This window comes from Aricia agestis, chromosome 6 (genome assembly GCF_905147365.1).
Source record: "Aricia agestis chromosome 6, ilAriAges1.1, whole genome shotgun sequence".
NCBI classification, from domain to species: domain Eukaryota; kingdom Metazoa; phylum Arthropoda; class Insecta; order Lepidoptera; family Lycaenidae; genus Aricia; species Aricia agestis.
Genome location: NC_056411.1, coordinates 17,684,068 through 17,745,015, shown reverse-complemented (window position 1 = coordinate 17,745,015; position 60,948 = coordinate 17,684,068). Strand labels below are relative to the sequence as shown.

The 60,948-nt window shown below is 39.5% G+C and overlaps 4 protein-coding genes across 5 annotated transcripts; 2 read left to right on the top strand and 2 right to left on the bottom strand.

Annotated features, from left to right (window-relative positions):
* Window positions 1-416: 416 nt before the first annotated feature.
* On the bottom strand, window positions 417-13,321 carry LOC121728000 (eukaryotic translation initiation factor 3 subunit A). Of its 2 annotated transcripts, none has more exons than XM_042116089.1 (23): window positions 13,138-13,321; window positions 12,690-12,918; window positions 12,167-12,341; window positions 11,773-11,973; window positions 11,434-11,538; window positions 11,009-11,217; window positions 10,477-10,643; window positions 10,111-10,248; window positions 8,069-8,273; window positions 7,747-7,846; window positions 7,184-7,413; window positions 6,593-6,785; window positions 6,259-6,363; window positions 5,946-6,075; window positions 5,494-5,696; window positions 5,177-5,319; window positions 4,648-4,811; window positions 3,881-3,956; window positions 2,679-3,044; window positions 1,999-2,077; window positions 1,394-1,686; window positions 958-1,016; window positions 417-730 (listed from the first exon to the last, which is right to left on the bottom strand). In XM_042116089.1, exons 1-23 carry the CDS (start codon window positions 13,205-13,207, stop codon window positions 684-686), a joined length of 3,687 nt encoding a protein of 1,228 aa, XP_041972023.1. In that variant the 5' UTR covers window positions 13,208-13,321; the 3' UTR covers window positions 417-683. The 2 variants fall into 2 exon arrangements, with proteins under 2 accessions (XP_041972023.1, XP_041972024.1); XM_042116090.1 differs by having other exon boundaries at window positions 11,785-11,973.
* A 196-nt stretch (window positions 13,322-13,517) lies between these two features.
* On the top strand, window positions 13,518-14,868 carry LOC121728005 (uncharacterized protein F58A4.6). Its single transcript, XM_042116095.1, has 3 exons — window positions 13,518-13,995; window positions 14,115-14,229; window positions 14,390-14,868. Exons 1-3 carry the CDS (start codon window positions 13,634-13,636, stop codon window positions 14,654-14,656), a joined length of 744 nt encoding a protein of 247 aa, XP_041972029.1. The 5' UTR covers window positions 13,518-13,633; the 3' UTR covers window positions 14,657-14,868.
* Window positions 14,869-22,528: 7,660 nt separating this feature from the next.
* Window positions 22,529-38,653, bottom strand: LOC121728002 (bleomycin hydrolase). Its single transcript, XM_042116092.1, has 12 exons — window positions 38,505-38,653; window positions 37,688-37,845; window positions 37,351-37,481; window positions 34,388-34,502; window positions 33,835-33,972; window positions 32,201-32,321; window positions 26,947-27,074; window positions 26,091-26,218; window positions 25,474-25,572; window positions 24,625-24,745; window positions 24,170-24,280; window positions 22,529-22,717 (listed from the first exon to the last, which is right to left on the bottom strand). The coding sequence occupies exons 1-12, from the start codon at window positions 38,587-38,589 to the stop codon at window positions 22,589-22,591; spliced, it is 1,464 nt and encodes a 487-aa protein (XP_041972026.1). The 5' UTR covers window positions 38,590-38,653; the 3' UTR covers window positions 22,529-22,588.
* Window positions 38,654-39,180: 527 nt separating this feature from the next.
* LOC121727836 lies at window positions 39,181-44,656 on the top strand. Its single transcript, XM_042115861.1, has 3 exons — window positions 39,181-39,402; window positions 41,905-42,006; window positions 43,836-44,656. Exons 1-3 carry the CDS (start codon window positions 39,262-39,264, stop codon window positions 44,226-44,228), a joined length of 636 nt encoding a protein of 211 aa, XP_041971795.1. The 5' UTR covers window positions 39,181-39,261; the 3' UTR covers window positions 44,229-44,656.
* Window positions 44,657-60,948: the final 16,292 nt, after the last annotated feature.

Here is a 60,948-nt window from a genome sequence, read left to right as displayed (position 1 = left end):
TGGACTTCTACGAATATTTAAAGACTAAAATTAGCCCAATCCGTTCAGCTGTTTTCGAGTTTTAGCGTTACTAACACAATTGAAAATCCATTTTTATATAATACTAGCTGTCCCGGTGAACTTCGTGTCACTTTAAAACCCTTCCTGGACTTCTACGAATATTTTAAGACTAAAATCAGCCCAATCCGTTCAGCCGTTTTCGTGTTTTAGACTAACACATTTAAAATCCATTTTTATTTTTTACTAGCTGTCCCGGTGAACTTCGTGTCGCTTTAAAACCTTCCCTGGACTTCTACAAATATTTTAAGACTAAAATCAGCGTAATCCGTTCAGCCGTTTTCGAGATTTAGCGCGAATAACACATTTGAAAATCCATTTTTATATATAAGATATAGATATAAATATATAGATTTTAGTTAATTCATGCCGAATTCCACATGATTAAAAGAAGAGATTTCAAAATCGAAACCTGCTATTTTTATAGAGCGATATAAAAGTTTTGCGAGCCCAATACTAGTGGTCATCTAAGTGAAATTATTTATCACATAGATTTGTTCACAAGGTGTGGTTCATATTGAGTTCGGGCTTAATATTCTAAGATTACAAAATACCTAGCTACATAACATGTTGGTGTTAGTACCTAAGTGGTAAGCTAGCAAGCTGAACCCTGTTGCACAGGTCGGTTAACGCTTCGGCGGCACCTGCTGCCAGCCGTCTTCAGTTTCGCGAGCTGCAAACAGATTGACATTATTAATATTATACATCTTATAATACATACTAATATTATAAAGGCGCAAGTGTGTTTGTCTGATGTCTCTTAACGCTCAAACCACTGAACTAGTTATGTAAATGAATCCTTCAAACCAATTTAAAGTTCACTAAAAACTTTAATTGAAATCTGATATAAAAATATTAGATGTATGAATGTAATTTGTGGTTGAAAAGAGGCCTACTTACGTTTGTCATCACGTCGTGGTGGCGGGCGGCGGTCGCGGTCGTCGCGGCGGGGGCCGTCGCTGAAAAATACAAACAAATTAGACTCTTTCTAGATCAATGAGCTACAGCAGGGGTTCCCAATCTATTTCAGCCCACGGCGCAGCAAAAAATTTTGTATTTTGTCACGGCGCCCTACCCTATATCCTTTCTATTTTTGAAAAATATACAGTCAAAATAAAATATAGTCAACTTTAATTATAATATGTGTGGTTTCAGATAATCATGGAGGATCTACTCACGGCGCCCTTCTTTACATGCTACGGCGACACTTTGGAACTACCTGAGGTAGAGTATCCACGTAAATACAATTATTAAGATACTCGCTCTACAATAATTAGCTCTACCTATATCCAATACCTGAAATCTTTTTAGGACATACACATAAGGCAATATTTACCGGTCATCTCTGCGCATCGGTTCCCTGTCGTCGCGGCGGGGTCCGTAACGGTCACCGTCACGGCGAGCGCCGAAACCGTCGCGGTCTCTGGGACCGTCACGAGGACCGTCGCGGTCTCTGGGACCATCACGGGGACCGTCGCGGTCTCTGGGACCATCACGGGGACCGTCGCGGTCTCTGGGACCATCACGAGGACCGTCGCGGTCTCTTGGGCCGTCACGAGGACCGTCACGATAGCGGTCATCGCGACCGTCGCGCGGTGCGTCCTTCGTACGCCAGGTAGACGTACGTTCCTGTAAAATAAAAAGTTATTTTGTTGTTTTGAATACTACAATTTATGTTTGACACTATTTTATAATAATGTATGTTATATTATGTCGAGTAATTGGTTGCTAATGGTTCGATTTTTGTGTATGATCATAGGGATAAAGAACAAAACCATATGGTTGCATTTCCATAGTGTTACGTTACTACGCAATATTTCACTCAAACTCGAGTACCAGTTCCAGTTTATTTTTTTCCAAGAAATGCGTCCAATAGAGAGTAGAGAGTTGTATATTTAAGCATGCCTTTATCGTGCATAAAGTGCATAAATAAATACATACCGGTGGCGGGTCAGCCGGGCCGCGACGCCACGATCCACCGTCCGACACGGGGCCGCTCGAGCGTCCGGTGTAGCGGGGCCTGAAATATTATAATTATGTTATTATGAGGTATAATAATTATAAACTTAAAACGAAACATAGAATGCGTTTCCACAGAATCTGCATTGCGAGGAACTCAGGACTTACTATAATCGCTTTTTTTGCCAGACCTCACTTAGTTTAGAGATTTTATCGGATTAAAAAACATTCCTTATAACAACTTATCCCTATGATAAAAGCATATTTTTGTCTGCTATGTAGTGTAAAAGAAATTCATAAATATTATGTATGTAATTAATGAGATTCTGTACCCAAAGTCAGTCCCAACAAGACGAATATTATAAACAAGCTGTAATACAGCAGCTATTTAGGCCCAAAAGCCAATATGCTGCTAGTGCCAGATGCACTAGGAAAACATAGCAGCATCCTTCTGACACATGAGAAAAATTAGTAACATTTTTATTTATAAACATTAATTGTCATATTTAGTGACAAAACTTGATTACGTTTACCTTGCTGTTTTATAAATTATAACACATTCCATTTACTCATTACCACAAGGCAAGCGGACAGACGTTTTCGTCGAAACAAGCTATGCGATTATTCATTCAATTTTTATATTAAGTTAATCAGTATCTTACCTTTCTCTGTCTCTTTCTGGTTCACGGTTGGCAGACCTCCAGCCACCTTCATCACGAGGTCTCTCGTCTCTCATGCTGCGCATGGGACCACGGTCATCTCTAGGACCACGGTCGTCTCTAGGAATGTCCCTTGGAGGACGATCGTCTCTAGGAATGTCCCTAGGTGGACGGTCATCCCTGGGAATGTCTCTTGGAGGACGATCGTCCCTAGGAATTTCCCTTGGAGGACGATCGTCCCTGGAAATGTCCCTTGGAGGACGATCGTCTCTAGAAATGTCCCTGGGAGGACGGTCTTCCCTAGAAATGTCCCTGGGAGGACGGTCACCGATGTCACGATCGTCTTTACGCTCTGGTTTGTCGTCCCGTCTAGAAATCACAATCAAAAGTTAAAAACCATCTATGCAAATTTCATTAAGCCTTTTGTTACTGTTTAACAATATCTCAAATAGGGAAGATGAAACATTTTTATTTGTGTTTATTTTAAAGAACTCTATACAGAATAGACCACAAGTATATTAAAAAAAAAATTAAAACACTGGGATTTACTGCAAAAAATGCGGTTTAAAATTGTAAATTTAAATTTTGGCGCCAAAACGGATCTATAGTCTGTATGACGTCACTACTGTTTGACAATAATTATTGTCAATAAATAATAAATAATGGCCGCACCATAAAGTTCATATACCTAACGGAATAGACAAACAAAGGCCTGAGCAAGAGAGATGTCACTATCAGTAACACTGCGTGGTAAAAAGAGACGTGTGATACATGACAGCAGCATTCTTTTTTTGACGTCCAGTCGGCACGTGCCGCACGTTGACAATTTAATCTCACAGAATTCATGTTCAATCATGCTTGTGTAAGTGTATACGTATTTTTCACACAGATGAAAACCAATTTCGGTTTCGTTCGACAGCTCGAGATTGTTGCTCTATTCCGCTAGGTATATTAACTTTATGGGCCGCACCTGATCGTGCCTCTCAAACAGTTGTCATGCCCCGCGTTCCATTTAGCGTTAAAAACGATCAAAACGCTCAAAATGGAGGCATTTTGATCGTTTTTAACGCTAAATGGAACGCGGGGATAGCATGTGTAACGTGATGACGTCGCTGAACGCTGATTGGTGTTTTGAAATCCGTTCCATTTCAAGTTACTTTTATTTTTGTAAAAAAAAAAAAACAATTTTATAAAACTAAACTGACCTGTCATCCTTGGCGCGGTCGTCCCAGCGGCCCGGGGAGCGCGGCCTTTCCTCGCGACCCGGCTCGCGCAGCCGACCTGCAGATACGATGATTATATTACATTGACAACTGATACATTATAGAAAATAAATTTCGTATCTTTGGTTTATGTAACAACTAACCAGGGCCATCTTACATAAGCTGCAGACTTTTTGTATTTTCATCTTGTTTTGTATTATTATATATAATAATTTTTACTGTATTTACAGTTTTGTGGTCAACGCATGTCGATAAGAATTTTCGCGTCACGTTGCCGCGATGAAAACTTCGTGTTCGATCTACGACGAATTGCTTCGCCACATCAAATAAAACTCCGCTAGGTCGCGCCGCTCGGCGTCTTGCGATTGACAAAGTGTAACTAACCGCACGAACTTTGACGCGATAAAACCTTTTGATGTGCGGTAAAATACCGTTCGGTTCGTTATCGCGATAATGATTCGCGATAGTACGAATTATTTAATATTAGCTGTTGCCCGTGACTTCGTCCGCGTGGACTTTAGTTTATAGTTGTTCCCGTACATCGATTGAACAATTTACGCACAATTCATAAAAGTATATTGTGTGGGAACCGCACATTTTTCTGGGACAAAAAGCATTCCTTGTCCCGAGATTCGAATTAGTATCTCATAATACAAACGCATAATATCTTCGCGCTATCGCGATAGTGTGGCCGTAGCATAACTGTAGTTTCTGGATTGAATCCGGCCCTGATTTCCACTTATACTCACTGGCTCTCCAGGGCTCCTTCTTCTCGGGCTCCTTGGGTGGCTCCTTCCCGCCGCGGCGCCAGCTGCTGGTCGCGGTCGCCTTCTGCTCCTCCAGCTTGCGGGCGATCTCCGCCTCGCGAGCCTTCGCCTTCGCCTCCGCGCGAGCGAGCATCTCTTGGTGCTCCCTAACATATTGTTCGTATTAAACATTATCCAGATAAAATATACGGTCTTTAGTATTTGGTAAATTCAATGAGGGGTTATTTATGCGAAAGTTTTATAAAGTACAGGCAGAAAGATCTTGATACAACATAGCCGTGTCTGTTACATTTATAACTTATGAAATTATCTCTTCTGCATTATAACATCAAAATTAGGGAAAAAAACTTTTCGAGTGCACGACCGTGACAATATTCGTAACCGAGCATGCTATCTCGTTCGGTCGAAAGATCTTCCTTTTCGCCGGCCACTAATATCGTTAAAGCATCATTGTCTCATAACAAGCATTTTCATACTAAAAGGGAAGTTAATGTTTCCATCTCTCTCTCACCTCTGCTCTCTCTCTTTGCGTTCCTTCAGCGCGGCCAGCTCCTCCTGGTGTCGTCGCTCGCGCTCGGCTTTCTCCGCCTCCTCGGCCGCGCGACGCGCCTCCTCCGCCGCCTTCTCCGCAGCACGACGACGCTCCTCGTGCCACTGTTTACAAGTGAGTATTAAATAGAATAGAATATTAAGGCGTTTTGCAGTTACAAGTTAATTGTGATCAACGGCTGCGGCTGGGATTGACGTAACGCGACCAAACTATGTGGGTCATGATCTGCCTAGGAATCAACCTCAGTGATAGTACTTTTGATGTGATATAAAAATTACCTCGGTTCTTCTCTTCTCGATGCGCGCCTGTCGTCTCGCGGCGGTGCGGGCCTCCTTCTCGGCGGCGTACTTGGCGGTCCACGCGGCGAGGCGCTGCGTGTACGCCTGCCCGCGCTCCGAGCACAGCCGCTCCACGAACTGAGCTCGGTGCACGTTCATGCGTGCGAGACGCGCTTGAGTTGCAACGTCGCGGGCGCGCGCCTCTGTTGATAAAAAAATGCACTTGATGAGCCACAGGCAATTTTTTAAACTCTTTAATATGTTACGGAGTGGCGTTTTAGTGTGGTTATAACATGTAAACTAAGAAATAAGGATGTAAATCAAGTTTAATGTAGGCAACCACCAATTTAAATCTTTCTAATAACTACTAAGAAGACCTAAATATGTTTATACTAATACAGTGCGGAATCTTGTTCTGCTAACTGCTGTATCAACGTAAATCTACAACTTACCAATGAGCTGCTGAATGCGCTCCTTCTCCTGCTGTTCCCAGAATGCCTTGTCCTGCACTTGCTTCTCCTCCAAGCTCTTCTGCAGCAGCGGAATCTCCTCCATGCGCTTGGCTCGCTCAAAGTAATCAACCTATAAAAGGCCATGATAATGTTTTATTAGATGTGGTTTGTCAACCACACTAATTTAGTATGGAAATACTTTGATTCCTGACTCTCGAAAAAGGACGTAAAATAATTTATGACTGAAGAATGTATAGTGCACGATAAACTAATTTCTGTGCAAACAAAGTTGGGAGCAACATTTTTAGTATACCTTTTTCTCTTGCGACTTGAGCCTGGCCTGCAGCTCGCGACGTTCTTTCATCAGCTCCTGAGCCTCGCGCTGGGCGATGGCCTCCGCGTCCATCTTCTTCAAGTCCTGAAAGGATAAAGGTGGTTTTAAACAACTGCTTTAATTCTCTTGCTATTACACTCTATCCCAGTGTTCCTCAACCATTTTTTCATACGGGCCAAAAAATGTTATGGTCTTGGTTTCACGGGCCGCAACAAGTTTTGTAGGGTTAAAGTTTAACATGACGCCGCGGGCTAGTGATAAAAGTCCCGGCGGCAGCGGGTTGGGGACAGCTGCTCTATCCTGTGTATCTTACCTCCTCATCGAGGTTCTGCAGCACCTTCTTGCCGTGCATGGTCTGCGACATGTTGAGCAGGCGCTCTTTCAGATGCCGCTCCTTCATGGCGGCGAGTTCGGACGCGTATCGTTTCTTCTCCCTCTCTTCTCTCTCCTGCTCTAGACGACGGGCTTCGGCGACTTGGGCCGCGCGCACTTGCTCCTCTTGGCGCCTATAATAAGTTTTAGTTAAAAGTTAAATTTGAGTCCCGGGAAAGGACATGTGATATTTTTTTATCCCGAAAAAATGTACGGTTTCCGCGCTATAAACGAATTTTGACGCAACGGAGTTGCAGGCGTCGTCTAGCTTGTTCATAAATTCTAGTGAAGCTAGTTTAATTGATTATTTTATAACACGTAGTAGCTTTGGCTAGTCAGTATGTAGATAGACAAGAATGGCACAGGCAGAATATGGCAGAGCTAAAATATTTGGTCTGGTTACATTAATTAATGTTAGTAGTCATCTAGTAGCTGGATTTCATATAACCGACCAAACTATGAATGAATTTCCTTGCACTCACTGGACGTCCAAGTCTCATAGACATCATCAGTCAACATCATCATCACCCACCTGAGTTCCTCCTCCTCGCGCACCGTATTCAGCCGCTCGATATACTCCTTGCGCTCCTCAATGATCTTGTGTCGCTGCAGCACGCGGTGATGCTCAGCGTGCTTGTGTTCGTGGTAGTGTTGCACCATGGCCGCGCGTGCCCGCTCGCGCTCCGCCTTCCGCCGCGCCGGCCAGAGCGTCGATACGCACTTGGATACAGTTTCCGCAGCGCGGACGAGTTGCTCGCGTACCTGGAATGGGGTATTATAGATGTAATTTTTATCAACTAAAACCTTTATAACGAGCTATGACACATATACATTGAGAACAAAACAAATAGCGAAGTATGCAAACTATTAATGATTTAGTCAAAAGTAAGTTTGTTGAATGCATAAGAAATTATGTTAATTCAGAAGAACGGGACACTGTTGTGATCGTTGATGTGCATCTGTCATGTATATGCGTAAACGCGATAAATTATACGAGCTATATCAGCAAGTATCTATGGATCAACTAATTGTAATGCATGCGAATTGACTATTTGGTTTAAAATTGTTGATTGTAAAATACCAGTATGTATTTACCTGTTCCGCCGGAGTAGCCTGCAAGATAGCTCCACCGCAAGCCTCGTCGGCGGCCGAGCACCATTCGCCACCTCCGGCCTCAACGCCGAAGTGCACACACCTACACAAAATAGTTTTTTTTTATTTTACAAATTATTGTACACAAAAAACAACAAGTTATACATATTAAGAAGAAAAATGACACAAATTTAATTTGTAAATAAAACTCATTGGTAAGTTGAGAACAAAATTTTCTTTACTTAGTTAAATACCTGTGCATTATATGATACTCAAGTTCAATAACTAATTTTGAATATATTCATAATAAAATTACTCAACACACTTGTTAGCATGATCCACACGTATCTGCATATCGTTGTGTCTCACACAGTCCACCAACAGGCGCTCCAGGTGGAACAGATCATCGGTGGCGGCCAGCTGCAGCAGACGCGCGAACTGCACGCAGCTGTAGCACTGAGCCACTTGACGCACTAGACGAACCAACGCGACGTCGCGTAGCGCCGTCGTGTATTGAGATAGGGGGCAGTCTGTAAAATTTTATTTGCTTAGGATTCCTATTAACAGCTTAGTACTCTCAAGTGCTTTGCCTTAAATTTGTTGGTGAAAAAGATAAAATTTTCAGTATTTAGAAAATTGCGCCACTTATTTGCAATTATTGAAAGTAATGAAAGCAACTTACTGTATCGAAACATGGTTTTATTTATTTGTGTTAAAACTCAAATTTTAAGAAAGCATTGTTATATAACATGACTGAGTATAAGACCCAGTTTCATCAAGCAATGTTAAATAAATAATGGCTTGTTAAATCAGTTAACGGCCTGTTAGAGCTATCGAGCGTTCCACCATGCCCTAATGTCATGTTAAATCACCTAACACAGGGTTTAATTTAATTCCTGCTATGGAGGTAAGTTAAATATTTAACAGGCTGTTATATGAGTCAAAATAACAACTTTCAAAGACAATAATATGTAATATCAATAAAAGAATCTGTTTTGACTTTTGAGTCTTTCCGCCATGTTTCCGCTACGTCCTTATTATTAATTATTTTCATAGTTATTAATTATATAATGATTTATTTTCACTTTGTCAAAAATTCAGCCTTCGAATTTTCCTTGACATTGCAAATATACTAACTTGTATCAAAATTACCAAACCGAAATAAATAAAAGTTTGTATTATGATTCATGTTTTCAGCTTTGACACATAATAATTATTAACCTGGTAATTAAGAAGAACTATTATAGCTTAACAAATGTATGCGATCAGTGATATTTTAATTTGGTCGCATTATCTACTATTATACTACTATGGAAGAAAGTGACACATTGCAGCAAACATGTCGTATTAATCTTGTACATTGCAATTTCATCGCCTTATAACAAGAATGAATGAATTGATAGTTGTTCACTCGTTGTTCACTTAACATTGTATTTACTAATCCGCTGTTAAATTTTTACTGTGGGACATAAGTATTTTAACAGTCTGTTTAATTTTCCAAGGTCCGTTAAGTAATGCCTTGTTAGGATTTAACAAACAGAGGTTGGTGAAATTGGGTCTAAGTCATTATAATTTATTTTCGAATGTTAGAAATTTTTTTGTGCAGGCTTTAATTAACGCAAACATTATAAGGACAAATGTTTGCCGCGTCAAACCAACAATATGCTATCCCTCCAAGGCCTACCATCTACTACTATCAAAAAGTCGTAAATGGGATTTATTTTGGAGGCAACTCATTCATTGGCGTACCCAGGTTCTGGACCAGGGAGGGGGGGGGGGGGGGGCAAATTACCCAGGTTCTGGGCCAGGGAGGGAGGGGGGGGGGGGCAAATTACGCAGATTCTGGGCCAGGGGGGGGGCAAATCAGATTTTTATAAGGTAGGTGTTCATAAAGAATAAAAAATTATTAATTTTTAGTTGTAAAAATATTATATTGCAAAGAAATGGCAAAAATTCGTTTTATTATTTTTAATTTTTATAGATGAAAGTACTAGATAATATACTTAGTAGGGACGTCAACATGATCCCGCCCCCCCCCTCGGTACGCCCATGAACTCATTTAAAGATTACTAATCAAATACATAATCGCAAGTTAAAGTTTGGTAAAGCACTCCCACATTGTTTTGCACTTTTTTATCAAGCAGCTCCTCTAACATATTAGACACAGATAATAAGTAATATTTATAGCTAACTATAATGTTTAGTATGATTTTTTTCTCATTACTAAGGGGTTTCTCTATCACCTTCACATTTATTTACCATATCAATTATCATACAGAGACAATAGGTATAGATATAACATCCAGTGTACAAGGGTGTTTTCACTATCACCTTCATATTTTTATGATAATAATACATAAAACTTACTGGGATCCTCCTCGAGCTCCTTGATGACACCCTGGACGTTGTGGCAGATGGTGAGCGGGTCGAACTGCACCTCCAGCCACGAGTACAGCTGCTGCAGCTGCGGCGACGCCAGCGCCACCACGTTCAGACGGACGACGTCTGTGGAGTATAAAGTTGTAGTGTGTCACTTTCAATGACTTTTTGTTCCTATCTCTTATAGTTTCCGTTAGGTGGTTTTGTATCTTGCAACAGCATTATTGTATAATAGATATTTTGCATTGCTTACGCAAGCTATAACTTAACCCTGCCGATTTTGCCTTATTATTTCCTTGGCTTTTTTGTGAACGGATATTAGGCAGTCTTAAGTCCTATTTCTAGTTTACACACCTTTCAGCAAGTTAGCTCTAGTAGGAGGCTGAGCTAGACCAAGCAGGACAGCCAATCTCTGGGCTTTCTCAACTGGGCTCTTGTCAGTCTCCACAAAACGGTCAAACTCCGGGTGGAGAGATGGCAGCGGCACAGACAGAACAGCGACTAACACACGGCAAGCCATCCTGACAAAGAAAAAGTATATTAGACTCAAATGCAGATATATAGTCTGTGTTATGAAGATACCTCAGAGTTCTGGGGATGACTTAATGTTTGTAATGATTTAAAATTAACACAAACAGCGCAGGTCACGCCGCTTATCGCGTCAAATCTTATTGCTTTGCCTCTGAGGCCTACCACCTGTCACCGTGTGTTAGTGGCAAATGGGATTTATTTCAGAGGCCATATGTTTGAAATTAGCATTTTATTACATGCATTAAAATTGCAGTAACGCAAATAGCAATTTATTTACCATAGATTCACAAAAAAACATCATTAGCTAATTTAAAGAATTGTATCATTGACTCATTTAAAAAGTTCTCTAACTCACTTTTGCAGCTCCTCCTGCGTAATGTTCTTCTTCATTTCCCTCGACAGTTGGAAGAGTTTCAGCAAGGCAGCAGCATGGAACAGACAGTGACCAGCCTTCCAGAACACTAGAGCCAGCTTGCCATAGTAGTTGGCCATGGTCTTAGCCACGGGGGTCTTCTTGGACATGTTCATGAGGTTGTGGATATCCTCAATAGCTTTGTAGGCTTCCTGTTTACATTTGAATTTGAAATTAAGCATTTGAATTAGGAAAACTAAGAAACAAAAGAAGACTTTTAAGCAAATTTTTTTTAGGGTTGCTACCCAAAGTGGACTATTTTAACAGTCTAACATAGGAATCCTTTATGCTTTTTCATGTTGTTAAAAATCTACACAGTACACAGTACTCCTTTGTTTCCAACAAAGGAGATAGAAAAGGATCTTTACCTGCCACAGTTCCATTTGTATAGCACTGTCCAGTTGGAACAATCTCGTCTCCAAATTGAGCTGTTGGGTCTCTGGCTTTGAAATGCTCACATTACCAGTTTGCACCTGTAATGATAATCAAAAGTTTTAAGCACCTGTAAGTTAACGTCTTCAATCTCAGATTTGTAACTCGTGTGCCCACTTGTGTCAGTCTAAGTTATTATTAATTCTATGTCAAAATATCATGCCTCCTGTTTCAATATGTGAATAATTTGTATGACAATGCCATGATATTCGTCCATGATTAACTTTAACATAGACTGGCACAAGAGGGCTATACATATACTCGGTGACACTTGCTTTGTTACTTACGACTGGCTTGCAAATATCTTCAAGATGCTTCCGCAGCTTGTCACAGAGTTTCCTGAACTCTGTTTTACGTGAGTACTTTAGACAGAATTGGAAAGCCATACGGGCTATGTCATGGTACAACGTCTCTACATGAGCGTTAGTACGCAGGAGTTCCAAGCACTGGCAGTATGATTCCCAGAGGAATTTCACCTAAAAACAGAATATTTTCAATACAGTATGTTGAAGAGTAACTGTACTCTTTACCAAGAGTTTACACAAAAAAAATTTACATCCAGATGTATAGCATCTAGATGTAAATTTTTTTTCAACTTGTTTATGTCTAGATATTGTATAGCCTCTTGTTGAGTTGTGTTCTCTTATTTATGAGAAGTATTTATCTTACCCATGGTGTAAGTATAGTTCGATCTGACCGATCTTGGGCATCTTCCCCAGATACTGCACTTAGCAGTATACTCTCAGGTGTAGCCAAATTATCAAGATCATCGGTTTCAATAACAGCTTGAGTGGACTGTTGTCGAGCTGCTTCCGTCCGCTCTTCTGCCATCCGTAGATATCCTCTGTAAATTAATTTAAGATACTAAGGACTTGTTTCACCACTTTCTGATAAAGGGCTCTGATAAAGTGCCGAATAGGCAATAGCCTATTCGGCACTTTATCAGAAAGTGGTGAAACAGGCCCTTAGAATGTATCATTTATTACCAAAATGTTTTTTAAATTATTTCTAAAACATATACTGTACATTATTTAGTTTTTTTACAATTTATAAAAATACAAAAACAAATCTACGATCGAAAGTTTCAATCCCAGGAAAGGACATAAAATTGTTTTTTTTTGTGCGAATATGTATTACATGGCAAATTAATGAATAGCTGCCTGCAACATCTAGTATTGGCCTATTTTATTACCTTATAACTTGTTCCAAGGACCCCACATTCACCGATTGAAACATGTTTCTGTACTGGAAAAGTCCCTCCTTGGCAATATGTGACTTGCGCAAGTCCACACACAGCTCAAGGTACTTGAACATGATGGGTTCCAGTACCGACTCGGACCAGTTGTAAGCCCATTTCTTGTTCCGGAACACCTCCTGCAAGGTGTCCAGCGCTCGCGCGGGCTTATTGAGATCCATGAACTCTGTGACATAATGATTTAGTGGTTAACCTCTTTGGTTATGTACAAATATTGCTTCCATTCAGACTACATTCTAAGTAGATCGCTATCTACTCAGAATTTAGTTCTGCTTCTTTGCAACGAGTACAACATGAAATAGAGCGTAAGTCGGCTGTAGATATGAATATTGGAAAGGTCAAACGTGAACTTGCAACGTGGTACGATAGCGAAAATAAAACTTACCATTGGCCCGTTTGAGCGCATTCTCTGGTCTTTGACCGTATCTCGCCATGTTGTACGGTGCCTTAAACATTAAAAAGCATTCGTTGACTCCGTAATCAAAGTTTTAGCCACAAATTCACCACTTTTCCAATAAATATTGATACTTGGCACCGGACTGAATGTCAGCCTCAAGCGCCATGAATAAAATGGCCGACCAGATGTTGCCACTTTATATTTTTTAGGCCATGCGTGCGTGCCAATAAAATAAATTGCATTCCATAGACAATAAATATGTTTTTTTATTTAAAAACAGCTGATAGATGTCAAACTTTGACAAGTCGACCATGATTTGTGTCAATTTAAATGTTTAGGTTATTTTTAATTTTGAAACCTGTGTTTGAAACTTTAATTAATGAAATTAATATAAATATCGTAAATAATTTCATAAACGAGTGTTGATTATTTCCAACAACATACATTGTAGTGATCCCATTTTTTGGAACGAAATACTGCCGCTATGTTACTACTTGTCAAAGTTAATCTTTACAATTCTCCCTTCGTCTTATTTGAAGTATTTAAAGAAGACCTAATATTTTATGATGTAGAAGTATTAAAAATGATTGGATTAAGAACTAATTCAGCTATAATCGAATTGGATGATGACACGAAATCAGAAAGGATAAAGTCAACCAAAAAATGTTTGAAACTTCGTGCAAATGGACTTTTCTTACAACCCTTCGTAAAGGAGTGTATAAACTCAGAAATCTACAGATGTTGTGTGATTAATCGTTTAAAACAATGTGAAATGAATTTGAATACCAGAGTATTCCTCAAACTCATACTTGAGCCTCCGGATAAAGAAATACTTGATTATGCATGGTGAGTCAACATTTGCACTCAATTAGCATGTTACAATGCCAATATGTAACGAAAAATACAAAGTAGGTAGTAAATAATATGAACCTTAGCAGTAAATAATGTGTGTTTCAATTGTTTAGGAATATGAGAATGCTACAGTTGGTATGGATGAAAGTTGAGATAGACAAAGCATTTTCTTGGTTGTCTACACTTGGAGGCGCATATTCAGCTTTGGGAGACTATTTCGAAAATTGTGTAAGTTATCAACTCAGCTAATAAACTAATAGTATTTATAGTTGAGCTATAAATATTTAAGAATTATTTATTTTGATGGATACGGAGATCCACCCTACCTAACCGTCAACACTACTTACACTTAACACTACAATAATCATGTCTTTTTTTCTAATTTCAGGCTGAAGAAGCTGGAAGGATATCAATCACACAATACAAGCTGTCAAAAATGTTGGGAGATGAAAGTTTGGCAGCAAGAAGCAGATTGTACTCCGCCCTAGCGTTTTCCCAGAAGGGAAAACTGAAAATATCAAGACATATAGTGAGAGAAGTAGCTCAGTTTGCCAGAGCTACAAAAGACAATAGACTGAATAGAATGTGTCAGGGTGTTTGGGCTAAGTTAAAGTATTTGAGGCAATTGCAAAAAGGGAAGAATAACATTAGATAATTCCTTGTATGAGTATTCAGTAACATCTAACTATCCTGCTAAGAGTGATTCACAATCTTCCTTTTTTACAAGGTTAATGTTGTAAAATAATGATTATTATTAGAGATGTGTCGACTAGTCGCCGAATAGTCGCTAAAGCCGACTATCCGGCCACTTTCACCAACCCATCAACTCCCAAGAGTTCGAATCTGCGATTGAGGGAACATAGTCGGAGACTAGTCAGCAAAAAGCACCGACTATTTGGCTTATGACTTTTAATTTTTACTTTAATAATAATTATTGAAATTACATTATAGAAAATCTTTGATTATTTATATTTTACTAGAGATCGCCCAATGGTCGAAATTCGACCTTAGTTTGAACAACATTAGGACTACTACCTATATTTTGTAAAAAATATTGACTTTATCATATATTTTTTTCAACTCTTGTCTCTGGGACTTAGCTGATCTCAGACTGGCCGTGTAAGCATTGTCTAATAGTATCTTAGATTCAATAAAAAAAACTATAATCCATTTTCAATTTGTCAACTTGTTGTCAAAAGACTTCGACCATAAATAAAAGAGTATAATTCGTATGTATAGGCTAAATATGTCATTTCTCATGTGTGTTGTAGTGTGTGTAATGTTTTATTTGTTAAAAAAATGTATGATAAAAGCATAATTTCAAAATAATATTAGTTTGATGCACTCCTTCACCATATAAACTATAACTGTGCAAAATTTCATGCACCTATGTTTCCCCATTTTTCGTAAAAAGGGTTACAAAGTTTTTCATTCGCGTATTAATATTATGATAATGTGTTCATATCACACTTCATAAGTCTTGCTTATTTTAAAATTAAATGAAGTGTATCTGAAATTACTTGCTAGTAAAGAATTATATATAAATCAATCTAGCTAGGAATCATTTTTAGAAAATGTCATTTTATTCGTGTTTTATCGAATACCAAGCAAAGCTCGGTCAAATAGCTAGTGTATTATTAAATCAAGGTTGCATGTATATGAAATATATCCTCAAAACCATAACAATTGTATTGTTACGTGCTAGGGTTCGAGGATTTGGAGAGAAAGACCTGGTGACTCTCTTGAAGACTTTATTAACACTGCACTAAACACTAGGTCACAACACTTAGCACTAAGTCCAAACACAAATCACTAGGTCCAATCACTAAGCACTATCACTGACCTAGGTCGTAGCCAAGTCGCAGGTTTCACTGGTTCACTCACTATTGATCACTCCGAAATCGCCTTGAAGATCGCTCAGATTGAACTGACTTGCCGGACCTGCCTGCGGCTCTTTTTATATGGCGAGACGAATTCCAGAAATTTCCCGATTCACGTAAACAAGTAAACAACCGTGGGAAATTTCTAGGAAGCTCGGGCATGTACCACAATAAAACTGCCGTCCTTGCGATAAGTGCAGTAAGTTGAATTTAATTTAGACCTTATGGACTCAGTCATAAGGTCTAAATTCAAATACGCTAACAAATAAAGGGTAAGCACGTAAACAAACATTGGACCTTTTTAGAAGGTTCGAGTATGTACTTGCGCACCACGTGTCCGTATACCATGTACCGTAACACTACTCCCCTCTTAGAGATGCTCGTCCCGAGCATCATTGTTACTGCCATGGTAACGCGCCAGACGGTCTATGTGTACCACTTTGAATGTCCCTCTTGGTTGCTTTTGAATCCTGTAAGTCACGTCATTCAATCGGGTAACCACTTTGTATGGGCCGTCCCACTTGGTCTGCAACTTTGGAGATTTGCCTTTTCGGCGAGTTGGGTTATGCAGCCACACCAGTGTCCCTTCTTCGAAACCGCTTGTATTCGATTTCCGGTCGTATCTGGTCTTCATGTTCTCACTTGACTGTAACCCATTTTCCCGAACCATGGCGTGTATATAACGCATCTTTTCCCTTAAATCGCAGACATAATCTGGTACGGTCTTTGGTTCTTCCGGTGATCCTCCTGTCAAAAGGTCTACTGGTACTCGTAGTTCTCTACCGTAATTGACATACGCCGGGGTAGCTTTTATGCTCTCATGCTCGGCGGTACGGTACGACAGAAGGAAGAGCGGTATATACTTGTCCCAGTCCTTTTGTTTGTCATCTACCAATTTCGCCAAATGCCTCTCAAGGGTCTGGTTAAATCTCTCAACCATTCCATCAGACTGTGGATGGTACGCGGTGGTCCTCGTTTTATGCATTCCCAAAATTCTGCACACTTCCTGGAAGACCTGCGATTCGAAATTCCTGCCCTGATCGGAATGGATTTCTAGAGGCACACCAAAGCGAGATATTACTTCTTCGACTAGCTTAGAAGCAACTGTTGTAGCTTCCTGGTTTGGTATGGCGAACACTTCGGGCCATTTGGTGAAGTAATCCATGACAACCATGAAATACTTGTTTCCTGATTCCGTTACAGGAAATGGCCCAGCTACGTCAACTGCGATTCGTTCCCACGGTGCGCCAACGTTATACAAGCGCAGGCTCCCACGGCTCCTTGTCTGTGGTCCCTTCACTGCAGCGCAAGTAGTGCATTTGCGGCACCAATCCTGTACATCATTTCGACAATGCAACCAGTAGAATCGTTCTCGCACTTTCGTTAACGTCCTCTTTACTCCTAGATGACCTCCTGATACGCCATCATGCATTTTACGGAGAACATCCGGTACTCTCGTTCTTGGGACAACTATCTGAAGATGGAACTCTCTGCCGTTGGTCTTCTCCCATTTCCGGTAAAGTATTCCGTTTTGAAGAATCAGACTGTCCCATTGCGCCCAGTACGCCTTAGTGACAGCGCCAGTGGGTGCAACCTCACTCCAGATTGGCTTTACGTCATCCCGTTTCTTCCACGTGATGATGTGTCGAAGGTCGTCATCTCTTTCTTGAGCCTCTCTCATACCATCATTCTCCCATGGACCCAAAGGACTTGTTTTCGTTAACTTTAATGTTACTTCATTAGATTCCTGCTTAACACAATGTCTGCAGTCTTCTGAACACGGCCTTCGTGAGAGTGCGTCGGCATTCCCATGCGACTTTCCGCTGCGGTGTTCCGTCTTGAAGTCATACTCCTGGAGTTGTTCTATCCATCGAGCTACTTGGCCTTCTGGGTTCTTGAATTGTAGTAGCCACTTCAAGGCTGCGTGATCAGTTCGCAGTAGAAACTGTCTGCCGATGAGATACTTGCTGAAATGTTGTAGCGTCTTTACGACAGCCAAGAGTTCTCTTCTTGTCACACAGTAGTTTCTCTCTGGCTTAGATAAAGATTTGCTGAAATATGCAATTACAACTTCTCTTTCACCCTGTTTTTGAGATAACACCCCTCCAATGGCCGTGTTGCTTGCGTCCGTGTCGACTATAAACTGACCTTCAGGTTGTGGATACCCCAGGATTGGTGTTTCACACAGATGTTTCTTTAGTTTCTGAAAAGAATCTTCGGAAGTCTCGTCCCAAATAAACTGTCGTTTATCTTCTGTCAGCCGATGTAATGGCTTGGCTATCTCTGAGAATCCCTTAACAAAACGCCTGTAGTAGGAGCATAGGCCGAGAAATGCCCGCACTTCGGTTTTGTTCTTAGGGGTTGGCCAATTTTGGACTGCTTCTAGTTTCTCTGGGTCCGTCTGAATTCCATCACTGGAGATAACATGGCCGAGATAGTTCACCTTACTCTTGAATAAACGACACTTTTTCGGATTCAACTTTAACTTGGCCCCCTCTATTTTGGCGAAAACTCGTTCTAAGTTTCGCAAATGGTCCTCGAAGTCGCGGCCAACAATGATGACGTCGTCCAAATAGACTAAGCAAGCCTCTCCAACTAAGCCTGCCAGTACACACTCCATGAGTCGCTCAAATGTGGCAGGTGCGTTGCACAATCCAAAGGGCATGACGTTAAACTGCCATAGACCTTTACCGGTGGAGAACGCTGTCTTCTCCTTGTCTTTTGGATGAATTTCCACCTGCCAGTATCCAGATTTCAGGTCCAGGGTCGAGAACCATTTCATGCCACTCAAGGTATCCAGAGTGTCGTCGATTCGAGGTAATGGATAGCTGTCCTTCTTAGTGACATCATTGAGACGTCTGTAGTCCACACAAAATCTTGTGCTGCCATCTTTCTTCTTCACTAATACAACCGGTGAGCACCACGGACTTGCAGACGGTTCAATTATCTTATTCCTTCTCATGTCCTCCAAAAGGCCTTCAACTTCTTTTTCCTTTGCAATGGGTATCCGTCTTGCTCGTTGACGAATTGGGTTCTCGCTTCCGGTATCTATCCTGTGCTGAACCATCGACGTTCTTCCAAGGTCGCCTTCCTGACTGGAGAAGATATTCGCGTGGCGTTGTAAAAACTTCTTAGCTTTCATGCCCTGCGAATAAGTCAGATTACTCTTGCAGTCATCGAGTAGCTCAGTCACTATTCCATAGTTGCTGGTGTTTGCTGCGTCTGAGCCTGTGATCGAATTACACTTTCTCATCCAGACAACTTCCTCGCACTTTCCAATGACGTCACCTTTGTTCAAGCAGATCTCGCGATCACCAAGATTCAAAACTCTGACCACAGCGTTACTGCTTCCACTAACAAGGGTTCTTGCCGTCATCAATTTTTGCGCTGATGTCTTGGTAGGTGTGTCTTCGATTAACACGCATCTGTTTGACTTCTTCTTTCCAGCTGGCGGTAGTTTCACCAGCACCCGAGCTTCCGCACGTCCAGGTATTATGACTTTCTTTACACATTCAACTTTCCCGCAGGCGCCTCCAAGGATGAAAATTTCTTCTTCGCCACACTTGAACACTCCGTCGGCGACATTAATTCTGCAGTGGTGCTTCTTCATGAAATCCAAACCCAAGATGCAATCATCCATAATCTCAGCCACGATAACGTCATGAGGGTATGAGAACTCCCCCACATTCATCGTAACTGACATTTCTCCCAGGACGGGTATTGGATGACCGAAAGCGGTAAGAAGCCGACAGTTAATTCTCCTCTTGTGCCTCCTTGCGGCTTTTATCAAATTTGGGTTCACTATTGTTCTAGAGGCTCCTGTGTCTAGAGTCATTTTGCAATTCGTCCCGTTAATAGTCCCCTGAATCACCAGACTATTCCCGCTGCTTGCTTGGGAGACAACCGTTATTGGGGCTTCCTCCGTGTCAGCCAGCACTCGCCCCTTAGTCCTGGCTTTTATTCGTTTCCCTGCTCCCGGGCAGGGGATGAAGCCCCTTGCTTCTTCAGCTCCTCCATTTGTTCCTCGAGCCTTTTCATTCTTGCCATCTGGGTCTCTTTCTGCGGGCAGTTAAGCTGAAGATGGCCCCTCTCGCCGCACTTGTAGCACATGGCTCCAGAACTTCTCTTCGTAGGAGCCTTAACCTCCTTGACTTCCTCAGAAACTTCGCGGATCTTATATGTCTGCCGTATGTCACGCCGAACAGCCTCGACCTCTAAAGCATGCGCCAATGCTTCCTTAAGCGAGGTGTGGTGACGTAGCCTCACTGCAGCTCTGACCTCTAGGTCCCTGATTCCGTCGACAAATGCTTGCACAATGTTCGAGTCGATCATCTTGGAATCGGCTCCTGGGTGTGCCTTCTTGACCAGTTTTTCTATTTCCAACGCCCATTGTTGTAGTCCTTCTCCTGGGCGTTGGACTCTGTCACGCAGTTGGGCACGGAACACGTGCTCCAGGTGTCGCTCCCCGTATCTGGATTCAAGTGCCTCCATCAGGTCTTTAAACCCATTTCCTGTATGCGCTTCTAGGACCGACAAAGCTTGCCCTCTGAGCGCAACTGTGAGAGCGGTCAGGCATTGTTCATCATTCCATCCGTTGGCAGAAGCAACCGTCTGGAATTGCTGACGATAAGCGTTCCAAGAAGTAGTACCGTCGTATGGTGGCACTTTAACTCTTGGTCCTTGTACCACTACGGAAGTTCCACTAGGCGTCGCGATTCCTGTGGTTTCCACGCGCACTTTCCACTTCTGTAATTCTGTGAGGCCGGTTTTCACATTTTCCATATCCACTCCTAACCCCGTAACTCGTTCGTCCATTACGTCTACATCTTTTCGAAGCTTAAACACCGTGTCACTGACATCCTTTATAGCTCCAAGCGCTTTTTCTTGGAGGTCTTTTTGTTGCTCTTGTGATTCTCGAATCGCTCTGATTTCAGCACCGAGCTTGCGTTCTTGTGACTCTTGTAAAGCGCCGAACCTGCGGTCTTGTGCCTCCATCATTGCCCTTTGAGAATCTTTCAACGCCTGACTTTCAGCTTTTTGAGACTCCTGCAAAGCCTGAATTAATTCAATTATGCTTTCCAATTGAAGGGCCATTTGAGGGGCCGTAGAAACTACGGGCGATGCATGGTGGCTGGAGCCAGTAGGCAGGGGTTGAGCAGACGGAGCTCGGTGGGCGGAGCTAGTGGGCGTGGCCTGGTGGGCGGAGCCAGTGGGCGTGGCCATGTCGAAAGTGGGCGGAGCCTGAGGGGCGTGGCCATGTCGAAAGTGGGCGGAGCCTGAGGGGCGTGGCCAGTGGGTGTCTCCCGGTGGGCGGAGCCAGTGGGCGTGGCTTCAGCCAAAGTGGGCGGAGCCTGGTGGGCGTGGCCAGTGGGCGGAGCCATGTGGGCGGGGCCTGTGGGTGGGGCCTGTCCCTCAGTGGGCGGAGCTTGGTCCCCAGTGGGTGTGGCCTCCGCAACTCCTCTCTCGGAGTCAATGGCAGCAGCTCGCTGCGCCCTTGTCCTGACACTCCCCTTGAAGTCCTCTCTCGGAGTCAATGGCATCTCCAAATCGCACTTCTGACACCAGTTGTTACGTGCTTGGGTTCGAGGATTTGGAGAGAAAGACCTGGTGACTCTCTTGAAGACTTTATTAACACTGCACTAAACACTAGGTCACAACACTTAGCACTAAGTCCAAACACAAATCACTAGGTCCAATCACTAAGCACTATCACTGACCTAGGTCGTAGCCAAGTCGCAGGTTTCACTGGTTCACTCACTATTGATCACTCCGAAATCGCCTTGAAGATCGCTCAGATTGAACTGACTTGCCGGACCTGCCTGCGGCTCTTTTTATATGGCGAGACGAATTCCAGAAATTTCCCGATTCACGTAAACAAGTAAACAACCGTGGGAAATTTCTAGGAAGCTCGGGCATGTACCACAATAAAACTGCCGTCCTTGCGATAAGTGCAGTAAGTTGAATTTAATTTAGACCTTATGGACTCAGTCATAAGGTCTAAATTCAAATACGCTAACAAATAAAGGGTAAGCACGTAAACAAACATTGGACCTTTTTAGAAGGTTCGAGTATGTACTTGCGCACCACGTGTCCGTATACCATGTACCGTAACAGTATCATAAAAAAGTAACGTCCTTGAAGTAAACATAACACGATCCGACACCGCACCGCGGCGTGTGTGGTTTACCCGCGAATCAGCAGTAAAAAAGTGTTACAGAAACTTCCGAAACCATGACCGGCTTGGCCGACTAGTCGGCCGATTAGTCGGTTTCTTTGCAGCCGACTAATCAGATAGTCGGCTAGTCGGCCAAAGTCATGATCGGCGCATCTCCAATTATTATTATTGAACACAATAATTAGCAGGACGGCTATGCTGTTTATACTATTCAGGCTGTATCTATTGCTTAGAGATACATTTTGTATTTGTAAATGTTTGTTTTTGTTGTTAAGTATTAAAAGATTTTTTAAGAACAATTTAAATTGTTCAGTGATAAAAGTGGTTGATATCAAATTGTCACAAAATTTGAAGATGTGTTAAATACACAATTTAATTTTTAATTTTTTTGAAAACCTTAAAGATTAATACTATATACTGAAATGTAATTGGTGATAAAAAAAGGGTGGACCCAATAAAATATATGAGTATGCAAGATTACGATTTTATTTATACAATGTTTACATAAAAGAATAACATATTTTGTTAGCACTTAGCAAGTTTCCCCGGAGCACATCGGACAGGCGAGGGTGCCCATGGGATCCCAGGCTGGCAGCACCTTGGCCTCTTGTTTGAACACATTCAGTACTTCTTCATCTACATACTTCTTATCAACTACTATCTGTAATGAAAAAGTTCGATATTAAATCTTGATACATCAAAATTACAATAATATACTAAATTAAAAAATTAATATTCAGTATATTAATTTGATATTATTATTCTTCTACAGTAAAGTTGTGGTCAACACATAACTTCATAACTTCTGTGGCATCAATTAGACCAACTTGCACTCTGCCTGGGCTAGAGCTAATTGAAAATTATGTTGTTTCTTTCATTTGAAATATTTATGAAAGGCTTATAATTAACTGATCACCAGAAATGGTAACATTTCACAGACAAAAATAGTAAACGATCACCAAAATACAGACCACCATTTTAATGTAAAATGATAACTAAAGATTTAACATCTTAAAACCAAAAATAGTAAATGATCACCAAAATTAGTAAATGATCACCAACATTATACTAGCATTTTAAAGTAAAATGATCACCAAAATTGGTAAATGATCACCAACATTATACTAGCATTTTAATGTAAAATGATCACCAAAGATTTATTATCTCGCTATCCTATTTATGCAAAATTACTCCAAATAAATCATTATTACTTAAACCAAAAGTATTAAATGATCACCAACATTATATGTTAGTATTTTTAATGTAAAATTATAACCAAATATATTTTTATTTAGCAAATATCCTAGTAAAGAGAAGAAGACATATACACGGACAGACAGACATCGAAGTCTTAGTAAAAGAGTCCCGTTTGTACCCTTTGGGTACGGAACCCTAAAAGCGGGACTCTATTACTGAGACTTCTATGTCTGTCCGTTTGTCCGTCCGTCTGTCTATCTCTAGGGCCTAGGCTGTATCTCAAGAACCACTCCAGCTAGACTTCTAAAAATTTCACAGATTGAGTATATCTGTTGCAAGTACTAAAACAAAATAAAATTATTATTTAAGGGGGACTCCCATACAAAAACACAATTTTAGGTCTAATTTTGTTTTATAACGGTACGGAACCCTCCATGTCCGACTCACACTTGGCCGACTATTTTGTTAATAATATGCTTACATGTTTTGTCAATCATAGTGATTTATTTGGACAAAAATATCGGATTGATTTGCTCACAAGGATGTGGTGATCATTTACTATATTTGGTAGTCATTTACTATATTTGGTGATCATTTACTTTACTTGGTGATCATTCACTATATTTGGTGTTCGATTACAATTTGAAGTGCTGTCATGACTAAAATAGCTGGTAGTATTGCAATTTTAGACTTTATTTTTTGGTGTTAATTATCTTTTTTTGGTAAACAAGTTTAGGGTATCAGTTCATTTTTTGGTGGGCATTATATTTGTTCCCTTTATGAAAGAGAAAGCATGACATTTTAGACTAGTGCATGTCAGTCTGATAGCGGGCTTACATTATGCCAGTAGTAAGAGCTAGATTTGATTACCAGATTGGAATAATGATAAATGTCGTGAAATATCAATATTACTTGCCTCAAACACGAATTCCCTGAACCAGGGCTCGGTGAGCAGGAGGTATCCCTTTTCATGTTCCTTTTCACTGTAAGAGTTCTCTACTCTGAACTTCGTGGGCTTGCCATTTTCCTGTAAATTGAAAAGTAAAGTTATAATATTTTTATTTATAGGTTTTACGTATATTTTCCTTAGTCTATGGTTTTACCTGACTACATATTTTTATGTAACCATGTCATTTGTATCGACGTTTATAAAGTTTTTTATGAAATTTCGCTATCGGTTTCGTATTTATGTATTGCATCTTGAATCAATTTGAATCAACACTTAGGATTACCTCAGTTTGGTGGCCAAAAAGCCGGGCTATAATTTTCGTTTTATTGGCAATTGACTAAAATTAGACCAGTTGTTAGGCGCATGCACTATGTAAAACATTACCATTTATTTACAATCAGGTATGAGCAAGCGACACTCACATCAGTGCCCACAGCGGTGAAGACCATGGCGTGTGTCATGCAGGAGTCCCCGTACAGCATGCGGTCCGCCTTCTCCAGGCCGATCTGGATCTCCGTGTTGAACACCAGCCGGTAGTCGTGACTGCGAAAAAACAGAAAAATTTAAAATAGTCCCAAGATGGGACCTCCGAAAGAAGTGATAATTGTATCGAAAAACTTGCCAAACGCAACCGTATGCGCAAGGGAGGAAAGTGTAATAAAACTGCTAAACATATTTTATTATCATTCCTGTTTAATCACTGACCTCCATTATACAAGTACGCTGGACTTATGATGTAACCCACCTGTTTTTTGTGCCTATTTGAAGCGGAATCAGCGCCCCCAATGCGGGGGAAGAGAACTAAATCTGACGTAAAAATGACATTTGAAAGTCGCCATATTGGCGATGATAGCAGTAGTGAGAGTACTTGGAACTAACACTAGTGATGACAACTGTTGTTATTGGTTGTGGTTACGTTAGATTTAGTTCTCTTCCTCGGCATAGGGGGCGCTGATTCCGCTTCAAATAGGCACAAAAACTAGCAGTCATTTCAAAGGGTATCATAAGTCCAGCGTACTTGTATAATGGAGGTCAGTATGTTTAATACTATTCAGACTGAGTCGGAGCTGAATTTATTTAGCAGAGATAAAAAAGTACTTCTATACACAAGGACTAGCTTAGATTCTCAAGCCTTGGGTGTGGTGTTAGTCGCATTGTATCACTCGCGTATGGGACCGCATGTGCGCAAGTGAGATAGACTGCAATCGAAACGATATTTAAAGCTTGACAATCGGGCCTCTGATACTAAAAATTCCATAGACAACACTCACGCGTCTAGATCCTCCAGGCCGTATTTCCGCTCGAAGCGCTTGGACACCTCGCAGCCGAACCACACCGCCTCGCCGCCGGATATGCTGTCCTTCACCGCCCTGGAAACAACATTATACATAACTATTACTTTTATTTTTTAAATTTTAGTATTTACTCAGTTCTACATACAGCATTCATGTTGTTTTATTGTTAGATTTTTTTCACTTTACAGTTATTCAAAGTATTAGGATTTAGGGGACTCGCGGGCGAATGTAGCGGGGTGTTTAGCATAAATCCAATATCTACTAACTGTTTTAATCATTCCTTATGGAACATTATCTGGCAGTCCCATATACCCCGGGTGATAACTAGAATTTGCGAGGGATGCACCAATTTCCCCATGTAAAAAAAATAATCTTGAGAGGTGTTAAAGGACACCCGGATGGAACGAAGTTGCTTTCTATGAGAGAGAGAGAGAGATACAGAGAAACATGCGCACGCCAACTATAGCAAAAAGTGTCGTTACAACTTTTGGTCGTAATTTTTTTCCGTCTAGCCCTCTTTCGCAACGCGCGATAAGGAACTTCGTTCCAACAAAAAGGTGTAGTAGATACTAGGTAGCTATTGGTGCTCTCACTTGATAAGCGTATCAACAGGCTGGTTGTTGTACGCGGTGGGTCGGCCGCCGACCACGTTGCCGAGACACTGCAGCGTGTACAGGCGGCCGTACGGGCTGCTGCTGCGGGGGTCGTTGACGAGGCACACCTGGAAATACAATGCTACAGTCAGAGACGTGAGACGAGTGTCGAGACACAATTATTCACATTACATACTGTCCTTTCTGTCACTGCCCGTCCACAAGTCCCTTCTAAATAAGTATACATACTTATAGAAAAGTACTATAATAATATTATACTTGTCCTACAAGGACAAGTACTCGAACGTGAACTTCTCGGGTGAATACCCTGTTGACATCAGCTGCTGTCGACTCACTGGCGTACCCTGTCATCGACGTCGAAGAGCGGGCGCACGAGGTTGTTGTAGAACTGCTGCGGCGTCAGCGGCCCGAAGCTGTTGTACGCCTTGTCCTTGTTGTAGTACTCGAACGTGAACTTCTCGGGGGAATACCCTGTTGACATTAGCTGCTGACGACTCACTGTCGTACCTTGTCATCCACGTCGAAGAGCGGGCGCACAAGGTTGTTGTAGAACTGCTGCGGCGTAAGCGGCCCGAAGCTGTTGTACGCCTTGTCTTTATTGTAGTACTCGAACGTGAACTTCTCGGGGGGATACCCTGTTGACATTAGCTGCTGATGACTCACTGTCATACCTTGTCATCCACGTCGGAGAGCGGCCGTATGAGGTTATTGTAGAACTGCTGCGGCGTGAGCGGCCCGAAGCTGTTGTACGCCTTGTCCTTGTTGTAGTACTTGAACGTGAACTTCTCGGGGGAATACCCTGTTGACATTAGCTGCTGATGACTCACTGTCATACCTTGTCATTCACGTCGAAGAGCGGGCGCACGAGGTTGTTGTAGAACTGCTGCGGCGTAAGTGGCCCGAAGCTGTTGTACGCCTTGTCCTTGTTGTAGTACTCGAACGTGAACTTCTCGGGGGGAATACCTAAAATTATCATGTTATTTCATGTATTAACTGGTTTTTTGACTTCGCCTGCGAGAAACTAAGCGACAAACAGTACGGGTTCCGTAAGGGTCACTCGGCTGGTGATCTCTTGGCGTACCTAACTCATCGTTGGGCTCAGGCAATTGAGTCGAAGGGAGAGGCATTGGCTGTTAGTTTGGACATTGCGAAGGTCATTGATCGCGTTTGGCATAAAGCGCTTCTATTAAAGCTACCATCATACGGGCTGCCCGAGAAATTATGCAAGTGGGTCACAGAAGCATAAAGGTCGTAGTTGACGGCGAATGCTCGGTTACTTAGGCTGTTGATGCTGGTGTCCCTCAGGGCTGTGTGTGTGTGTGTGTGCTCATCGCCTACCCTATTCATACTGCATATCAATGACATGTTACAGACCAACGGCGTTCATTGCTATGCGGATGATAGTACAGGTGATGCTGTATATACCGGCTCCCCCAATATTTCTCGGCTAAATGTCATTGAGAGTCGAAACAAACTTGTGTCCAAGGTGGAGAATTCATTGGAGAAGATCTCTGAATGGGGTAGACGTAACTTGGTCCAATTCAACCCCGCCAAGACACAAGTCTGCGCGTTCGCCACAAAAAAATCACCAATGGTCATATATCCTCGTTTTGAGGGCACATCTTTAACCATCTCCCCTAGCATTGAAATTTGAAATACTTGGCGTTAACATATCAAGCAAAGTCCAGTTTCGATACCATCTAGAGGGTAAGGCCAAGTTAGCCTCGAAGAAGCTTAGTGTTCTGAACAGGGCGAGACAATAATTCAGTCCGTACCAGCGCCTACAACTCTACAAGGCGAAGGTTCGGCCACATATGGAATATTGTTCTCATCTCTGGGCAGGGGCGCCAAAATACCAACTGCTCCCTTTGGATCGTATCCAACGAAAGGCCGCTCGAATTGTTGACTGCCATAGTGTTCTAAACAGCTTAGACCCCTTGGAATTACGCCGAGATGTAGCTTCACTCTGCATCCTCTATCGGTTGTATCACGGGGAGTGCTCTGAGGAATTGTTCGGTATCATACCACCTGTTACTTTTCGCCATCGTCCCATGCGAAAAATATACCAACCTCATCACCTTGATGAGTGGCAGTCTTCCACCGTGCGTTTCTTGCGTAACTTTCTGCCACGCACTGTAAAACTCTGGAACAAACTGTCACCGGCAGTATTTCCGGACCTATACGACCTGCAAACCTTCAAGAAAAGAGCATATTCTCTCTTAAAAGGCAGCTCTTTTAATGTTGCGAGGGTCCATGGGCGACGTTAGTTGCTTCCCATCAGGCGACCCGTTTGCTCGTTTGCCCCCTTATTTCATAAAAAAAAACTTTAAGCTTATTTTTAGATTTTATCCGGGGATTTAAGGGGGACAAAATCAAGAAATTCCGTAACTAAAAAAACTAACAACCCCACACTTCGAACGGCACAGAAGTGCGGCGTTGCTGTGCATCGCCTAACGCCGTTTCAGTTAGGCAGACTTCGGCGCGGTGTTTGTGTGCGCGCGAGCCGCGACTAGACGTATGCGAAGCTTTGCTGCGACAGTCCCCGAGTGCCACAAGTATTTTTTTAGTAGATGAGACTTTGAAATTCGAGTAAGTATGTAATCCAGTAATGTAAATAGTTAAATGAAACAAGTAAACATTTCTTTCTTTCTTTCCGGCACTAGTGGTGAAATTTTTGTACAGCTATACATTTTTGGAAGTGGTGGTTATTTTTATTACTGGCCATAGATAAGATCTGGGGGCACGGCAGTGCCCCCCCGCCAAGTCGAGCAAAAAAGCGGCACGGCCGTACCATCCTTTTCTCGAACCAATTCCGGCTCTTTTTGACCCCCTATAACTTCATTGTGGATAAACCAACAAGGCTGAATTTTCAGTTGTTAAGCAAGCATTGTATAAACACGGTATATTTAAAATTTGATTCAATTTGAACGAGTAGTTTAAGAGCTGTAACTTGTTAAAGTTTCTTAATTTTGTCACTGACTGACTGACTGACCGATCACCAAAAGTCTAAGGCACTTCTAGCAGACATAGAACCTTCAAACTTATAGTTTGTGCGTTTTATGATTATATGCGTGACACATTATAATTGACAATAGTAGGGAAGTTACCAAACAAAAATTAATCGATAATTTAAAAATATCGAATCACTTCGTAAATGAATTGCAATCGAAATTATCGATTTCGTACTGACATTTCAGTGGTGCCGGCGATTTAAGATGGCCGCCCTTTTTATCGATTTGATTTCGATTCAACAGAGTCAATCTCTATTGACATAAGTTCCGTTTCATGCATATGACATTTTTAAAATGTTTTCGTAACAATCATAAACTTATAATGCATAGACCAACAAAGAGTGCGAGAGAGAAGAAAATCCTTTATGGAATTATAACAAGATGAAAAGAGAGAGGCAGTCTAATGAAAATTGTAACAACTTTTATTTGACAGGTCGTCAAAAGTCGTCAATCGTTTTTATGCCCTTTCGGTATTTGCAATTTATTATTTAAATCGTATGTTATTTTCAACAAATATAACAATAATAACTTGTGCTGTGAGTGATTGCAGTGTAAATCATAGGAATAATCCTGAAAAATATACATTTCACACGTAATTAATCTTCATGTCCTAATTGCTAACTCAGGTAAAATAACTCGAACGGACTAAACTATCGATAGCAAAATACTATACTATCGATAGTAAAATATACATCACTAGCACACACACACATTGACAGATCAAAAATGGTCACGCATTTTCGGGTTGTCAGGTGGTCTATACGACAGTATATTATAAGTTTATGGTAACAATAATTTTATACTCCTATTTCACAGTTAATATTTATATTTTTTATTAATAAGTTAGCATTTATCATCTTTTCATTTTTATTCATTTACAATTATAGGAAACATTTGTTTTTGTAGATGGAATATAATTTATTACATTTTGATTTTTTTTTTCTTGTAAAAAAAACCCGTACCAAGGAACATGAAAACTGTCACCCATATCATCTTAGAACGCACAAACTATAGAATATAATTAGTGTTTAGTGTCTAAATCAAGGAAAAAATCAAATATTTCAACATTTCTGTCCAGTTTTCTAGATACACTAACTTCGTAAATAACTTTGTAATCCCATATAAATGTAAAGGATTACAAAGTTACATTTGCGGTTTATGTATCATTGTGCCCGTACCATCAATATCTCCGGTATATCGTCAGTAGAGAGATATCTAGCTAGTGTTTAGTGTCTTAATTAAGGGAAAACCTAATAAAAAACTAGGCCTTTACATCCGTTATGGATGATTTGTATAGTATTTTTCAGAGCGAAATAACCACTCCCCAAATACTGTAGTGTCTGGGACAAGATTTTTAAATGTCCGTATGGTTGCCCAAGCGCATACGGCATTCTCGCATCATAGTCGGCCTAGTCCAGAGGAAAGAACTAGTCAATACGTCTGGGACCAACTATGTGCGGGTTTCCTAATGATGTTTTCCTTCACCGTACGAGCGTCCGTGTTATGTACTTGAGATCAGAAAATGCCTCCACCCGGTTTCGAACCTGCACCCTCTAAGAGTGCGAACCAAAGGTCTACCCCATTAAGCAGCCTCTACACGTTGGCCGTGTTTGCCGAACAGAAGAGGACGGCGCTATACTAAAAAAAGAGATTGAATTATTTGCGTCTTTCTTTCTGGTATAGCGCCGTCCCCTTCTGTTCGGCAAACACAACGTGTAGAGCGGCCTTTAGGCAGCGAACGCTCCTAATAAACCTAATAAACATTTCATAATTACTGTCCATTTTTTTATTCTTTCTCTAACTTCGTGAATAACTTTGTAATTCCATATACATGTACTTATAAGATTACAAAGTTATTTGCAATTTATGAATCATTGTACCGGTACCACCGATATTTCCGTACTTATATTCGAAGGAGTAATAGTTTTAGATAGGTATCTATATATATAGCACTAGCTTTTGCCCGCGGCTTCGCTCGCGTGGAATTCAAAAATCGCGTAAAATACGAATATTCTTGCAAACCTCCTTTGGAAACCTGACGTTTTTCCAAGATCAAAAGTAGCCTATGTTACTCTTCATCCTTTCAACTAAGTCTAGTCAAAAATCAAGTCGATTGGTTGCTTCGCTAGGCCGTGAAAGAAAGACAATCAAACAAACAAACACACTTTCGCATTTATAATAATATTAGTATGGATATTGGATAGTCATGAAAGGCAAGTAGTATAGTAATACTGTATACATAATGATTATATTATTATTAATAATTGTAAGTTTTATTTGTTTCTTATAAAAATCGTTATTGATATTTATAGTAGTAAAAGGTACCGAAATGGAGAAAAGTAGGACTCTACAAAAAAAAGTGAGATCCAATCAAAAACATCCTGTAAAAAAACCAAGTCTCGCAACTCAGTTTTTATACCGTAAAAATGTATGAGATTTATGCAATACCAAGTCGGTTAATTTATTCAGTCCCTACCTAGGGGACCTTCTCTCTCAAGTTAGTACGTAAGTTATTATCATATCAATATTAAAAATATTTTACGTTTTAAATAAATAGATCGACTTGGACATCGCATGAAAACACAATGTATATTACAATTTATACATAATTATTATATTATTAGATTGTTTAGTTTATTGCGCTCCATGCGATTGATGCAGGCCTGTAGTGCTGTGTGATACTGTATAGTGTTATACTAAACAATCTAATCATGCGATGTCCAAGTCGATCTATTTATTTAAAACGTAAAATATTTTTAATATTGATATGATAATAACTTACGTACTAACTTGAGACATAAGGTGCCCTAGGTAGGGACTGAATAAATTAACCGACTTGGTATTGCATGGATCTCATAAATTTTTACGGTATAAAAACTGAGTTGCGAGACTTGGTTTTTTTACAGGATGTTTTTGATGGGATTAAAGATTTCCATCCCAAACCACAACATTATCATATTCGTAAAACGGCAAAAATTTATGAGTGGTCTCACTGCATTAACTGTGGCAACATGTGTTGTGAATAATATAGATTTTAGATATATCGTTATTGTCGTTAAGGATTTTATAATTGCTTACCTAGACAAGTAGCAACAATATTATAAATAACGGCCATCTGTGCGCTGATTGCTTTCTCTATGTCCTCATCTGAAGCCTTCTTGTCCACTAAATCTCTGAGCTCCTTGGCATATTCGCGCAACTGAAAAAAATATTAAACCGAATAAGTACAAATCTATTTTCCTATTTAGCAAATGTTGGGCCACAAATGATAATATTATATTATTTTCGTAAGTTATTGTAGTAGTAGGGGAGGGGAAGGTGCTAATTTTGTAGTCACTCGAGCGTCATGGAGTAGGTTTTTTACATTAGGTAAAACTGATAAAAAAATAATAAGAGCGTTTTTTATTTTAGTGGTGGGTTCAGAAACTGCAGTCATTTTAAAGTTTTGAAAAAGAAAATATATCCAGAAAATTGCTTATTTAGGTTAATTATAAATATATTTTAGACAACAAGGACTGAATAATTTAGTTTAGTGCAAAATAAAATATCTGCAAAGCTTAGTTAGGAAAATATGAAGCTTTATTTTTTATATTTTAAAATGTCCCTACAGGCTTACCTAACTTTTAAATCGTCAGTGCTTTATTTGGAAGCTTCTTTGGGGTATACCAAACATCCCCTATCTTAATCTGACAGATCCGATGATATTTCAATATTAAAAAAAATAATAATAATAACCCACCGCGTGAGAAATCTGATTTCTAGTGATATATGAATCTGATGATAACTAGAGTCTAGACACATGTCGGAAGCCTATACAAGCTTAATCTGACACGCTCCAGCTTATCCCGAAATCCCCTCTTCCCCTCCCCAACTATAGATTTAAACCCCGGAAGACGTATAAAATTAAAAACTTTTCTAAACATTCACCCATATTATTATGGGTGAATGAGAAAGCTACATCTTTGCCTCTGCAGCCTGCACTTCTTACTTAATTTATAAGTAAGAATTAGTGCTTACTTAGCGGTAGTTTTGGAGGTCAAAATACTATTACTACTAATTTGAAATGTATCTTATGTATGATGCAATAAAGTTACAATTCCGACATCCGTCAACTTGGACTCCAAGTCCTACATGTTATAGACAGAACAGATTTTTGGTGCTTTCTACTCATATATCCATACTAATAATATTATAAAATATGTGAAATTGTGTCTGTCTGTCTGTAACCTCTTCACGCCCCAACCACTGAACCGATTGTGCTGAAATTTGGAATATATATTTATACTATATAAGTCTTTTACTTTAAGTCCCGGATACTTTAAGTCCCGAAAAATATGATACTTTTTGACGACCTCTGTGGCTCAGTTGGTGGGCGAGTTGGTAGCTCAAGCCGGGGGTCGCGGGTTCGAATGCCGCCTACGGAACAAAAAGTTTCCAATGTTCCTGGGTCTTGGATGTGTATATTATAATAAAAATTTTAAATATATGTATAGTATAAAAGAATTAAATATATTTCCGTTGTGTGGTACCCGTAATACAAGTCTTTCAGGTAATTACCACGGGGCGGACGTGGTGTGTAGCGTCCATAGACATTATTGTACTATTTATCCCGGAAAACTGTACAGTTCCAGCAAGATAATCCAATTTTGGCGCTACGGAGTTGCGGAATGCTCATCTAGTTGTATAATTAGTTACTCAAAGTTTTATAATACCTTGGTCTTGATAAGAGCATTCATGTGCAGACTTCTGCGCGAGCTGTAGGTCTCGGGGAAGCACTTTTTGGGCATGAGCCCGTACTTGTTGACTAGATTCACTATCATGTCCCATTGTCCACCGTCGTTGATGGGGTCCTGAAATAATGATATATCTTATTTACTACCTAATTAAAATATTTACAAAACGATTATAAAATCTTGCTGTCATGTTACAAAGTCATTTGCACACAAAGCACCTTGTACAGTTTATCTACTGTGTTAATACTAGATAAATAATAGGTATGAGCAATAGATTTGGTGTATTCCTTGAAACAAAACAGAGTGTTATGATAATATTATTATCAATGAAATATTATTATAACATGGAAAAAAAGTAATGGGAACTCATAGCTCCTTTTTCATTCCTCTTTTAGGCCATTTCATTACTCCTCAGACATGTTCTTATTGGTATGTCACGATTACATGGTTATTAGCAGTTATTGTGGTAGATATTGTCCACATGAGCCTACTTCCGCCTGCAATTTCGTGGACCCACTTATTGCGGACGTACCTTCAGCAGAAAGTTGACCAATCGTCCATCTAGACTCTCCCCCTGTTTGGCGGTCGCCACGATGTTGTTCAGCCAGAAATGGGACCTCTCGATTTTGTCCCAGAAGAACAGGTACCTGAAAAGGATAAGTTTGTCAGACTCAGAACAAGTTTTAGTGCAAATAAGGGAAGTTGAGAAGGTGGCGCGACGATACATCAAAAAATCAAAATAAAAAATATTTTTATTCGGAGTAATTTTTTTACAAAAACTTTACCGAACGTCGATACTATGGTGCCTACCACCGGTTCGGGAATTAGCCCGGCGAGAAGAACCGGCGTAAGAAACTCGCACGGGGCCATCTTTTACTAAAAAGATGGAAAATTACAATTTAAAACATATAACAGTACAACACGGTCACATTCATGTACATTACATCCCGGGATGTATATCTTTACATTATATTAACCTGACGCACCACTGGAATGTACATGCAAGCATCGTAATGACGTCATCACCATGCGTCTAGTTAATTTGACTGTGTTATATAACAATATTATGACTTAGAGCTATTTACAATAGGAATTACTTATAAAAAATATACTAGTAGCCTGTAAGAATCACCCTATTCCCAAGGTGTGTTGTCGATGAAATCATTGATTTTATAATAAGCTTTAGTACAAAACGTTCTTTTACTACATTTTTAAATTTATTGATAGAGAGATTTTGAACGTTTTCTGGGATTCTATTGTACGGGCGTATACACTGGCCTTTAAAAGATTTGCTGACCTTGCTAAGTCTGATCACTTGTATTTCTAATTTGTTCATATTCCTAGTGTTAAAACAATGATTGTCGATTTTCGTTTTGAAACTATTTAAGTTCTTTCTTACATACAGTACGTTATCCAAAACATATTGAGATGCGACGGTCAGAATATTTATTTCCTTAAACTTTTCTCTTAAGGATTCACACGATGACATCTTATAAATAGAACGTATGACTCGCTTCTGCAGCACGAATATTGAATTAATGTCCGCTGCATTTCCCCATAGAAGGATTCCATAGGACATAATGCTGTGGAAGTAACTAAAGTAAACAAGTCGCGCTGTTTCTACATCAGTTATTTCACTGGTTTTTTTAATAGCATATGCTGCAGAACTGAGCCTATCCGCCAGATTTGCAATATGCGAACCCCACTGTAATTTACTGTCTAAAGTTATACCTAGGAAAACAGTGGTGTCCACTCATTTCATTTTCTCATCATTTAATAGTACATTGGTTTGTACTTGTCTAACATTTGGCAAACTGAACTTTAAACATTTCGTTTTGTTAGAATTTAGTAGTAAATTATTAGCATTAAACCATTGTACTATTTTTGAGAGAGCACTATTTACCTCGTCGTAATTATATTGTTGTCGCTTCACATTAAAAATTAGTGAAATGTCATCAGCAAAAAGTACTATCTCATGCTTATCTTTAACTAGATAAGGTAGGTCATTTATGTAAATGAGAAAAAGAAAGGGACCTAAAATAGATCCTTGTGGAACACCTAGCTTACAGGGCTCACACATAAAACCGCGAATTCGCATCGCATCGCAAATATCTGCGACAAATTCATAATAAAAATGACATTACGATGCGACGCGATGCGAATGTAGTTTTGTGTGGGAACCCGACGCTGCAGATAAAAAGTGGCCAAATACATCAAATAATAGAGACGTGTGGGAGGAAAGAGGGGAGGCCTTTGCCCAGCAGTGGGGCACTAACGGCCGTTAATAATAATAAAGGAAGCTGCAGATTACTGATTAGTCTCTACTGAACAATAGCACTTCTTCCGGCTCGACCTTATAGTACCACGGACTCGCGAAAATCCGGCGTAATAACACGCGCTGTGTTATAAGTTTATAACCTATATATTGTGGGCCTGAAGGTCTAAAGGGACATTATAAGGACGAGGAAAAGATTGCGCAATAGAGGAAGTATAGTTCCTGTATAGTTTCTGCGTGTGTGTGTTGGGTTGCCAGATCGCCAAAACTAACAGCGGGACGAACCGGACAAAATAGACAGCATAGTCGGACAAATCGGACAGCATAGTCGGACAAACCAGCCAGCATAGTCGGACAAATCAGACAGCATAGGCGGAAAAACTGGACAGAATAGCCAGACAAACCAGACAGCATAGCAGACAGAGAAACCGGACAGTATAGCCGGGTATTCGGATAATAAACACACCAGGAAAACGATGCTGCTAGCAGTGCTAGTTTGATCCTTAGCAAAACATTGAACAGAAAGTTCTAGATTTTCCATAAACTTTTGCGGCACCTTTTCCGTTTCAAGTGGCATGATAAGAAACAGTATAACATTGTATAACGTGTCAATAATAAACAGTAACAAATTCATAGAAATAGTATGCTGTTGATAACAAAGTACCACAGAGACCGCAGAAATCTTATCAATTATCATGAACATGTGGTTCAAATGCAAATGTTATCTAAATATTCATGTACAATGATGTTTGTTTGTTATTTACACTATCACTTTATAATACGATAACTATATTATACAATAAGGGGCAATAAACTTGTTGATGACATTATGACATTTTTAGGTACTTTCCTAAAAACTTTTTACAAGTGATTAAAAAAAGAATCTGATTTTATATAACAAAATGTTATAAGGGTAAGATAGATTACATGATATTTATTTTGTAGTAGGCGCAACTCAACTCTGTTGCTACAATTTTATCCAATCATCAAAATTTGTATATTAATTATAAAATATTTTATTTGGAATCATACATTTATCTAGGATGAGAAGTATCTTTACTCCTTTTGCAGGATTTAAAGGATACCTAATAAAAATGGTTTTAGTGGTTTGGGTGTGAAGATGTAACAGACACACAGACAGACGGAAACACTTTCCCATTTATGACATTAGTACTTATATTTTAATCATCATAATATTAGTTTAGGCGGGATGGACTTACGTTTGTGAGAATTCAAACTCCTCAATGGCATACTTCTTCATGAAAGGTAGCCTCATGACATTCAGGGCTGCAAAGAGCCAACATCTTCCAGAGTTTTCTTGGTTTGTTACTGGTTTCCCTTCAGATTCAACCTTGAAAAAAATGTCATGAATTTTTTAGCAGGCTTTAATTAAGTGTGAATTTGTACTATATATACAATTAAAATGTATAATAGTAAAAAAATTCATAACTGCAAATGCCGAAAAATTCTTAAAAATTTAACTGAAAAGGAATTTAAATTTTAAGGCAAAAATAAAATACTTAAATTAATTTTTTTATTACTTTACTTTTAGATTACCTTTATATTGTAAACATGTAGCATTTTATCATTCTTGTGCTTGCTGATGGCGACTTCAAATGGGTCAAACCTTGTACAGACATTTTGGGCAAGTTCATTCTTTGGGTTAGCGTAAAAATCATTTTTCAACTTATTTAAAGTTTCAATACTCAGTGGTTCTGAAAAAGAAATATATTAAAATATATAAAAAAAAATTAAACTTGATGATTGTAGGGATCCTCCTAATATATATTTATATTTATAGGATCTTCCTTTGTGGCGGCCACGCATATCCCACAATGATAAAATTCTGACAAATTATAAATTAAGGCACATGAGATGTGTAATACCTCGATCATGGTAATCAAAGACATTATAGATTTTCAATTGTTATGCGGCAACCGGGTGCCGCTTGGGGATTTATAGGTTAATATTTTTTAAAATAAAAAGAAGGTAGATTAAATAATTAAATGTACTAACTCATATTTTTAAGAAAAAATTTTGGTATAAAATGTTTAAGGAAAAATCTTTTTAACATTGTCTTTGTAAACTTTAAGCTGGAGACCGATTAAATTTAAAGGATGTGCAGTTACCTCCATAGTATGTAGTAGATAATCCTTTAAATGCTTTAAACATTCATGAAAAACCTGTTTGATGTCCTACATAACTCTTTCATCCACTTTTGGAGGGTAACTGCTTTTTATACAAACTTGCTTGTAACTAACAAACAAGTCGTTTTGATTTGTCATCACAATTTCATGTTATTATTTTAATAGTGTTCTATTCAGGAAAATTGTGAACAGAAAATATAAGAAACAATTTTGTTGTTATAACTTACTGGAAACCATTGTTGATAATTTTCTTAACGTAGAAAACGATCGATTCTTAAGCGTAACAGTAAATAATAAATTATATTTTAGCATTTAATAAATTAAAGAAAACTAAACGAATTTCTCTACTATTGTACAGTTTACACGATTACAAGGCATTTGCAAATGTCACTTGTCAGCGCTCTGCTGTCAAACGTCAAAGTGACAGCAGGGCAGATCGATGTTGCCAATCATAAATTTAAAGAATGTTCTGCTTTAAAGTGGTCTATACACGGCCCTAAATCAGAGGCAATAAATATACGTCCGTTCCTGCCTACAAGTACGTTACAACTTACAAGTCGTAACCGACCGTGTAGTGGAACGCTCTTCGATAAGGTGCCGCTAACCATTAAAAAGCAACAAAAAATAGGCCTCATAATATCTCGGTTAAAATATTCTTTGTTTTTTATCTCATAGATATCAGCTCCTTACCATTTCGCAGTTTCTCCTTGATAAACGATTAAAACATAAAAATAATTAAAAGCACCATTATATTGCTGGGTTCATTATAATATCGTATCGATAATGTTTTATAGTAATTTGGCACTCATTCCCAATATTCAGCGCGAGATTTGAAATAATACAAAGATCAATACTTATTTGGGACGACTGGGTAACACTACGGCACTGCACGGCACTGCGAATTAGGCTTTGTTTTTAGTCCGTAACTGCGTGATAACTATTTAGAACTTAAGCAATGTGTGAAGAAAATAAATAGGGAAAATAATGTCTCTAAAAGCATACCAAGAAGCCTGTGATAGGGCTGAGCTATTCGGTCAACCTAAACCTAATAAAGAGGAGTTTTTGGAAAAGCACAAACATCTAGATGTGAATGAATTCGAAGAAATCGACATAAAAATGGCAGAGGTATTATTTTTGCATTATAAACGTAAACACAGAGTAATTTTGCGTAGAAAATAATTCTTTTTAGGAATTAAGAGTTATTTTGAGATTGAATTTAGTAAGTTATACAGTACTATTATAATATTATATTCTGTGCTCTGCTGCTGAGCTCACGAGTCATTAACTCATTAACTCTTACGAGTCATTAACTTACTAAATTATTCATTTTAATTGACTAAGCAAAAGTTTGGAAGACGGTACTTGGGAATAATAATAGAGTAAATTAGATCCCACCAAAAACATTTTCATGTAAAAATGTTGCCAAGATGGGAACATAATATTATAGTTCGTCGTGTCAAAAAGTAGTGAGATCTCATGTAGAGCCAAGTTTCTAACCTTACATACTCAACCCTAAATCTAAAAACCTTATTTTTACCCTAAAGCATGGCAAAATATTTGATAATAATAATCTAATGTGTCAGCCGCACAAGGAGAATCTATAAACTCTACACATTAGTCAAAATCGGTGGCCTGCCATTTATCATTACTGTGTATTTTAGTTTAGTTTAGTATAGTATTAAGTTCAAAGCCCTGGCGAATAACAAAATGGCCAAGCCACCGATTTTGACTAATGTGTAGAGTTTTTAGATTCTTCTCGTGCGGCTGACACATTATAATATTATTATCAAATATTTTGCCGTGCTTTAGGGTAAAATTAAGGTTTTTAGATTTAGGGTTGAGTATGTAAGGTTAGAAACTTGGCTCTACATGAGATCTCACTACTTTTTGACACGACGAACTATAATATTATGTTCTCATCTTGGCAACATTTTTACATGAAAATGTTTTTGGTGGGATTTAATTTCTTTTTGTAAGCTGGTTTACGTTGTTTTTTCTTTTGGTTCATTTTTTAGGGTTCCGTACCCATAGGGTAGAAACGGGACCCTATTACTGAGACTTCGATGTCTGTCCGTCTGTCTGTCTCCAGGCTGTAACTTAAGAACGGTAATAGCTAGAGAGTTGAAATTTTCACAGATTATGTATATCTGTTGGCGCTGTAACAACAAATACTAAAAACAAAATGAAATTTATATTTAAGGGGCCCATACAACAAACGTGATTTTTTTTGGCCTTTTTTGCTCTATATAAATAATGGCAACAGGTAGGTACTTGATTTTTTCTCAAAGTCCTTAGTTATATGTCTACTTTAATATTTAATAATTTTGCTCTATAATGGTACGGATATAGGTTAAGTTGGGTTTGATAATTTTTATGTTGTTTCAGTACTAATATTATGTTACATACCAAATTTCAGCTTTCTAAGCTTCAGGAAGTACCCTAACAGTTTTGACGATCGGTGAGTCAGTGACCAAATTGTGGATTTTTGGACACCTATAAAATCTAAAGTATAATAGCTACGATATTCAAAATTTGCGCATTTAATAACTATACCCATGTCATTATATTTAAAAAAAATTCAACTATCTGGCATTATTCAAACCAAAGTTACGAGGGTTCAAAAATACGACGAAACGTTTCGAGAAAAGGTAGGTAGTGCCCTAGCGCGCTTCGATTGGCTCATCTTGGCGGGGGCACACGCCGAAATTCCAAAGTTGCTAGTAATTTTTTATAACCGACTTGAAAAAATGAGGTTTTCAGTTCGACGCGTAATATGTATGTAATATTTCCAGAACTGTCCAGTTTTTAGGGTTCCGTAGCCAAATAGCAAAAACCGGAACCCTTCGTTTCGTTTGTCTTGTCTGTCTGTCTGTCTGTCAGTCCGTATGTCACAGCCACTTTTCTCCGAAACTATAAGAGCTATACTATTGAAACTTGATAAGTAGATGTAGTTTGTGAACCGCTTTAAGATTTTGATACAAAAATGGAAAAATTATAAAAAAAATTAGGGGTCCCTATAAGTAGATACAACTGAAATAGAAAAACATTTTTTTCATCTAACCTAGGCGCGTAGGGTATGGATAGGTCTTCAAAAATCATATTGAGGTTTCTAAAATATTTTTTTTTAATCTGAATAGTTTCCGAGAGACACTCTTCCAAAGTGGTAAAATGTGTGCCCCCCTCCCCCCTCTAACTTCTAAAGTAGGGGCATGATAAGTCTAAAAAATATATGATGTATATTACTACAAAAACTACTAACGAAAATTGGTTCAAACGAGATCTAGCCAGTACCTTTTTTTTTATACGTCATAAATGGTAAACCTTAATTTAACTTTCATTAAATCAACTGAAATATGAAAATAAATCAAAAACCTCTTAATTTCATAAAAACAAACCTTATTGCTGCTGAGGAACCCTTCATGGGCGAGTCCAACTCGCACTTGACCGGTTTTTATTGTACCAGGTATTGTTCAACTTAGGGAACACTGCAAGTTTCATCAAAATCGGTTCAGTAGTTTTTGAGATAGGGAATTTTAATTCTTAATTACGTACAATTTGATATCGGTTTTATCTATTTAAAATACTATTATTTATTTAATTACTTACCTACTTGTGTTATTTTTCCAGAACACAGCAATGCTCAACGAAGATTTGCAAGACCTGAGCGGAGGTCTCACAGAGTTGAACTCTATTTTGTCATCGACGCAAACCAAATTAAATCGACTAAAGGTATACTAAAATCTTAAAAATAATAAATATATCACTATTACTTATATTAAAAGCAGGACCAGATTTTAATTTTTTTGTAGGTGGGGCAAAAACTGAAAAATGCCGTCCCTGCCCACATAAATATTTTATGAATATTATTGCCGTAGTACCATTATACTTTTTAATAAGGGAGACTTAGAACAATTTTTTTTTATTTATTAGTATCAAGCTCCTTTTTGTGAGCAGCTTCATTTTGATAAGACGAACAACATTTTTATTTGTGAAAAATCTCGAAAGTGGTAGCTAACAGAGATAGTAAGGATTTCATACTTTGAATTGATGGTCCTAAAATATGGACTGTTATATTGTTAGGGTTCCGTTAAAAGGATCTGTAATCAACAAAACTGGGTTGACTACTGAACCCTAAAACGGAACCCTAACAAGCTGATTTTTGTATATTGATAGGTTAACTTAATACTTAGTTATAATTTAATTTAATTTTTTGTTAAATAAGATGATGAGATGTAACATACTTTAGAAGTGGAGTGGTGAGACGTGATGTCCTATTTCCTACGGACGGTTTTTTGTGCTTCTTCTGTAATTGTCCCCTCAGACATTATGCGCTAGGCCTAGGGTTAATCCGTCACTGCCTTTCGGAAATAATGCATCCATCACCTTTTTTCACAAAAGAAAACAAGAACTTTTATAGTAAGTAGTTTGAGAATGTAATTTTCTACTTCTTTATATTCCGTGTGCAAAGTGAGGTAAATGGAAAGTTGTCTATTGGTCTTTAGTGTGAATTTGGCCGCCCTCTGAATATTTTGCCGCCCGGGACATACGCCCCGGCTATAGGTCCGACCCTGTTTATCAGACTTTCCCGGCCGCACATTGTCCGAATTCTGATCAGAAAGAGTTGAATTTCGCCGGATCGCCACCCCGCACACTATCTGAAACATAGACTTAATATATACTGTCGGAAATATCCTTCCGGCGAGTTCGAGGTCACTCGGCTCAGTACAAAATGTAAGAGACAGCGCGGACGTTCAACTGTTTCTGATCAGAAATTTCGGACAATGTGCGGCCGGGCTAAACAGCGTTCTATCGTATTCTGAATCGTGCTATCGAAGTTTTGAGATCGGGGTCGTCTGAAATGATGACGTACGGTATGCGACAGTGGGCTTCGGCCTGATCCAGCATGTAATACGGCGCATACGGCACACCATATGCCATTTAGCCGAAACTTTTTCGTTTTCGCTTCGTTATAGAATCGCCGATCAAAATGTATGGAATTTACAAAAGACGAGTCGAACGTCAACGTTATATTAACGAACGCTTATGTCAATTCCATACATTTTCATCGGCGATTCTATAACGAAGCGAAAACGAAAAGATTTTGGCTCACCCCCCTGGCCCTGGTCACGCCATGTCATGCGACGTCGCTCGATCGGAGGATCACCCTTTGTGGCTTCCACTTATGACATAGCTAGATGACGCCCGCAACTCCGTTGCGCCGAAAATCTTTTATCGCGTGGGAACCGTACATTTTACCCTGATAAAAAGTATCCTATGTCCTCTTCCGGGGACTCAAAGTACCTCCATACCAAATTTCAGCAAAATCGGTTCAGTGGTTTGGGCGTGAAGACGTAACAGACTTTGGCATTTATAATATCAATAGTATGGATATTATCATATCCTCACAGTATTATATTTTTTAAAGTTTTTTGCTGTATTATTAAAAAAATAACCTAAAATTTTCGATTTTGGTAAAGTTCACTAGATTAGTAGCGGGTAGATCTTTTTTGTAGCGGTATTTTTGCAGCTGTACGTAAAAGTTTTCTTTTAAATTACAGGGTGTATGCGGAAGCGTTACGAGCTTCTTTCGGCTAAAACTCAACGCGAAGGACAACCTATCGTATTCCAGCGATCAGAGCTACATCGGCCAAACTAATTTCGACCGGGACGCCGTGCCGACGGACTTGGGTTCCGTGAACACGGGACTCGGGCCGAACGACAACGAGATGACAGTAAAAAAAAATACCGGTGACATAAACTCCGCGCTGTCAGATTTGAAGGCGATGGAGGTGGCAGAGAATACTTCTCTTTTTGGCAAAGTGCAAAAGCACGAGCACGAAAGGCAGCTGACATCGCAAGTTAGTAAGCTGGACAACATGATCATACAGGCGGAACGAGCAGAGACGTCGCTGAGGAGCCAGAATAAGCAGATGAGAGCGTTTCTAAGATAATTTGGCTGATAGAACCATACAATAAAAGAGGGAAAGAGATAAAGCTAGAGGGGGTGCGTCTAACTAAGCGCTCAAAATGCTGAAAATACTCTTGAAACAGGAACCTAGAACTGGAAAAACCGCAGCATGAGCGTTATCGTTGTGGGCGCTTAGTGGAACGCACACGGATGGGAATACTATTTAATAGGCGCCTCTACACGTAGCCGTAGGTGTGCCTGCCATTCACCCACTTGACGTCAAGAGACGTCTGCAGATGCGTTTGCCAACGTGTATCTAGATGGCTTTAGAAGAATATGAAAAGGACAAATGACAATAGCCGCTTAATAAAGTTTTTTAAAAAGAAACATAAAAATCTCGAAGTGGCTTAGGTTTAACAGAAACTAAGTTTTTCGAGAGACTTTTTTAAAATGTTTTAATGAAATAAGGGGGCAAACGAGCAAACGGGTCGCCTGATGGAAAGCAACTACCGTCGCCCATGGACACTCGCAACATCAGGAGAGCTGCAGGTGAGGCTTTAAGAGGGAATACGCTCTATTCTTGAAGGTTTGCAACTTTGTAAGTCGTATAGGTCCGGAAATACTGCCGGTGACAGTTTGTTCCAGAGTTTTACAGTTTACAGTTACAGCTGCAGTTTAGAGTTACAGTACTTTTGTTCAGTCCATTTATTGTTTTTGGGTTATTGTATAATTATGTGTCAAGGTTTAAAAATCGAAACTACCCACAAATGTAATCTTTTTATATACCCACTAGCGACCCGCCCCGGCTTCGCACGGGTAAAAAATATATAGCCTATGTCACTTACTGAAAAAATGATTAAAATCGATTCAGTAGTTTTTAATCTATACTAATATTATAAAGAGGTAAACTTTGTTTGTTTACTCATAGATCTTCTACTACTACTCGACTAAGAGCTGACGACCAAATCAGTCTTGTAGCTTCAGCTGTGTTAAAACTCCGTTAGCTACTTCCCTGAACAACCCTTTCTGATAATCTGCGTGCTGGCAGGCCGTGGGCAGTGGGTGTGGGAGTGGTGGGGTGGGGAAAAATGAAAAAATTATAAATTAACATGTAGGTACCATCGCAAACACTATTAAGTCGCTGAAACTACTTTTTTTTTCCATTTTTTCCCCACCCCACTACTTCCACACCCACCGTCCACGGCCTGCCAGCACGCAGATTATCAGAAAGGGTTGTTCAGGGAAGTAGCTAACGGAGTTTTAACACAGCTAAAGCTACATGGCTGATTTGGTCGTCAGCTCTCTGATCTAAACTAAAGAGATCTAAACTCCTCTGCCGCGAGCGCACCCCCGACCCCGCCTTGGTAGCAGCGCCCACTTCGAAACGGGCGTAAATCGCAATATTTTAATTTCGCCATAACTTCTAAACCAAACGTCCAATTTTAATCAATCAAAGACCAAATATTGTCTACATAAACTGTACTTAGAGATGAAATAATTTATTTTGATAAGGATTATTAACATGAGTAAATTAAATGCGTTTAAATATAGTCCAAAAAATCAAGATTTTTAAATAAAAAAATGGTTGTTGTGCCTCACTTGACATAGATAAGTATAGTGTGTCGCAGACATTTTTGTAGATATTTATAAGATCTACATTTATTTAGAACATTGTATGGTTCTATCTTTTATAGTTTAGGCAGCGTACGCAAAATAAGTAAATTTTCTGGTTGTTTCCGAAAAACTGAAATATCTTACGGAACCCTATATTTTCCAAAATAAAAAGTAGCCTATGTTACTCGTAAATAATGTAGCTTTCGAATAGTGAAAGAATTTTTAAAATCGGTCCAGTAGTTTTTGAGCCTATTCATTACAATTAAACAAACAAAAAAACTCTTTATAATATTAGTATAGACAACGAATAGGTAAAAGTTTAAAGGATATTTTCTATAATTTTCTCGCAGAATATTCGATGATAATAGAATATTATTTAAATATTAAGTATACTTCAGAAATAATAAACGTTTTTATGATAAACTACGCTTTACTGGCGAGTGGCGACATACCGTAGACTCCCGAGTCCCGGAGTCTCGGAGCTTAGCGCGAAAATTGTATGCAGTGACGAATGCGACCGCTTGGGGCTTGTGAGGTTAAGACTACTTGATGTCCTAAGGCTTAGGGCATCAAGTAGTCTTAATATTAGATATTAGATATTAGATAGGGGGCCCACAGGCATGGATTGCTTAGGGCCTAAGCAATCCATGCCTGTGGGCCCCCCTATCCGTATGTCAACTAGAATCGGTCTTTGAACTTTTACTCTTCCAGTGCCCCCTCAGACGTGATGCCCTAGGCGATTGCTTAATTTGAATAAGGGTTAATCCGTCACTGATTGTATGAAAAGAAGAAAATCTTATAATGTCTACAGATTTTTGGGAGCGATAGCATCTAGACCAAAAGGCTACATAGTTTAAGGCCTAATAAATATATTATGAAACAATAATGTAATCTTTAACGAAAATAATATTAATACTTACATAAAATCAAAATTCGAAGCAATATAATATCATAAGTTTGCGCCTACAGAAAATATTAAGCAAAATATTATGTTAATGCCTTGCTTTATAATATAAGGCGCTAGTAGGAAATGGTATCAAAGAGTAAATACCATTTTGTTTTTATTAATGAATATCCGAGCTTTATTTTGGAATGCAGGGTAAACAAAACAAAGTGATAATTCCTTTACGGTGTGTAATCTGTCCCTTGTTTAGAGTTTACTGTAAAAATAGAATCACTGAAAGAGTTACTTTTTATGAATTATGATATAACACGGTCACAGCTCAAGCCTTGCTTTAATTCTAAATGGAAAAAGTACTTATATCGGTTAAGTTTTGGAGACAACGAATCGAATATTTTCTGTTCTTTTATTAGTCGTTAACTTTTGTCGTGTTGTCTCTATCGCGCTCGTCGGTGGGAGACTTGAGATTAGTGAGACAGTAATACATTTCCGAATACCTACTTTCAATTTCTCTCGCCCTTGGTGTTTCCTCTTAACAAGACGCACGGTTTGATGACGTCATTATGGAGCGGGCATGTTATTGCATTCCAGCGATGCGTCAAGTTAAGGTGACCGTGTTGTAGATCTTTCAATGCTGGCACTACTAGTACCAATGACTGTTACAGTGAACTCTATTTAAGGAATACAGTTTATACACCCTAAAGTATTATCACTAATATTAACATCTGCTAAGAAGTTGCAAGAAAACGGTGTGCAGTGTGCTAAAAGAGAATAAAAAATATTTATAAACCTGAATTTAGTATAATATTATTAAAAATGATATTTAATTGAGCCGTATAATAAGCCTTAATGATTATAATATTATTATATTCTGCTAAATAGTTTACGCTAGAAGTTTTTCATTCGCAAAAATGAATTAAAAATAATATATAATATGTGTCATACATTTTAGCTAGAAGAGTTCAGCATTTCGAAAAGTTAAAGGAGGAAAAGGATTGTGATGCGTGAAAGTTGGTGCTTACAGTATGCTAAATTATTTTAATAGAAAAATATTGTTAAAATGTAAAAAGAAATCTCAGAATATTGTACCGTTCTTCAAACAATATTAAAAGGTTTCTTCTTTTATAACAGTGTTGTTTTATTTTCACTGTAGAGTCTAGACGACGCGCGAAGCCCGCAATGCTGTTGTGCCAAAATTCGTTTACTTTCCGGCATAAAAGTATCTTATGTCCTTTCCTGGGACTCAAACTTCAAAGTATATACATACCAAATTTAAGCAAAATCGGTTCAGCGGTTTTGCTCAAATTTGGTTGTATATGGATAATGTTGCTTTAATAAATAATAATATTTTATTGATGTGACCCGATGGGTTCTTTTAATAATCCTAACGAAGACTTATACCTTATCAGAAAGAAACATATTAAATACTTAATTACTGTAATAATTAATGTAAATGAATATTTTGGCATAAGCCTCACAGTTGGGGAGGGGTAGGGGAAGAGGGAATTTCGGGACAGGCTCGAGCGTGTCAGATTAAGCTTGTATAGGCTTCCGACATGTGTCTAGTTATCAATTATCATGGTATACTCCACTCGGGCTAACTTGTCGCTAGCGGTCATTGACTCCCTGTCAAAAACTTGTCATTTTCCATATAAACCGCGATTGACAATGAAGTGTCAGATATTGTTTATCGTGGTTTTATATGGAAAATGACAAGTTTTTGACAGGGAGTCAACGACCGCTAGCGACAAGCTAGCCCGAGTGGAGTTACATATAGAAATCAGATTTCTCACGTGGTGGTTTTTTTTTAAATATTGAAATGTCATCGGATCTGTCAGACTAAGATAGGGGATTTTTAGTATACCCTAAAGAAGCTTCCATATAAAGCGTTGACGATTCAAAGGTTAGGTAAGCCTTAATAAAAAATAAAGCTTCATAATATTTTCCTAAGTCCTAACTAAGCTTCGCAGATATTTTATTTTACACTAAACTAAATGATTTAGTCCTTGTTGTCTAAAATCTATACTTAATATTATAAAGCGGAAGAGTTTGTTAGTTTGTTTGTTTGTTTGTTTGAACGCGCTAATCTCAGGAACTACTGGTCCGATTTGAAAAATTATTTCACTGTTAGATAGTCCATTTATTGAGGAAGGCTATATAGGCTATATTTTATCACGCTAAGACTAATAGGAGCGAAGAAATAGAGGAAAATCTGGAAAAACGGGAGGAAATTATTTGAAAGGGCTTATTTGAACGCGCTAATCTCAGGAACTACTGGTCCGATTTGAAAAATTCTTTCAGTATTAGATAGTCCAGTTATCGAGGAAGGCTATATTTTATTACGCTAAACCTAATAGAAGCGCAGAAATAAAGGAAAATGTGGGAAAAACGGGAAAAATTTTTTGAAAGGGCTTATTTGAACTAGCTAATTTCAGGAATCACTGGTCCGATTTGAAAAATTATTTCAGTGTTAGATAGCCCAGTTATCCAGAAAAGCTATAGGCTATATTTTATCACGCTTAGACTAATAGAAGCTAAGAAATAAAGGAAAATGTGGGAAAACGGGGGAAATTAATAAGACCTTTCAAAAAAGGTCTTATTTGCACGCGCTAATCTCAGGAAGTACTGATCCGATTTGAAATTTTTTTTCAGTGTTAGATAGCCCAATTATCGAGAAAGGCTAAAGGCTATATTTTATCACGCTAAGACTAATAGGAGCGAAGAAATAGAGGAAAAGTGGAAAAAACAGGGGAAATTATTTGAATGGGCTTATCTCACGAACTACTAGAGCAATTTTTCTGTTATTTGGCACAGGTAAGAAGTAGACCACGTGAAGAATCATAGGCTATTTTTTGTGGACTAATATGTCTCTGAAATATCTAATTTGCACGGGCGAAGCTGCGCGGAGCGTTATATTTCGCGTGGTCACGACATCACGCGTAAACGGCTGGACCCATTTTGCTGAAATTTGGTATAAAGATACTTTGAGTCCCGAAAAAGAACATAGGATACTTTTTGTACCGGAAAAATGTACGGTTCCCACACAATATACTTTTCTGATTTGCGCGTAAACGACTCCATCGATGTACGAGAACAACTATAAAGTCCACGCGGACGAAGTCGCGGGCAACAGCTAGTATGTTTATAATTATTTACTTTAGGTGAATTATTTACTTTAGGTAAATAATAAAGCAATTTTCTGAATATATTTTCTTTTTCAAAACTTTAAAATAGCTGCAGTTTCTGAACCCACCGCTAAAATAAAAAACGGTATTATTTTTTTATCAGTTTTACCTAATCTACAAAACCTACTATAAATGACGCTCGACTGGCTCGAGTGACTACACAATTAGCACCTTCCCCCCCACTACTATCAAGACATTATCTGTAAATAATAATAATAATAATCATCATCAGTGCGGAAGTAAGTTTTTAAGTATTTTTTTATATCTTAGGTGGGATTTCACCAAACACACACAAAACTTAGTTTTATAAAACTTAGTTCCCATTGAACGCGTTCATGTTGCGACGTATCTCGTTTTGTTTCGATTGGATTTCACAAACTTCTTTTGATCGCGATTATTAAATCTAAGTTTACGTGACGTCACGCGATTATTTTACATGCTTTCATCATTTTAAAGTCTTTTCACATTAATTTAACTACAAAAAAGCAAGAAACAATACATAAACTAACAAACGCATGTGTCAAAACTGTCATCTTGACATTTCTTTTGTCTATGTTTTTTGTTCCGCCATGACAGGGCTTGAACGGGTTTTATGACGTTAAACTTCGGACTTTGGGCGTTCAGAAGATAAAACTCGGATTTGCTGTGAACGCGTTCAGTTTATGCTGGTGAAATGCATTTCGATGTAATAATCACGTTTATACGTTTTGAACCGGTTCAGAGTGCTTTGAACGCGTTCCATTTCTTTGGTGAAATCGCCCCTTAGTATTTGTGAAAACCAAGTGAAAACCTATAAAAAATCGGCTCATTCTATGAAAGGTGTTTTTCAGCGTCAACATTTTCTATTCTGTGGTAATGTGCTACGCCGTATGTAGTATACCGCTACGGCTACGGCTACTACGGTCGTAACTCGTAGCTGTGCTACGAGACACTTAAAAGGCTAAATTGACGTTTTTAGGGTTCCGTACCCACAGGGTTCAAACGGAACCCTATTACGTAGTTATGTCTATTGTGCTATTACTAAGACTTCGTTGTCAGTCCGTCTGTCCGTCTGTCCGTTTGTCCGTTTGTCCGTCCGTTTGTCCGTCCGTCCGTCCGGTCCGTCCGTCCGCCTGTCTGTCTCCAGGCTGTATCTCAAAACCGCTATAGCTAGACTTCTGAAATTTTCACAGATTGTGTATATCTGCTTCCGCTATAACAACAAATACTAAAAACAGAATAAAATAAATATTTAAGGGGGGCTCCCATACAACAAGCGTGATTTTTTTGGCCTTTTTTGCTCGTTATCAATAATGACAACAGGTAGGAAACTTGAAATTTTTACAAAGGCCCTAATTATAAAAATCGGCCAAGTGCGATTCGGACTCGCGTACGAAGGGTTCCGTACCAATAAAGAGCAAAAATAGGCTAAAAATTGTGTTTTTTTGTATGGGACTTGATTTGTTAGATTTTATTTTAGATTTTTATTTTATTTTAATATTATAATTAAATTTTAAAGTACTATACATATTATAACAAAAGAATGCGTGAAAAATTCAAGTGCCTACCTCTTGCCATTATTGATATTATAGAGCGAAAAAGGCCGAAAAAAATCACGTTTGTTGTATTAAAAAGCCTTTTAGTGGCTCCCATACAACAAACGTGTTTTTTTCGCCCTTTTTCCCTCAAATATTAATTTTATTTTGTTTTCAGTATGTATTTGTTTTTATAGGGGCAACAGACATACACAATCTGTGAAAATTTCAGAAGTCTAGCTATAGCGGTTCTTGAGGTACAGCCTGGAGACAGACAGACGAACAGACAGTCGGACAGACAACGAAGTCTTAGTAATAGGGTCCCGTTTTTACCATTGGGTACGGAATCCTAAAAACTAGGCCTTTACATCCGTTGTGGATGTATCCGAAGTAACCACTCCTCAAACACGTCTTTAGAGTTTAGTCATTGACTGAGACAAGATTTTTAAATGTCCGTATGGTTGCCCAAGATTAATAATTCTCGCAACATAGTCGGCCTAGTCCAGAGGAAAGAACTAGTCAATACGTCTGGGACCGACTATGTGCGGGTTTCCTCACGATGCTTTCCTTCACCGTATGAGTGTCCGTATTATGTACGTGAGATCAGAAAATTTCTAATTGGTACACGACTCCACCCGAACCTGCACCCTCTACGAGTGCGAACCAAACGTCTACCCATTAGGCCACGGACGCTCTTAATTATAATAATAAAAATATTAAAATAAAATAAAAATGTAAAGGGTCCCATACAAAAACACAATTTTTGGCCTATTTTTGCTCTATAACGGTACGGATAACGGAACCCTTCGTGCGTAAGTCCGACTCGCACTTGGCCGATTATTTTTTATTTCATTATTTATTTTTTAAAGAAACTTTTATTGCCAATAATTACACACCAATTAAATTAAACATGAAAATAATGTTGATTATTATTTTTAAACTCGTAAGTTAATGATTTCCTGATGATTTCAACCAACTACCAAAAGAAGGGTAAAATGTTGGCTGCCAAAACTACTAGCCAGTTCGATATATTGCTGCAATGTTTTCACGCTAGGGACAGCACCAGCATAGACCACCAGCATAGACCAGCATAGACGCATAGACTATATAATATATACTGTCTATGGCTATAAAGAAAATGTTTTATTCGACGTTTGACAACGTTTCTGTCAATATTCTGATATGACGCGTACAGCATGTCGGATTGTGATCGGATTGTTTACTGTATGTGCTAGTAGCGCCCTCTGCTCCGACCGCAGCGTAATATTCCTTATTGTTTAACTAGAAGGATGTTTTGGCGCGTGGATGACATTGTCATGACTCATGAGTAGACATCGGATTATATGCACGATCAAAGTACCGAAATATGCATGCAAGTATGCACGAAAAAGTGGCTGAAATATGCACAAAATATGCACAATCAAAGGTCACTTCATATTAAAATATTATTATTTTTTGAAGAGTTTTCCTGTAGTCCCGTTAATAAAAGCGCCAATTTTTATAATTTCCTCAAATCCAGGATTTTTCATTTCTTATACAGCACCAATAATAATTTTCTACCAACATTTTCCATTAAATCGTTAACTACTTTATTCAAAATTTTTACTAATGTTGAAACTTGAACCAATAAACTACAAAGAAAATTTTCGTTTCTGGAAAGATATTCTACTTACCTATTGGGTGTATTGTATTCTTTAAATGGGGATGGAGCTACATATTATTTGAAGTGTTTTGATCTATCGTATCTCTGTACGGGGCGGCGGTAATAAAGTGGCCTACTCTTATAAAAAGTCTAAATTCGACACTGCTCTTACACTACAAGTTTTTTAACAAATTATTGTTAGTTCTAATTTTCTCCACGCGCCAAAACGTCATTGTAAGATTGTATTTAATATTAATTGGTCCTTGTTATTGTATTTTGTTTAACAATAAGGTCATCGTGACCGGATGGAAGCCATATTGGATATTACAATTCCCGCCAATGTTACGTCAATACTCAATATTGACAGATTTTACGTTTGTTCTCGCAGTTTTGAGGTTATGACTACAAACGTAAATCATACATTATTCCCCTTGCTGATAAAACGCACACTATATTTCAGATCCGCTCCGATCCGATTCTTTGATTTCGAAAAATATATTTTTATAGTTTGTTTTCAAACGTCGAATCTACGTGATACCGATTTTTGGCGCTAGATAGGATTAGATGTCTTTTCAATTAGAACACTAATTATTGTATAAGATAATATCTTATTATTGTGAACAAAAGATATAATCTTTTATTATTCGTAGGATATAATTCACTCTTCACTGCGCTCAAACGTTTTCCTGATTAAACAATTATTCTATCATTGGTTTGATCAAGGGCAGAAAAAACAAGCGCTCCGACCGTGGCGTTACCGATTATATAAGTTGGGGTAATACTGTAAACACTAATACAGTTCAGTCAATCAGTCGAGATGTTACTCGCGTTGCTAGTCATCAATATAGTCGTCATAGCCGCCGATCCGTTCCACAAGTACCCATACGTCTTCCTTCTTGACGTTGGAAATGAAGAAATAGAAGGAACCAACGCAGAACAGCTAAGAGTTACGATCCCTGGAGGCTCTCTAGCTTTGAAGTACCCAGCAGTTGAAACAGAAGACACTATATCACACGTCAGAGTGAGCGGAGTAGATTTTGGTACGGATCTCAAAGCGGAGATCGTTGAAGGTGGTCCAGGGTACAAATACGTGGTACTGGTCTTCATGGGCAACCCAGGGGTGGCGTACGACGCTGTAGTCACCATAGAGACCGTGAAAAATCAAAGTACTGACACTATAGATGAATCGAACGACAGCGCAGAAGATACTAGCGATTATGTTGCAAAAGACGAAATAGATCCTTCTTCAAATAATTACGATGGTACGCAAAATGATTACCAAGTTGAGGAGAGTGAAGTGGAGGTAACTGATGATGGGAATGATAACGAAAACGAATATTCAGATTTGGAAAAGCAAAAGTATTTAGATAAACAAAGGTATGAGAAGTATCAATCATTTCGACCGCAGTTGTACGGAGGAGCGAGGATATATCCTCAGGCGTCCCTCTATGTAGAAGATAATAATTTTAAACCATTATACGATCCTGAAAACCATGCTGAGGAGAACGTTAATTTAGATTCAAACAACAATGTTAATCCAGAGTCGAATAGTGTGTCTACAGATTATTAAGTGCTAGTAAATGTATTTTAACTTTATTGTAAATAAATTTTTATTGTAATAAAAGAAATAATTATTGTTGACGCACTAGTTTGTATTTTAGATATCAAAGCTAGAACTTCGCTCGGTAATCTTCATCAAAATCGGTTCAGTAGTTTGAACGTTAAAGGGTAACATTGAACAGACAAACAAACAATATCCATATTACTAATATTATAAATGGGAAACATATGTTCCCGTGAAATGACATAGGATATTTTTATTTACGGAAAATGTACGGTTCCCGCGCGATAAACGAATTTTGGCGCAACGGAGTTGCAAGCGTCACCTAGTTAAGGACGAGACTAACCCGAAATTGTCGATTTTATTATTCATTTTTATACTTAAAATAAGCCCCGAATTGTTTCATTTTCTTAACATAGAAATAACATTATATTTCCGAGGATCCGACCGAGCGAAAACACGCATATCTTAAAATTTTCTCGATAGAAAAAAATCACAAAGATGCATCTAATTTTCACGAATTTTTCATATTTTTCCATAAAACCGTGCACTAAACTAAGTTAATATTTTAATACATTATATAAAATTCTATCATTGAGAAACTGACCCAGCGGTTTTTAGAATGTTGTATATTTATCGAGTTATTGAGAAAAAACTGATTTGGCGATCAATCCGCGTCGTCCTTTTTCACCTGGCATATGAAAGACGGGCGTGAAGAGACTATGTTTGATTTTTTGGGTTAGTCGCCCTTTTAACAATATTAGTATAGAAGTAGTATAGATTAATATGCAATCACATCTCTAAATTTGTCGACGAACAAAGACTCTACGCGCTCTTCTATACCCCTAAAACCCAATTAGGAAATAGCAATTGTAAAGCTATTTTTACCTTTCACCGCAATAAATGGCAGTGATGTATCGACAACTCAACTTTTATTATGGCAATTGGGAATTGCACGTGTTCCCGTGGGCGTACACGCGCAGTCTCAAGGACCTGCACCCCCTAATTAGGCTTAATACAAGCCGGTGCAGGGTCGGATTGTGAGCTTAGGGGGCCCTGGGTTTGTTAGGGCTACGCATACAACTTTTAACTGACTGTTTGAAATACCATCGTCTATCGAAGACATTTATTCATAGACAGATGGTAGGCCTACATAATTTGGTCAGGTTATGTTAATTCTATGTTAATCGTAATCGGTTGGTTTGGCATTACGCGACCAAATTACTTAGGTCTACAATCTGCCTATAAATCAACTTCTTTGAGTACTAAGTACTAAGTAGTAACACCTATACGTAGACTTAAATCAAATGAACTAAATAGTTTGATTTAATGTTTTCACTTTATTCAGAGCTGCAAAATAACGGATTGTTTTGCTTTACCATCTTTTTTGTACTTGACAGCTGGGTGCCCCTAGAATTTACGGGGCCCTGGGCGTAAGGCCAAAAAGCTAGTAGATCCGGCCCCGTCCCGGCACAGATTTCGGGGTATTTCGCGAGTTGTTTACCTGTGGTTGCCGTGATACCCTAATGGCCTCTTATTGTGGATTTGTGTATGATGTTCGGGATTTGTGTCAATTGCGCGAGTAGGCGAACTCGTGCCTTGTTGGCAAATAATTACATATATAACATTATAGTTGGCGTAAAGCACGTTGTGACGGGGTGGGGAGAGCCGCATTTATCATCTGGTGACACATCAGTTTTATTTAATTAATAATTAATCAATATGATCCGCACAACGGTCATAAAATTTGTATGAAAATACGGCCTGCGCGTGGGCGAAGCTTGCTTGATGCAGGCTGTTAATCTTGAAAAATTATATCCAGGAAAAGGATATTAAATATGTATATAGTGTTTTTATCCCGGAAATATATTGTATAACTGTAATCCCGCGATTAACTATAGTTTCGGAGCTCTGGAGTTCAATTAGGTGCGGTACTCCATTTACTGTTAATTAAACTTAATTACTATGCGAATATCTTTGATTTTGATTGACTTCTCGGCTGGATTTATACTCGGCAGCGCGACGCGCGGTTAAGCGACAGCCCCGGTGATCTCACCTGAATGTATGTAACGACTAATAATCATTATTGTTGGCGACACGACAAACTCGGCGGGGCCGTGGTCGCCGGGTGGCAGAGCAGTGGACTGTATCTTGAAGGGTGAAGGATGCCGGATGGAAGATTCCTGGAGAAGGAGGTGCAGGAGACGAGAAGGAAACACAGGAGTGAACTTGGTACTGCTTGGAGCGGAGTGTGGTGGAGCAGGGCTTACGCATGCATCTGCTTGGCTTGTCGGAAGTGAATGTGTATGCACCGAGAAAGTGCGTGTTTATATATGAAATTTGTACCGTTAGAGCCCGTGGGGTTCTATCGGTTGTTGTCGAACGAATGCAGTCCGTTTATTGAAATATAACATTTTACACATAATATGACATCAAATGGGATTCTTATAAGCTAATATAATGGTAAACAATCATTCTTATAAGATAAATAAACAATAAAATATGTAAAACAAAGCCATGTAAAAAAGAGACAACAATAGTTCGAGTGCAACTATGCAAGAAAGATACAGCAATAGCAATTGTGTGAAACACACTACATTCCCGTGCGAAAGGGACAGCACTATTATAAAAATGAGACACAAGATAAACATTTTCCAATAGGAATTACTAATATGAAATCTTAAATCTAAGTGTAAACAAAAGGAGGGAATAAAACTAAGCTATTATTTACAGTCTCCCCCTCGTGCGCAAGCACCGAAACGTTTTATTCCTGACTGCTTACGAGAATCAGACGAGAGGCTGGGCGACGAATTAGTCCGGCGGCTGTACGGACTTCTGCTACTCTAACCCGCCCGTCTGGACCTGGGAAAGTCTTTATTATTTCACCTCTAGGCCATATTCCACGGGGCATCGTTCTATCACATATTATAACGATGTCTCCGGGGTTGAGGTTGCTGTGCTGCGGGTTGCCGAGCCGAGGCATCAATTGGGGTTTGTACTCTGCTACCCATCGAGCCCAGAACGCTTCGGCCAACTTTTGCGCAGCTTTCCACGAGCGACTGTCTGCTGTGTAGTCTTTATACGAGCCGAAAGGTATCATCCCGCTTGACCTCCCAATTAGGAAGTGATTTGGGGTCAGTGATTCCTCGTTTAGATCAGGATTTACTGGTGTTAACGGTCTCGTATTTATGACATGTTCTGCTTCCAGCAACAGCGTATGCAACACTTCATCTGGGGGCGTCTTTTCTGTTAAGGTGACTCGTAATGCCGCCTTCACAGATCTCACTAATCTCTCCCAGGCGCCGCCCATGTTCGGGGCCCCAGGGGGTATTCTTTTCCAAATTATCTGTTTTCCGGAGGCGAAGACCTTCATCGCGTCGTCATTTTGTTGAAGAGCTTCCGTCACTTCTTTCTCGGCGCCCACGAAGTTGGTTCCGTTGTCGCTATATATGACCGTCGGAGTGCCACGGCGGGACATCATTCGGCGCAAGCTCATGATCATGGAGGATGCAGATAGGGAAGGCACCAGCTCCAGATGCACGGCCCGAGTGGTGAGGCACGTGTAAAGTGCGCCCCACCGCTTCTCGTGTCTTCACCCGATCGTGACTTGCATTGGGTCAAAATAGTCAACCGCCAAGGCTGTGAACGGCGGCTGATTGTGGGCCAGTCTTTCAGGAGGTAAGTCACCCAGAGGAATTTTAGAGGGAGTTCCCCTGTAGGTTCTACACCATTGACACTTGTTGCATATATAGCGAAGGATGCTGCGTAGTCCAATTATGTGGTAGCGCTGTCGGAGCTCGTTCATCACGGTTTGGTGATTGCCGTGGTTAAATACTGCGTGCGTGTGATGCACTAACAGTCGGGTAAATTTTTCCTTCGCATGTAGGACAGGCAGATTATATTCCTCCTTAACTCTGCTATCGAGGTATAATATCCCGCTGCGGTCGAGTTTCACAGCAAGTTTGTGAAAGGGGGACCTCTTCGGAGGTCGTTGCCCAGCCTCTATCGTCTTTATATCGTCCGCGAACGAGATGTTCTGACTCCTCTTGATAAGCAGTAATTCTGCTAGTCTGATGTGATCAGGAGAGCTTTCCGTATTTACTTTTCTCTTGAGCAATTTGGCTTTAAATGCCTCAGCCGAGAGCAAGACGGTGGCAGCAGCGCGTACCAGGCGCTTATACTTCGAAAACCTTTCAACTTTAGGCAAGTAATCGTTATTTACATGGTCTACACAGACGTGAACCTGCTTAATTATTCTCTCCTCCCCTGAAGGGGGTAAGGGAGCCGCGGTCCGCTTTTCGCACGGCCATGTCGCGGGGTCGTCTAAAATAAAGCTAGGTCCTGTAAACCATCTGTGTGTCGAACTAAAATTCACCGGAATGCCCTTGGTAGCGTCGTCCGCGACGTTGTCGGCGCTCGGCACCCATCGCCAGTCGGCCGGGGTCGTTGTACTTTCGATCTCGGCTAGCCGGTGCGCGACAAACGACTTGAAAGTACGCGGATCGGACCTAATCCAAGCTAATACCGTTTTTGAATCCGACCAGTAATACGACTTTGTAATTTTGTAGTCAGATTCCCGTTTTACTGACTCTGCTAAGCGGGAACTAAGAACCGCGGCTTGCAACTCTAATCGCGGTATCGAAATTGGTTTTAACGGCGCTACTTTCGCCTTTCCCGTAACTAATCTAGCCGTCTTTGTGTTATTATTCATGCTAACGAAATAAACTGCGGCCGAATAAACTTTTTCGCTAGCATCGCAAAATATGTGTAACTCCCCCTCGCCAGAGGGCGGGGCAGGTACGTATCTTTCTATTTCGAAAGTCCTCAGCAAGTTTAAATTATTAATAAACGACATCCACGTAATGTGGTGTTCCTTAGTTATAGGATCGTCCCAACCTACGCCACTACGCCATATTTCCTGAATGAGGCACTTACCTACCATAGTTACCGGCGAAACTAATCCTAACGGGTCGAAAACCGACATGACGGCGCTAGTGACTTGCCTCTTGGTGGGTAAAATTTCCCCTGAAATTACATTAGATGGCGTGTTTCTGAGATTCACGTTAAATCCTAGAGTGTCGCGAGCGTGGTTCCAAATGAGACCTAAAGTCCTTTCTGTATCGCTTTTTCCTAAAGTCGTCGCGCCGCTAATTCGCTTATCGGAAACGTCTTTTATTACTTCGGGCACATTCGACGCCCAACCGCGTAACTCGAACGAAGCGCCTAAGTTAATCCTATACATGGCATTGACCGCTTGCCTGGCTTCGTCCGCGTCGTCGAATGAGTCTAAGTAATCGTCCATATAAAAGTTCCGTTCCGCAGCTTTAGCTACCTTCGGGTACTCTGAACTAAAGTTTTGCGCGTTTTTATTTTTAACATGAATGGCCACGCACGGCGATGAGGCCGCCCCAAAAATAAGCGAGGTCATACGGTATTCTCGCGGGGGGATGTTTCTATCGTCGCCTCGCCACAGAAAACGAAGGCTGTCGCGATCCGAATCAATCACCTTTATTTGTAAGAACATCTCCTTGATGTCCGCTACTACTGCTATTTTTCCTTCGCGGAACCTAACTAAAACGCCGAAAAGCGACTGCAATAAGTCGGGCCCGGTTAGTAGCGCATCATTCAAGCATTTTCCCCCACATTTAGCCGCAGCGTCAAAAACCAGTCGCACCTTACCTTTTTGGGGATGAACCACTGAAAAATGAGGTAAGTACCAGGTGCGAGGTGATGTGGCTGGGGTGCTCACTAGTTCTGCGTAACCCGAACTTAGCAAGTTATTTACTTGTTTCGAATACTCTATTTTTAAGTTTAAGTTTTTATCTAATTTGTTCTCTAGATTGTACAGACGGCTTAGAGCTTGTTTCTTATTGTCCGGCATTACTTCATTGTCGGTTTTCCACAATAAGCCTGACTCATACCGATCGCAATCGTTTATTTTATTGCAAGTTCTATTTAAAACAGTTAACGCGCGCTCGTCCGGATCCGCTTTAGGTTTACGCGGCTCTATACCTAACGATTCTAAGCTAAAATAATTCCGTATCAATTCTAACGCGGGATCCTCGGACTGCGACGTTCTTACGTGACTTATGAACTGAATATTATTTAAATTACGCGAGCTTGCGTCCTGCCCGTGCAGGACCCATCCTAATTTAGTTAACGACGCCACTGGCTGGCCCTTATTTCCGATACGTAATTGTCGAGACGTAATTAAGTGCCAGTTATCTTGGCCGATGAGTATCGTAGGTTTAGCCTGCTCGTAACACAGTTCGTCTTCTAATTCCGCTAGGTGGCTGCACTGTCTAACTAGGTCCTTGCTTACGGACTGCGGCGTAAGATTCAAATT

Excerpts from the sequence above, each read along its gene's own strand:
- LOC121727836 (XM_042115861.1), top strand. The coding sequence starts at position 39,262 with ATGTCTCTAAAAGCATACCAAGAAGCCTGTGATAGGGCTGAGCTATTC. Across the intron at positions 39,403-41,904 it reads TCGACATAAAAATGGCAGAG|AACACAGCAATGCTCAACGA; the intron begins GTATTATTTTTG and ends TTATTTTTCCAG. Across the intron at positions 42,007-43,835 it reads CCAAATTAAATCGACTAAAG|GGTGTATGCGGAAGCGTTAC; the intron begins GTATACTAAAAT and ends TTTAAATTACAG.
- LOC121728002 (XM_042116092.1), bottom strand. The coding sequence starts at position 38,589 with ATGCTAAAATATAATTTATTATTTACTGTTACGCTTAAGAATCGATCG. Across the intron at positions 33,973-34,387 it reads TGGTCAACTTTCTGCTGAAG|GACCCCATCAACGACGGTGG; the intron begins GTACGTCCGCAA and ends TCATTATTTCAG. Across the intron at positions 26,219-26,946 it reads TCTTCGACGTGAATGACAAG|GTGTGCCTCGTCAACGACCC; the intron begins GTATGACAGTGA and ends TTGTATTTCCAG.
- LOC121728005 (XM_042116095.1), top strand. The coding sequence starts at position 13,634 with ATGTTACTACTTGTCAAAGTTAATCTTTACAATTCTCCCTTCGTCTTA. Across the intron at positions 13,996-14,114 it reads GAAATACTTGATTATGCATG|GAATATGAGAATGCTACAGT; the intron begins GTGAGTCAACAT and ends TCAATTGTTTAG. Across the intron at positions 14,230-14,389 it reads GAGACTATTTCGAAAATTGT|GCTGAAGAAGCTGGAAGGAT; the intron begins GTAAGTTATCAA and ends TTCTAATTTCAG.
- LOC121728000 (XM_042116089.1), bottom strand. The coding sequence starts at position 13,207 with ATGTTTAAGGCACCGTACAACATGGCGAGATACGGTCAAAGACCAGAG. Across the intron at positions 12,342-12,689 it reads TCCTTGGAACAAGTTATAAG|AGGATATCTACGGATGGCAG; the intron begins GTAATAAAATAG and ends ATTAATTTACAG. Across the intron at positions 10,249-10,476 it reads TAGAGCTAACTTGCTGAAAG|ACGTCGTCCGTCTGAACGTG; the intron begins GTGTGTAAACTA and ends TATACTCCACAG.